General features: G+C 34.9%; 6 protein-coding genes across 8 annotated transcripts; 2 read left to right on the forward strand and 4 right to left on the reverse strand.

Moving 5' to 3' along the window:
* Positions 1–1,592: 1,592 nt before the first annotated feature.
* On the reverse strand, positions 1,593–3,263 carry LOC131631765 (peroxidase 12-like). The gene is made up of 3 exons (XM_058902526.1): positions 2,928–3,263; positions 2,553–2,747; positions 1,593–2,407 (listed from the first exon to the last, which is right to left on the reverse strand). Exons 1-3 carry the CDS (start codon positions 3,180–3,182, stop codon positions 1,787–1,789), a joined length of 1,071 nt encoding a protein of 356 aa, XP_058758509.1. The 5' UTR covers positions 3,183–3,263; the 3' UTR covers positions 1,593–1,786.
* A 15,583-nt stretch (positions 3,264–18,846) lies between these two features.
* Positions 18,847–20,387, reverse strand: LOC131631785 (putative serine/threonine-protein kinase). The gene has a single exon (XM_058902555.1). It carries the CDS (start codon positions 20,170–20,172, stop codon positions 19,027–19,029), a length of 1,146 nt encoding a protein of 381 aa, XP_058758538.1. The 5' UTR covers positions 20,173–20,387; the 3' UTR covers positions 18,847–19,026.
* A 175-nt stretch (positions 20,388–20,562) lies between these two features.
* LOC131631784 (histone-lysine N-methyltransferase ASHH1-like) lies at positions 20,563–26,588 on the reverse strand. Of its 2 annotated transcripts, XM_058902553.1 has the most exons (10): positions 26,298–26,588; positions 26,152–26,216; positions 24,188–24,344; positions 23,603–23,689; positions 23,366–23,450; positions 23,187–23,280; positions 22,843–23,041; positions 22,340–22,374; positions 21,464–21,941; positions 20,563–20,941 (listed from the first exon to the last, which is right to left on the reverse strand). In XM_058902553.1, exons 1-10 carry the CDS (start codon positions 26,298–26,300, stop codon positions 20,672–20,674), a joined length of 1,473 nt encoding a protein of 490 aa, XP_058758536.1. In that variant the 5' UTR covers positions 26,301–26,588; the 3' UTR covers positions 20,563–20,671. The 2 variants fall into 2 exon arrangements, with proteins under 2 accessions (XP_058758536.1, XP_058758537.1); XM_058902554.1 differs by lacking the exons at positions 26,152–26,216; positions 26,298–26,588 and having other exon boundaries at positions 23,603–23,729; positions 24,188–24,323.
* A 17,638-nt stretch (positions 26,589–44,226) lies between these two features.
* LOC131631808 (protein S-acyltransferase 8-like) lies at positions 44,227–46,786 on the forward strand. Of its 2 annotated transcripts, XM_058902578.1 has the most exons (5): positions 44,229–44,533; positions 44,954–45,139; positions 45,237–45,533; positions 45,644–45,880; positions 45,967–46,786. In XM_058902578.1, exons 1-5 carry the CDS (start codon positions 44,492–44,494, stop codon positions 46,471–46,473), a joined length of 1,269 nt encoding a protein of 422 aa, XP_058758561.1. In that variant the 5' UTR covers positions 44,229–44,491; the 3' UTR covers positions 46,474–46,786. The 2 variants fall into 2 exon arrangements, with proteins under 2 accessions (XP_058758562.1, XP_058758561.1); XM_058902579.1 differs by lacking the exon at positions 44,954–45,139 and having other exon boundaries at positions 44,227–44,533.
* Positions 46,787–50,712: 3,926 nt separating this feature from the next.
* LOC131631766 (uncharacterized) lies at positions 50,713–51,471 on the forward strand. Its single transcript, XM_058902527.1, has one exon. The coding sequence runs from the start codon at positions 50,788–50,790 to the stop codon at positions 51,319–51,321; it is 534 nt and encodes a 177-aa protein (XP_058758510.1). The 5' UTR covers positions 50,713–50,787; the 3' UTR covers positions 51,322–51,471.
* Positions 51,472–62,698: 11,227 nt separating this feature from the next.
* Positions 62,699–63,369, reverse strand: LOC131631769 (uncharacterized). Its single transcript, XM_058902530.1, has one exon. It carries the CDS (start codon positions 63,366–63,368, stop codon positions 62,781–62,783), a length of 588 nt encoding a protein of 195 aa, XP_058758513.1. The 5' UTR covers position 63,369; the 3' UTR covers positions 62,699–62,780.
* Positions 63,370–72,089: the final 8,720 nt, after the last annotated feature.

Raw genomic sequence — 72,089 nt, forward strand, 5'->3', positions numbered from 1 at the left:
GTTAGTGTTTCACCTAGCAAACTTGTTTTCAGCAATGAAAACCAAACTTAAACTTTTGAGGTAACATTCACTAGAATTGGATATGGTGGTTCTCAGAGTTTTGGGTCACTAGAATGGAGTGATGGAGTTCATATTGTGAAGAGCCCAATTGCTGCTAGACAATGGATTCTCATCAGCATCCTTTTGATTTTTCACTCTATTATAATGCTTTGTTTATGTGAAACTGGAAACACATTATTGTTACCATGCATAGGTGGAAACATGTTACGTGAATATCTGTTAGAGAGACATGAACACACAAGAAGAAGCATACGTAATATCAAACATGGCAGTACGTGTTTGTTAAATGCTTACAAAATATATTTGAAATGGAGAATAATATGAAACACGCAAACCATAACAATGAAGCTGTTGGAAGTAAAAAGAAGAGAAAGTAAAAATGAAGCTGCTTGTCACTCATAAAGTAGTCCCACATCGAAATTTCACAAACAAATAGAAATGTTTATAAACTTATTTTACACACTTGTTATCATTTAACATTTAATTTATATTTTAACATTTAATTTATAAATAAATTAAATATTGAGAATAACATATTCTTAAAGTCCAAATGTTATATTTTAACATTTAATTTATAAATAAATTTCCATAAAAAATTTAATTATAATTATTAAAAATATTGATTTATTAAAAGTAAAAAAATTTTAAAAAATTAAAATATTAAAAAAAAAATCACATGGATTTTAGAAAAATAAAAAAGTCATAATTATCGGCACAAACAACTTATATCAAACCATAATTATATATTTAACCCTATAAATTATACTCTTAAAAAATCATAATTATTTTAACAACTCATAATCATCTCAATAAATCCGAGTCAAGGACACCTTATTTTAAGCTTATTAGACCAACTTCAATGGGAGTTTTTTCTCAGTTTTTCCAGCATGGCAAACGTTGCATTTAATTTGGATACCAGTGGAGTTGTCCACCCTGGAAAACCGTTGTAATGCATTACAACGTTCTTCATTCTCAACAAATAATAAATTAATGGTAAATTATTTTCTTTCATTCTATTTTCCAATTTTTTCTTTAATAATTTATGTGTTTACAAATATTTATATATTAACTGTATTTTATTTTAACAATTTTATAAATAATTACTTTCTTTAATAAAAGTTAATTTTTTTAAACATTTTTATAATATTTTTTTACTTTAATTATTATTATAAAATTTAAGTTTAAATAGATTTATTTATTTATTTTATTACATATTAATATTTTGAATCAAAATAAAATTTAATATGAATAAAATATTAATAAGTAAAGTAAAATTGTGGGACCCAATATGGGTTCTTAAGAGTTGCACCATTGGAGCGAAAAATTAGTTGAGTTGCTTCAAACTGGCTTAATAGGTCCCACAAAGAACCCAAAAATGGGTTCACCATTGGAGATGCTCTTATATCAAACGATTACAAGTCCAACCATTGCCTTATCAGCACAAACAACTTATCCAATTTACTACTGAGCCTCTTGAATCTCATTTTCAAGTTGCTACTTGAGTGCTAAAGTATCTTAAATTTACACCAATTTTGAGACGGAAAAGAAAATTAAAAAAATGCAACACAAGCTTTTATTTTTCCAAATTAACATTCTTACAACAGGTATGCAAAATGCTAAAGCACTCACCTAGATTTTTCCATTACTTTAGTAAAAGTAAGGAACATTATTACATCATGATAAAACTAACCTCTAGAAACAAGAAACAAAGATTTGCTATAATTTATTACATTTCCAAAAATCCTTCAACCACATCTTCAGCAACAGAAGCAATGAAAGATTTGCTATCCTTATTCCTAGCAGAGCAATTAGCACGAATCTCTCCTTGAGTTCCAGTCAAAACATTAAACTGACCCATTTTAAGCATAGCAGCAATAAATTTCTCATAGAAAAGAGACTGATTCACAGCAAAATCAGTAACAATACTCTTAGTCCTCTTATCAGTGTACAAATCCTGATCCGAGGTAAAAAGACCCTGACGATTCATAAGATCGACGTAGTATTTGTTATCAAACTTGTTAGGACTACGGATATCCAGAACAGTTGTGTTGTCTGTGGTGGAAGTAGGACAAGTGAGTTTAAGGTTTTTGCCGTAGGTTTTGTCCATGACAGTGTCTTGTGTTGGGTAGAGTCTGTTTGTGAAAGAACTGCAGTGGCTTATGCCTATTGTGTGACCACCTGAGAGTGCTACTACATCTGTTGGGTTAAGGTTTTTGGTTGCGAGTGAGTTTAGGATTGTTGTTGTGTTGCTTGTTGGTGAAGGAAGGTTCTGTTTTGTTACTTCTTGTGTTGCAAATGTTAATGAATCTCTTCTTCCTAATGGAATTTTGTAATCTGGTCCTCCTGACTGCATTGCAACAACATTCAATATTTTTTCACATAGAAATAGTTTTGTAAAATAACTTATGAAAGCACGGATTCCATACACGTCTTTTTTCAGAGATGTTATTGCTTAAGATAAAATAACTCCTAATTTATTTTGGATTACTTACGAGGAAAACGGAGTCACGCGCTGCGACAGCGGTGATATCAGCACAAGAGACGATTCTTCCGCACTGCTTCTGGACACTGCTGCGGAGTTTTTCGATTATCTTGAAGGCCTCAGCCCTAAGAGTCAAGTTTGGAGGTGCATCTTTCTCACTTGGACCACTTGCTGATCCATCCAATAATACTGATCCATCACAACCCTGCATTTATATTCATTTTTCAAACATGTTAATAACCAATCATGTCAAATTATCTATGCAACTAAAGAAGGTTGATGTAAATGTCTCCTTAAATCAGTTCAGTTAATAGCTGTGCAAGGACATTTCATTGCTACTGGACGGGGAAAAAAGAAGGTTGATGTAAATGAATATTTTGCTTACCTGAACAAAGCAGTCATGGAAGTGAACGCGAAGTAAGCCAGCAGCTTGGCCAATATCTTTATCAAAGATTTTCTTGAGCTCAGTTCTGATGATAGATTCAAGCTTAGGACATTTTGAATCGTAGAAGGTCCATGATAGTCCCTTTACTATAGGAGGTGTAGCTTGTGCTTCAGAAACTTCGATGTGAGAAAAGGAAAGAAATGTAAGGGTTAGAAGAAATGTGAAGAAAGCACTCTTAGAAGAAGCAGAAGCCATTGTTAGATGTAAAAAAGGGTGATGAGTTTAGATGTGATAGGAATACTAGTATTTAAAGGTAATTGGGGTAGTTGGATGTTCATGAATATGAATATTTGCGTATGACAATTTGGAAAAGTAGAGAATATGTTTCATAATTTCTATGAGATTTTAGCATATATTGACTTTTACAAGACTATGTTATTTTTCATGCATATAAATATTCAGCAGCAGCCATGTAGTTGTTTATTCAAGGACGTGTCTGAAGCAGCACACAGATTTAGTTGACGATGACATACCCAAAATAGCACTATTTAATAATTGAATTTTATGATTTTTTATTTAAATATATGAATTAGAGTCACTCTCAAGTTTGGTATAAGTTAACCACACTTAACCATAAAAAAATAAGAAAATTTTTTATTAGACCTCTTAGTCCTCTTGGTCACCCGCGCTGAAATCCTCAAAATGACTCTTTATTTCGGAAATGCATTTACGAAGTCTACTTTTTATGGAAAAAAAAGTGGTTTCGGAGATGCACTTTTCGAAAACACATTTTTACTATAAAAAAAAGTGTTTTCGGAAGTATATCTCCGAATTCACCCCCCTTGGAAGATTTCGGATATGTACTTCTGAAATCTTCTCTGATACAGAATCCATCAAACAAACAACAACGCTTCGATTTAATTACAAAACGTGGAAATTACAAACATCACATAACATAAAATTAAAGTTACATATTGTTAAACACAGGTAGGTGAGGATGAGTCAACATTTTGATAACGTCGGACCCCGATCTTTGAAATTTCGCATCCAACTCCATCGGACCCTACAAAGAAAATCGGTCGAAAGTTGACCACAAAATCGCTAAATCCTCGTCATTCTTGACTTCAAATGGGGTGAACTCAACGTCTCCCTCGTCGTTAAGCGAAGGCGAGCGGTATTCAAGTTTAATAACCTTCCGATTTTTTGGGTATTGCAATAGAGTGTTGAACGACGTTATCAATTCCGGGAACGGCGTGTCGTGCGAGAAGCGAAATTGGAACGGCGTCGGGTAGCCAGTGCTGAAGTAGACAAACGCAAGGTGTGGGTAGGTTTGTGTCATTGTTGTTTTGTGGCTTGATGTTGATGAAAAGGATTGGAATTGTATTTATAGACTTATTGGAGTAATAATGACCCAACAAACCTTATCTTGCTTTCAATGGATCTTTCGGAAATGTACTTCTGTAAACATCCCAAATCTCATCAAATTTCGGAAATACACTTCCGAATTAAGCAGAAACATACCTGAATTTTAAGTTTTGAGTTGTGCAGTGTGTTTTGACAATTAACTACAAATTGAACCAAGCATAAGCATAGCATAAACAATGACAACATAAAATATAGGCATATTACATTCTAAACAACAATACATACAAAAAATGACACGCACCGATCACTACAAACAAAAACGGTCCGGTAAAAACTAAAATTCGCCGAACCAATCGGTGGCTTAAATCTAAAATCGGTATGTTCTTCGACCGCTCTCTATTTTCCTCACGCTCTTGCTTCATCATTTCTTCAACCTCCGCCTCTCTTTCAACAAAAGGATCCGGCCAAGTCTCCGCCTCGTTTGTATGATGTGCCGTCCACTGACAAGAAGTAGCCGGTATAGGACACCCCGGTTTCAAAAAAACTTGCACAAAGTGGCGCGATCTTAGATACCTGATACATATGATGCGGCTCGACACGTCCAAAGGCGGTCGACTATGAAGTGGAAAAAATGTCTCACATAATCCAAATCTCGTCAAATCGACACACACCAGATCGTACGCACTTGCTATGAGATGGTCCATATCGGGGAATGACATTTACTTCGAAACCGGGGTGAGACCGCTTAGTGATGGAACAAGTGAATCATGAAGTTTATCAAAGTTTTCTTGATTTTCATAGAGTCGGCCGTAGATGTCTCTATGTGAAGTCAACTCCGAAATAAGTGTTCGTCGAATAAAAGTGTGATTTTCTTCTCCTTTTCCGAGCAAACCGGCAACGACACGATATCCACAATTGTCGTCGGTGCCAACATCAACTATGTTATCAATATATTTGTGCATAAAAAGCGGCATCTCATCAATGTAGATCATTGGAGATTTTTTGATCAGAGGTGTGCGCGGCGGCTTCAAAATACGGGCTCCTTTGTTAGCACTACACTTGGACTTTGATGTTGGTGAATCCGGGATCAATGTATCAACATGTTCAAAGTAGGAAGGAGGTCGTTTGGTTGATGTATCTTCTTGGGTACTTTTCGGCTTTTTTGGCACACATTTGGTTTTAACCGATTGAGATGGCGATTTCAAATCGGTGGTCTCCGGAAATGAAATTTTTCGCAATTGTTCTTTTATGTGCATTTTCATGGTGTCATCCGTTTTAGCAAACTTATCCATTATCACTTTCAACTCGTCAGAGATGGTAATTTTGGAATCATTTTCTTTCGGCGACTCGAAATCATCATAACGGAGCTTTTTCCAATGGTCAATTACTTCATCCATGCGTATCGGTGAATTCAACTTCAACTTTTTAGAAAATATACAAGCACATGGAAGCCCGTATGTTTTTCTAATTGTGCACCTACATTTAGAACTATACGGACCCGTTGTCTCCGTCAGCTTTGCCTCATGAATCATAAAATTCAATCCCGAACGGGATATGTTGTAAATCAATTGCAAGAATAGATTTTGCCCCTTAAACTAGTGTTTCATAATCGTCTTGCTCCGACCGAAAGATGTTTGAATTTCATTGTGTTGATTTTCGACCATTTGGTTCATGGTGTCCCATCCCCGACACAAATCCCCCTTGCTATCACCCAACCATCTCTTCAACGCCGCATGTGCGGATTCAACTCGGTTAGTTGTAGTGCAACCAAGATGTCTTACCCGATCCGTCCAAGCACAAACAACTTTTTCCTTTACTTTGTCAAGGATGGTACTCTCAACGTAATGACAAAAAGTACTCAAAGAAACACACAAAGTCCGGAATTGTACAACTTTTTCGGTGTACAACTCTTCTAAACGTGCATCTAAAATCTCCCTCCATGCGGCCATAATCTTGTCCACCACAACACCGGCTTTGATGATGTTACCGTTGTCATCCTTTCTTTCTTTCGTGCCAACCGCGGATTTGAGCTTACTTCTCACATTGCAAGTTATGTGATACCGACAAAGTAATGCAGTCGATGTCGAGAAGATGGTATCGACCGCATTTATCAAAGCATTATCTCGGTCGATAACAATGACACTTGGCATAGTCTTTTGATCGACCAACAAAGACTTACATATTCCCAAAGCCCATGTAAAGTTATCTTCTTTCTCACATTCCAAAAAAGTAAATCCAACCGAAAATGTATTGTCCGTCGAGGTCACACCGACAATTTCTAGAAGCGGAAGCCTATACTTGTTGGTCTTATACGTCGAATCCATTACAAGAACGGTTGGAAATGTGTTGAATAACTTGATACTTTTGGGATGAGTCCAGAATATGTCACGCACCGAAACTTTGTCCTCACACGTTCGGAAGCTTGAAATGTATTGGTTATCACCCAAAAGTTTCAAAAGTTGTTGCATTTCCGACCTCGTGCCTATTTTCAAGACTTTAAGATTGTGTCGTTCATTGTATACTTGCTTTATATTTGAAACACTATCCGGTTTTTTTCGCTTCAAATCGGCAAGTATGTTTCTCGGCGCCACTTTGACTATCGATAAGTCCTAAATAACATTCTTCTCTTCGCGGGACAACCGACACGCAATTGGATGCACGTGTAGCTTGGTTTCCAAGGCATGATTATGAAGCCCACAATTGACGCTAAAACGCCACAAATCATTAATCCTACAAGTCACGGGCAATCTAAACGGACACCCACACTTTCTCGATCCCGTGTCTTCGTGTTTTAATACCCGATTTATTGGTACATACTTCCCACCCCTCTCGCAATTCAACACGACAAAAGCTTTTCGTTTACTACTTCCATTGTTGGACCTTAATATGACAATTCCAAATCCAAGTTTAGTAGCTTCACTTCGAACCCAATCAAGCAAATGTTCACGACTAGCGAAGATCATATCATTTGTAAATTATTGTCGAACATCCACCGCAACGGTCATGGTTTTAACATCGTTAACCGGCTCTTTATCATTGTTAACCTCTTCCGGAACTTCTAAGTCATCGGCGACAATGTTGTCTGGATGCACCATACCTAACATATGCAAAAATATACTAAAGTTGTTAAAACTGTTTTTTTTAAGTTCTGCCAGGGCTTATTTCGGAAGTACATTTTCGAAATTTGTTAGGTGATTTATTTCGGAAATGTACTTCCGAATCAACGCAGATTTCAGTCCACCAATTCATCAACAATATAGTGTAATAGGAGATGATTTGAATGATGTTTACCTCAAATTGTAGCTTTCTATGCTCCCTTTAGTATGATCAACCGTTTTAAACTTGATTTTTAGACGAAAAATTGATTGAGATTGATTGAGTTTTGGAAAGGGTTTGGGATGAAAATGATGAAATAGTGAAGGAGGAAAAACTACATATATGGACAGCATATTTCGGAAATACACTTCCGAAATAATACCTGAAACGTTTTTTTTTTGAATTTTCAGTGATTTCGGATATGCATCTCCGAAAATACCACAAAAAATTACTTCGGAAATGCATTTCCGAAGTAGGGGTATTTTTTGTTTTTCCCTGAAGGTTCTCTCTATAGGGGGGTCTACAAAGAAAATCTCAAAAATAAATAGAGGTTCTACTTAATCACAATTTACTTAATCATAATTTAACGTGACAAATATTTTATGAGATCCTATTTATTTATAGTTTAATCTTAAAAAACTTAGGGTTGTAACGCCCGGAAATTTGATTATTCACTTAATTTAGATGTTTGGAGTGTTTATGGAATTTTTCGCGTTTTGGGACGATTAAGTCGGTATTAGTTCGGGATAGCGGATCGAAAATTAATCGAGATTTTTAATATTTTTAGTATTAGAAATATTATTAGAGTGTCGGGTATTATTTGGGGAATTTTCAGAGCAAATAAAATTAGACCGTAAAATAAGAGTTAACGAGTAAATTGGTATTGGCCCAAATTGAAATGATTGAGAAGTGAGGATACACCTAGGTTTTTAGAAACTCAGTAACATAGCATTTGGGAAAAAGAGAAGGACGGCATAGAGAAGAGGAAAATTGGAAAAGAAAAGAGTTACGAGAATTAGGCTGCGAAGAGAAAAACAGAAGAATTACGCGAAGCCGGAAAGCTTGGATTCAACCGGAATTGTAGAGCGGACTCCGAATACAAGATAAGGGTGGGGTTCTTGCTCTATAAACGGGGATATGATGGACCGTATGTGGGGTTTAGGAAATTTTATTATCTCTTTGTGTTCGATTGATTTCTAAAAATTGTATGAAATTATTTATGTTTGATTCTGTGTAAATTTGTTGTTTCCGTAAAAATTGATGTGTTGATGATTTTATTGGTGTTAAATTTGTGTGAGTTGATGCATATAATTTGATACCGATACTCGTACGGCGGGTTGTTTATAACATCAATTTTTCGTTCTCCTATATACTTATATTGTTTCGATAATGAAGAAAAAAAAGATTTATATTGAAAATACTTACTTTAGCGTCGTCACGTTCATGTAATGTTTGTTTTCATTCTACGTCACTGTAGCCTCACGTTTATTGACATAGAACCATGTTTCAATATATGGTATGCATAATTGTTTAGAGAATTGAATGAGCATGTAAAATCTGGAATTGAATGAGCATGTAAAATCTGGAAATAAATAAATTACATCATTCTAAAGAAAAAAAAAAAGAAACGCTTGCTTAGAAGATAATATATATTGCATTGTTAATATGCATATTGCTTCTCTTTTCTACTGTAGCGACCACTGTTATGTTATTTTGGTAGATATAATAAACTAAGTAGGTGGCAATTTGATGAAATATATTAATGTAAAGCATATCTTGTAGCTGTAAATTTAGTCAATTAGGAATCAGGTTGCAGGTTCACTAATATATAATACTTCATTAGTTTATAATAATAATAATAAGGGTTAATACTTATTTTCACCCCTGCCATATGGGGTGTATTTGAAAAACCCCCCGCAAAAAAAAAAGTTGCAATTATTACCTTAACAAATTTTAAAAATTTCAACTTGGACCTTTAGCCAACCACATCATCAAAAAATCTGATGTGGCAACTTTTTTTTTAATTTGTTATTATTATTTTAATTGCGTGGCAGGCTTATGTGGCATTATTATTATTTTTTATTTAATTTAATTCCACGTGGCATTATTATTATTATATTGTTTAGTTCTTAAAATGTTTATTATTTTTTATTTAATTTAATTCCACGTGGCATTATTATTATTATATTGTTTAGTTCTTAAAATGTTAAAAATCAAAGTTTAAAAAATTGGTCCCAAGAGGTCTTGAACCCACGAACCATAATTTTATTTCCCAACACCTTACCACTGTGCTGGGCTTCACATTATGTCACATGAATGACTTAGCTACTTTATAATAGTTGTTGTTAACGTTTCATTATTAGTTTTGGTTTAATTACTATTTTCATTATTATTTAATATTAATATTATTAGTTAATAATTAATAGTTAATAGTTAATATTATTAATTAATATTACTAAATTATAAAATAATAATTAATATTTATTTTACTGTTAAACTTAATTAAATTTTAAACTAAATTAAATTAATATAAAATAATATTAATTAATAACGTTAATTCTTCAAAGCAATATAAATTAATATAAAATAATATTAATTAATAACGTTTCATTATTAGTTTTGGTTTAATTACTATTTTCATTATTATTTAATATTAATATTATTAGTTAATAATTAATAGTTAATAGTTAATATTATTAATTAATATTACTAAATTATAAAATAATAATTAATATTTATTTTACTGTTAAACTTCGAAACCTAATTCTCTTGTGGCTAAACTCTTCAAAGCAAGGTACTTTCCTCGTTCCTCTTTTCTTGATTCCAAGATTGGTAATAATCCAAGCTTTGTCTGGAGGAGTTTGTGGAAAGCGAAGGATGTGTTAAAGTTGGGGAGCAGGTGGAGTGTTGGAGATGGTAGTCATATTAATGTGATGTTTGATCCGTGGCTCCGTGAGAAGGATAGTCGGTGGCTGAATGGCCCTCAAAAGCTAGATGCTTATGATCTCTTTGTCAAAGATCTTATGCGACCCGATGTAAAACAATGGGATGTGGTTAAGGTGAATCGAGTTTTTGGTAGGGAGGAGGCCAAAACTATCCTTAGTACTCCGTTAGTGGAGGATGTAGTGGAGGATAGGTTGATTTGGCAAGAGGAACAAAGTGGTGTTTATAGTGTGAAATCGGGGTATAGACTATGGCGACGGCTTCAAAGTAATATTCATCATTATGGTACTGAAGGCAAGTGGAGTAATCTTTGGAGTATTCTAGCGCCTCCCAGAGCTAAACACTTGTTATGGCGAATTTGTAGGGATTGTCTCCCGACCCGGTCAAAACTTCAACAGCATCATGTTCAATGCCCGACCTTATGTCCTTGGTGTGAGTTAGAAGATGAAGATGAGTGGCATGTGTTCTTTAGGTGTTGTTCTACTAGCCAAAGTTGGCGGGCAGCAGGTTTGTCATCTATTATAGAATCCCGTTTACATACATTCCGCGATGCTAAGTCACTTATTTTTGATGTGTGTAGTCGTGAGGATCGTAGGGATGCGGGAAGATTTGCGGTTTGTCTTGAGATGCTCTGGAGAAGTAGAAATAATGTAGTATGGCAAGATACTCGTGAAGACCCTATGCGGGTTGGTTTACAAGCCTATCAAAATTGGTACGATTGGTTCCTAGCCAGAGAGAAGCAAAATCCTTCCGGTCCTAATAGTAATTCAGAAATTTGGGTTCCACCTGCGGTAAACCAAGTAAAGTGCAATGTTGACGCAGATTTCAACAAGGTTAGTGGTACTACTAATAGAGGATGGTGCTTTAGGGATCATGTGGGGAGATTTATCACAGGTGGAGTGGCTTGGGATGTGGGTTCTCTTTCCGTCATTGAAGCTGAAGCCACCGCTTTGAAGGAAGCAATCCAACACGCCATCTCTCTTCAGTTATCTCATGTTATCTTTGAAAGTGATTGTCAAATTGTAACTAAAGTTATTCGCTCTAAACATGTAGGTAATTCTGAGTTTAGCCTTATTATTAAGAATATTCAGAATTTGTTGTTTCTCTTTCCGAACTTTGAGGTAAAGTTCATTAAGCGTCAAGCGAATTCGGTTGCCCATACTTTAGCTAAGGCGGCCAATTCTTGGTCTAGGCGTAATTTCTTTAATATGATACCTCTTTGTATTGATCTTTGCTTAAGGAATGAAAGTCGTTAAGTTTGTTTCTGTCAAAAAAAAAAAGAACTAAACAATATAATAATAATAATAATGCCACGTGGAATTAAATTAAATAAATAATAATAATGCCACATAAGCCTGCCACGCAATTAAAATAATAATAATAAATTAAAAAAAAGTTGCCACATCAGATTTTTTGATGATGTGGCTGGCTAAAGGTCCAAGTTGAAAATTTTAAAATTTGTTAAGGTAATAATTGTAACTTTCTTTTTTGCAGGGGGTTTTTCAAATACACCCCATATTGCAGGGGTGAAAATAGGTATTAACCTTAATAATAATAATAATAGTTTAATATTATTAGTGTAATATTTTTAGGAGTTTTGAGTTAGAGATGAATATTTGTATTATCTGGTTAATTTAAATTATCTTTAATAATGTTGTTAGAATTGTCAATAGGGTTGTCAGAGTTGCTTTCAAGTTGTTTAGAGTAAAATCTGATAAACTATAGATTAAAATTGAAGGTATTTGACCCTTTAGAGTCGTTTTATTATTACTTGAGTCAGACTATTAGCCAATTTGATGCATAAGAGTTACTCTTATATATAATAAGAATTGTCAGTAGGATATTTTTGGGCACTTTAGAGTTGTATGAATTATTGTAGAGTTGTTTAGAGTCCTTTCGAAACTCTGTCGAATTATAATTATATATTATTATAATTTTTGTGAGTTAATGATATAGAAGGAGTTAATGAAAATAACAGTAGCACTTTGTTGCCCATAAGTGTAGTGACCAATTTCGTAACAGAGGCATTATAAAAGTAGCAGAGGAATATAATAATAGACGGAAAAATATATAGCGAGTTGAATAATATTAGGAGTGTTCGGGAATAATCCGATAACCGTTGTGCTTGCGGTGTTATTGGTAATGTTGCGACGTGACGTATTTTTGTGAGTTTTGTGAAGTATGGCGATGTTTGCGTGAATTATCTGTGATGAATTATTGTTGTTGATTTGTCGTGTGATATATTGCGATGTTACGATGAGTTTTTGTGAATTATTGCGAAGTGCGGGATTTAAGGTGACGATTGTTTATCAATAACTATTGATATATTTTGGCGATGTAAGCGAATGCCTTTGTGACGATGTTTGGCGACATGTTTGTGATATAGGCGTATGTCTCGCGACGTTGTTTTGAGATGTTTGTGATTTGTTTCATTTCATCAGTGTCTCATGATTTGCATGTTTTAGCGACGGCCTGGATTGGCAAACAGCGACGAAGGCTTATGCCTGTTTTGATGCCTCTATTATCTGGCAATTGGCGATGGGGGCTGAAGCTCTGGGTACCACATGCATGTGCATTTGTTAGAGTCGCATTCCATTTGTGTGATTATGATGTTATGTGTTTTGATGTGTGAATTTATGTGACTTGTTGTGAACTTTGAATATGATCTTGTGTGAGATATTGTGACTTGTGTTGTTGATTGAAACAGTGAAGTAAACTAGACGGTAACGATTATACCGCAAAGCGATAATTATTATAACTTGAACCTGAATATACTGTTTATCATCACCCTGTTTAGATTGTTTGATATCTCACCCCTTTCTTTTGTTTCGCCGTTACCTTTATACTGGTAACGTGCAGGTGATAGCTTGATGAAGACTTAGACGCTATGAGTTAAGTCGGTGGTCGCTCTGATACGTAGCACTCGGGGGGATAAACGATTGTTTTACTTATTGTTTTATTTGCTGAATTTTATATGGTTTTGATTTAAATTATAACTTAAAGTTACCGTGCAAAGATGCTACGATATTATTTGAGTAATTATGAAATTTGTTGATTCCGCTGCGAGTTAATTGTTTTAATTTGAAACAAAGTGATTTTCGAGTAATGATTTAATTGTCGTTTTAAATTTCTGTGCTATGTATCTATATGAAGGAAAGTAAGCCGTAAATATTTTCGAATGACGAATATGTGATACATGAACTTGTTTGAATTTATACTCTGATTTTTCCGTATAATTTATCGGGTAGATTTGGGGTGTTACAAGGGTCATATGCGGTAGGTCGCCTTACACAACCTCTAAAATAAATCTATTAAAGAATTCTTATTTTTATTATTATTATATATATATTATATATATATATATATATATTGTTCTGGACTGTCTCGATGGCTAGGCACAGTCCAATCCAATCATACTCCGAGAATGGCCCAATAATGGTTGCCTTATCACCTGAGGGCAGTGGAGGCGCCATTTCCTGCCCGTCACCGGACTAGCTCCCCTCAGGTTGAGGACTGTCCTCTCGACCGGGAAACTTCCATCCTAGTAGTAAGACACACGCCCCGCTCCCATCAGGGACGGAATAACCTCTGCCCGACATGCACCTGCGTCGACCAGGAACCACCCATCTGTCCGACCAACGACTAGTTTCGCGCAGCCTCCCAAGATTCTTAGACATACTCCTAGAATCCTGGTAGTCATGCGTTTTGGGCCTAAATCCATGATCTAGCCCAAAACGTGGACCAATGGTCAAGCGATGGGGGGACAATATAAAAAACCTCTCATTTGAGGGTCAGGTAACACAATTCTAAACCCTTGAACCACTTTCGTGTATCGGTGCTCCTACTTACTTGCTTGTCGGACTGTCTTGCAGATACACCCCCTCCTCCTCTTCATCAGCACCGTGTAGACGTCTCTGACCCACTTTCTAATTCCGATCACCCTCCGGATCAGTGGCGCCGCCTGTGGGAAACTTGTTATTCCCGTCTTTTTCTCCCCCTCACACAAAGACCAAAGCAATTCTTACCAATCACCATGGCCAGCCTCGACGCTAATCACGATGTTCATGCCTCTGCTCTCTCCCCCGAGCAGAAGTCCAGCCTAGACTTCGTCAACTTTTTCTTGGAGGACGTAGTCCCTGGGAAAAGGGACGGTGCCATCGCGTCTCCATCCTTTGAAGACATCCCCGACCTTGAAAACCAGAACGCTGAGCCCAGTTGTTCCAAGAAACTCCAAGAAAGCGCACTGGAATTCGTCCAGATTTCATTACCGGCTAACGCTGACCCTGTCCTTGCAGTCCTGGTCGAGACCCTGAACAAAACCAATTCCCTAATCCTACAGCAAAACGAAAGGATATGGGCATTGGAAGGGGGTCACCACCGATAATCTACCCCGCGGAGATTCCGAAGACGTTCGTCCATCCCTTCTCCTCGTCCCAGGGAACACCATCGAGAGATTCTAGCAATCAAGAAACGCGATCGAGCATCTCCCTGCCAGATCGATGTATCCACGACTTCTAAGAAAAGTAGAGAAAATCCTCGGGCCGAAACTCGACGTACACCTCCTCAAGGTCACTCTAGAAGCCCGTCTCTCCGATGATATCGCAGGCGTCGAGGATCCATCGCTTGCTCCCCCAGCTCAAGCAACGAGGACGATCCCCGAGGCCTGCTATCAGCGAAAATCTTAGCCACCCGCCTACCCAAGGGGATGGAAAAGCCTCCCCTTTTGGGCATATACGACGGCACTATCGACCCTGACAAGCACATAAAGAATATTGATGCTCTCCTCGACTATCGTGGCGTCAGGGGCGCGATAAAATGCGGATTGTTTCCCACCATGCACTCTGTGAAAAGGAGAAATGGACTTGTATAAAAGTCTCCCCAACGGGTCCAACACGTCCTAGAGGCAGTTTGGGAGGACTTTCTCCCGACACTTTACATCCTCCCGGCGCCATCCCCAATCCGAAGCGTCCCTCGAAACCATCATGCAAGGGAAAGATGAATCCATACGGGCATTCATCGAAAGATTAAATAAAGAGGCCGTCCAAGTCTCCACGATGAATGATATGAAAATAATATTTGCTCGAATTCGAACTACGACCGCGCAGTGATTTCGCGAAAGCCGTCGGCATAGAGACCCCCTCTTCCCTCGAAGCCCTCCTCCTCAAGGCCAGGGCGTATATTTAATATGAGGAGAAAGAGACGGCCAACACTACTCGGGATAGCCGACATTATGAGAGCGTTAAAGCCTCAAAGTCGGAAGACCCCTCGACATCCCATCGGGGAGGAGACAAGAAGATGGACGACCAGAGCCGTGATACACAGGACTACAAGGGACCAGTCGGTGGGTTCCACAACTACACTCCTCTCATTGCCTCTCGCGAGAAAATCTTGTTCAAATGCTCTAATGCCCCGACACCAAGATAACTGCACATGATCTCGAACGCCTGCATGAAAGAGATGGCTCTCAGATGAAGTTGGGAAGGCGTCAGTCCAAGGTGCGCGAACACAATGATCTGAAAGCTGGAGAACGGGAGACGGGGACCAACATCCTTAAAGACATATTCATACATAGCAAAACGGACGTCGCTGAACTTGGAACAGCTCCTTTTCGTCTCTGTCGGGCAGGATCCGCCACAGAGTCGAACAAAGCAACATCCTCCTCGGATTCAGACGACGGTAGTATCTCCTCCTGGGCGGCCATGTCACTTGAAAGTAGAGGAAAACAGTGAATTCGACGTTGTATCAAATCCACCCTTCCATCGTAAGTTAAGTGAAAGGGTAGAGCAAGGGACGCCAATGGCCCCCGGCCAAACCCTTATTCAACCGCCCAAAGGGAATTTGAGCACAAACGGATGAATTCACCGAGCGAAAAGATGAATTCGTTGAGCGTAAAGATGAATTCATCGAGCAATAAGATGAATTCACCGGGCGAAAAGATGAATTCACCAAGCAAAAAGATGAATCTCACAGGCGAAAGCATGAGTTTTGCGGGCTGCGACATAAACAGCCTGAGGAGATCCATCAATCTCTTGAGGAAAACACACAAAATACATGCAAACGCATAACTCAACCTAAAAGAAAGGTAAAGAAACTTACTAGTATGATGAAGAACATGAGCCTACAGCGGAGAAAGCGGTGGAGACAGTGGTGATCGCGACGGCAGAGCAACGGAAAATAGAGAAAACCTTGAGAGCGTAAAACTTAAACGAGGGAAAAAATCCTCTTTTATAAGGCATGTACGGAAGGCGAAGCATTACGTTGTATCTGAAGCGTTGCCTACACGCACGCCTCGTTATAACCCTAGACCCTAGGCCATCATTAATCATTTAATGCACTGCCACATCATCCAAAACTCCTGCCACACACTACTATTCTGCCTTCCCGGCCAGAGGCAAACGTCTTGCCCTCCGCGCGAGCGCTCCCTGCTCGACCAGGTACATTTCTCCCAACGGCAACCACGCACGAGGAACTCCCCGATACGCGTCAATCGAGGGCATAAAACGAGCATAAAGTCAGAGCTCCTCGCCCAGAAGCTGTAACTTGGGGGGATCTTATTCTGGACTGGGCCGACGCATGACCCAAACATAGCGTAAGGCCCAAATCCCACCTAGCCCAAGAGAGGGCCCGATCGAGCTCCCCGCACGCCGGGAATGAATCATCCGGGGTTTAACTTGGAATGTCTGCGAACCTTTCGGGCAGGATCATGGATCGAGCGAGTCTTCCTACGGAGTCTCGGGCAGGTACCACCTGCGAGCACCTCCGTCTACCCCTCACTCCGAGGACCCTCCTCCTCGTAGGGTTCCTTCACCCTCAATCCTCCAAATAAGGCAGAGTCCACGCGCTTCCGAGAATACCGCATTTTCCCTAAAACTTTGGAGCGGTTGACCCATAATGGAGACCACGTGCTAGTCCCCACTACACACGTAGAATCCTGGCAGTCTCCATTTTGGGCCTGGGCATCCAGTCCAAGATGGAGATCTTGGCCCAACGCTGGAGGCTATAAATACCCTCTTTCACTAGAGTGTCAGGTAACTTCATTCATTCTCACTCTTACGTTGTACTTGCACTCTGGTTGCTCTCTCTTCTCACTTTGACATCGGAGTACCTTGCAGGTACACCTCCCATTCATTTGAAGTCCAATTGTTGAAGACCATTGACGATTCAGTCTGATCAAATACGATTACATGCAATGCAAGTACCAACTACCCTTATATTATAACCATTTGAGATAGTGAAAATACACCTCATTTTGTTCCTCTCAATTTTATCTCTTTCTTCGATTCATTTTAATCAAAGGTGCAAAGTATATGCGTGAGAACAATGCTTAAACAAATTGTGTCGATCATACATGTGCTTTAACAAAATGTGTCGATCATTCATGTGTTGATTGGGTGATCAAGCTTGAATTTTGTTGCAACAAACATCAATATCATCATTGTCACTATTTAAAATATCATTAGTTTTCTAATGAGGTGAGCAATCAAACATCTTTCTTAAACATTAATTTCTCAAATATTGAACATCTTTCTTAAATATTGTCATTTAAACATTTTTTTAAACTTTGATTTCTCAAATATCATTAATCACCAAAAGAATCATAGTTATTGATCTCTTTAAATCAAGATTTAAATATTATTTTCAACTAAATCTTCAAAATGATAAATGTTATTTGATAATAAGAGCATACATTCTTAAATACTATTTTCCACTAAAACTTTAAAATATTATTTTCCACTTAAATAAACATACAACAAACATTTAGAAAGAAAATTGATAAATATTATTGATGTTATTTTCAAAAGGAAATATGAAAATATTACATATAATTCTATTAAAGGATATATGTAAATATATTATTAATTGCAAAATGTAGGTAATAATCCATTGAAGGGTTTGGGAGAGAGACCAGGTTTGGCCGATATCAACTGGAATCACCTCCACTTATTGAGAGCGCTGCTCTATAAAGCCAGCGTTAACCTGAAACTACTTCCAGGTCACCACCCTAAGTTCACGGTCCGAATTGTTTCAAAACCATCTTAGGGCTCTCCCTTCAAACGCTGCATCGTTCAAACTGGCCTCCCGCTCAATCCAATCATGGACAATTTCCTACACTTTATTACCCCCACTTGGGTCACAGGCACGCGTTACCATGCCCGGTGCTGCAACTTCCCCACTTCTGTTATATAAATCTTTACAATCTTTATAGACAATTCGATGTGGGACTTGTCTTAAAGAAGTGACTATGTGACTCATACCATGACACGTCACACAATATAGACTTCATCAATATGAAATTTACATGAGATAAATAGAGGACAGACTCTAGAGTCTAGACATAGAGGAGATGCAAAAGTGAATGTTCAATTTTGTAGCCAAGCTTTTAAAAACAAAACAAAAATATCTGTATTTGATAAGATGCACATTAAAGGTGGAATATATTTAGAATAAAACTTATTACTATAAACCTACCGCAAAAATTACAACAACCATAAATGTGCTTCACTTATGGATAACATTTATCAACCAAATCAAAACTAATCTAATTAATTTTGTAGCAATACAATTTAACTACATCAATCCAACCTATTTGCCATAGTATTTGTTTGGCCTGATTGTAGGTATCTATTTACATGAATATGATGATCAATTCTCAAATAAAACATGCTTCATACTATGGCAAGTAGGATTGGATTGTTTATAAGGGCATTGAATCCAATAATTTGACAACCTCTGCCATTTGGGGCCTATCTTTCTGTAAATCATTAGTGCACATACAAGCAATGTGTACATACTCTTTAACACTCTCCTCCTTCAAATTTTCTTCTTCTCTTGGAATATTTACGTCCAGCATCTCCATTTCAGTGTTCCTTTCCTTCATCTTCCTGGCCCAATTAACAAGCCCAATATCTGTTCCTTCCAATTTGATAGATAAATTGGGCCTGTGGCCCGCCATAGTTTCAATCATCAACACTCCAAAACTATACACATCCACTTTCGGATATGCTACATTAGACCCTTGCCAATACTCTGGAGGCATGTAACCTGTAGTACCCGCCACCTGCGTTGACACGTGCGAATGTGATTTATCCATCCTACGTGCGAGCCCGAAATCAGCTATATAGGCCTGGAAATCAGAGTCCAACAACACATTGCTTGCTTTGATGTCACGATGAATAATGGGCTTTTCTAGCCCATGTAAATAGCAAAGCCCATGGGCCACACCACGCATGATGTTGACTCTTGTTTCCCAGGACAAAGGAGAACGAATTAGATCTGTTGAAGATGAAACGTCGTTGTTTGGGGGAGTAGGGGGAGAAGGTTCGTGAAGCCATTGATCTAGGTTTCCTTTTTCGATGAACTCGTAAACGAGTAACCGTTCAGCTCCTGAGGCCCAGTAACCGCGGATCTTGACGATGTTTTGATGACGAAGCTTGCTTAGGGTTTCCATCTCCGCCGCGAATTCGCGGAAGCCTTGGAAGGCGTCGGCGGATAGTTTTTTCACGGCGACGACGGCACCGTTGGAGAGACGAGCTTTGTAGACGAGACCGAAGCTGCCGTCACCGACGATGTGGTCGGGGGAAAAGTCATTGGTGGCGCGGGAGAGTTCTTCCATGGAGATCTTGAGATTGGGGTCTTCGGACCAGCTGGCGTCAACTGGGAGGGAGTTTGAGCTGGTAGGGTAGTGATTTGGGTTTCGAAGTGGTCGGGTTCGGATCTGGTTATTGCGGCGGGATTGGGTGATTTTGCGGTGCTGACAGACGAGTATGATGGCGGCGAATATGAATGTGACGATGATGAAGCTGCCGATGGCAGCCAGGAGGGCTTCGGTGACGTGATCCATAAAAGCAAAGAGAAAGTGTGAAATGATTGAGGGAAAGCAAAAAAAGGCATGAATGGAATTGAATAGAATTGAATGGTGTGTGTAATTTAAGTGGAAAGAATAAGGGTTCGTTTCGTGGAAGGTGATATTTGTGAGAGAGTTGACCTGACTAGTCAACTGATTTTGTTTGCATCTTTAGAGACTACAGCATACATATTCTGTTATGTTTCTTTTATAAACAAAATAAAAAATAAAAAACTAGGCTGGAAGCAAAAATGATCTGTTCTTAGTTAGTACTATTTGACTTTAGATCCTCAAAAGAAGGAGACTAGGAGAGTGGAATGGGTGAGTTTCCATGTATGTACTGTTAGAATTTCATGACAATATCAGAAGTTTTAGCATAACAAAAAATGAATTTGTAAGTAGCATAACATGTCAAAATTATACTAATAAACAAGATTATGAATTTGTAAGTATCATTGATTACAGATTAGCTGAGGGGTGAAATGTGATAGGAATTTCAATCAGTCAAAAGCTTGATTTTGTTTTCGATATCTACTTCGGTGGTTTTTGCTTGGCCAGGTGACTTTGGAGCAGTACAAGCAACATTTTTAACAATTGAAGAGTAAAGATCAAACTCGGCCTTTAGTTTTAGACAGCATGCCTGAATCCATTTCTCAGCTACTGTTGTGGATACACTGTCTTGGGTATCCCTCTCGTGTTCTTCAATGGCAGGCCTTATTTCATTGTATAGAGAATCAAGAGCCTCTGTGGCTTCATCTTTTCTTTTCTGCATTGAAAAGCTTCAAATGTGAGATGAACACAAAACCAGACATGGAGATATATTAATGACATTTACATGCTCCATAGAATGAAATGACAATGAAGTATTTTCAGATAAAGCAACAACGATGGTGATTCTTGACATATCCAAGCTATGCCTGATTAATTAAATTAATAATGTTACTATTGATGTTCTGTTATTTGTGACAGTTAAGGTAAAATGGTGTGCATTATGCAGAAATTGAGACAGATAAGGTAAAGTGATGTGTGCATTATGCAGAAATTGTAACAGATCTCTGTTCTTACAAATTACTCTTTCTTTCCAAATTATAAGTCACTTTAGAAATGATAACAAAGGTCCTCCATATCGACCTATGAAATGATAACTACATTTTAAAAACATCTTTTTTGGAAGTACTAAGTTAAAATACCAAGGTAACGAAGATTTAGTTCACTAATAACATAATTTAAAGCTAGGCAATGATATTCCGCAATAGGTACTTAATAGAAATACATATCAACATCATACCTCATAATCTAAGATCTCATCTTGTGCTTCTTTTGATGCCAAAAGGCCAGCTGCATACTTTGCATCAATTTTCTTCTGTATGCGATTTTTAAACTTTCCCCCATTCTGTGCCTTTGATCTTTTGGAAGAGATGGACCTAGGTCCAATGCGATAGTTTCGTCCTGCAGTGTTACTTCGAATGCGCGATATCATTGCATTCTTTTGTGGAAGGTTGTGTTCGGTATCTTGGGAGTACAACTTCATGTCCTCACTTACTATTTCAGTTTTAATTTTTTGAATACTTAAATCCTTGATTTCAACTGAATCACCTAAATCCTTGATCTCAACTGAATCGACTGGTTGAACATTAAAAGCAGTGGACTCTGATAGTTCCTCAACTTTAACTATAATATCCATGGATTGTTCACTTTGTCCATCAGCATTTGACATCGGTTCATCCTCCGCAGAGTCATATAAAGGAATTTTCTCTATTGAGTATCTATAGTCAACAACATAAACAAAAGCTTATAAACCAAGATATCACAAGAAATAGGAACTGAAGTAACCATGCAAAAAAGACCAAGTAAAATTAGAATAAAGCTTTGGTATTGCAGAAGCTATATATACGATCTCAGATAAAAGGGAAGGAAAGAGATTGATTTAAAGACTTTGAATTGCTTTTATGTTTGATACAATGATCTGATACAAAAAAACACACAAATGGGGTCATATTCAATCAAGCACAGGTTCCTGCACAAGGATTTCATATCATTGTGGGGTCTAGGAGTGGGGAAGGATTGAAATAGACAAAGATATCCAAGTTGCGTCTGTAATAGATAAAATGAAAGCTGTCTTTAGAGATGAATACCTCCCAGAAAAGAATAAATTATAAATTACCTGTCATCATCATCTTCCCATAGATAAGTATCCTCCTGTTCAGATTTTTCCCAACATGAGGAAGAATAGATGGTTAAAACCAATAATAGTTAATGAAAAAAGGGGGGTAAAAGCAAAACAAGGATACCACAAGCTATTTTCAATTATTACAACTGCTAGATTTTTTCGCATTATAAATTTAATTTCGGCATGCATTCCACTGTATCTAAACTTGCATATTTAAATCAAATAGAAGAGCCCGCCTCCTTATCTATCAACACTCAATTTTCGCTTTTCATTAGGGATTAATTCCAACCGTAACAAATCAAAAGAATTAAAAAAACCTAGTCATCATCTTTCAGGCTATTGGATTTGGTGGGTCTTAAAAACCCACGGTCTACAATAATCTACACCATGCCCGGGCATTTGAAAGGCTTAGGCTTAGCCAATAAAAAAAGTGCATTAAATTTACATTCAAGCACTTCGACTTTTATAGATTACTAGTACCAAAGTTTAAAACTCACTTGAAAACCACGAGATTTTGCTCCAAGGAATCCGGAACATTTGGGCGCACCACAGAGGCAGCGAACCTTTGCACCTCCAAACCATTCAAAATTATAGTCATATGCCAATTCAGTTCCAATAGGAATATCTTGCCTTGCAAATATTCCAACTCTTATTTCCCCCATGACAGTCCATTTTCTTGTCTCACAATTTGGTTGACTGCAAACATAAAAGTGTTCAGTTGATGCCAAACCTTGGGCAGTGGGAAACAGAAGGATAACAAAGCAGGTCTACAATATTTGCATATATAAGCAGGTTCATTTCACTAAATCATACAGTAGCATTTTTGTTTGAAGTGATTTACCAGGAATGATTAATAAATCTGGCAATGCTTCCCTTTCTAGTTGCATCGATGGATTCAGACGCATTAAGAGAAATGATATATGCATCTGTAGGACCTGCAAAAGAAAACAAAAGTTTTATTAAAACATAGAGTTAAATACTAGTAATCATATAAAAACATTAATTTTATTGACATTTGACCTTGAGTTTCATATGTATGGGATCTGCGTTTGGCTTCTTTCCATGATATTACTTCTCCACAGTATTCAATGACAAACTGTCCTGCCTGCATGAAATAAATAAATAAAAGAGTGACACTACAGCAATAAAAAAAATTACTAGAAAAGTAGCCATATTAAGGCAGAAAATTCAATGACATTCTTCAATTTTAGCAAGTTCCTTTTCTCCAAATTCCATAGGAATTCATTATATGATTACCTTAATGTCCTCATCAGCCAAAAGACCCCACCCTCGGCCTTCAGTTTTAAATAACTTCGTTTTTGCATATTCACACTTCTGAAATTTCTGCAGGCAGGAGGACGTATGGGACATGAATATATTTAATCTAGAAAAGAGAGAAAGAAAATGAGAAATTTTCAAAAGGTTGTACAGAGCAACTGAACTGTAACTATGACCTGCTATTAACTAACTAGTTCATTGGTAACTGAATGTCAGTTATGCCAGCTAAGTTAACCTACTAGAAACTTTCTTGGTACCAACAGTCAAATACTCTTTCAGAATGTATCATATTTGAATTGACTTAAGCTTGTAAGCTTCAACGTGTAAGGCGAAGTAAAGTTTAAGTAGGTGAAAGGTTAAAGAAAACATATGCAATGAAAATAAGAAATGAAAAAGCTCAAAACAGGCAAACTTGAATGCTACTGAGAAACTTGTAGGACAAAATAACGTGGAAAACAAATACTAATAACTAATAACTTCTCTTGATCAATTTTCAATTACCTGAAGGATGGTAATAGTAAGACAAATATATATTATTGCATACAGACACGAACATTAACTCACCTGATTTTTACAGAGGATGCCACAAGGACAGTGACCAGGAGTGCATTCGGTGCTGGTTAATACATTTAGGCACCCATCTGCACAGGCACTGTAAGGGTCATCTTCGTTATACCTGCATTCACATACAGCAATGTCCTCCTCCTTTTGCTTCTTATGCCTGAGAAGAAATAAAGAGAGGTGCAAATGCATTACTACGCTTGTTAGACATTGATTATACAGGAGACCAACAAAGCAAATTATTGGAAAACTTTCATGAATGTTGGTATTCATTTTATACTCTTATAAAAAATAGGAATAGTATGCAAGGATAAGAACAATATTGAAGCAACAAATTTATAACATTTACTATTCCATTCACTTCCACTACAACTTCCAAATAATGAAATGGAAACTTTTCTCCGTTCAAGTGTTAAATATCCATAAAAATAAAAGGTGACTTAATTCATTCTATCCAACCCAAACTTACTATAAAATATCCCACAAGGCCGAAGTAAGCTGCATTTTCTAGAGAGTTTACTCTTTTTGGCTATTAGAAATAAGGAAATTTAGAGAGACTGTTAACTCAATTGAAAGCTAAAAAAGAGAAATATCAGCACAAACAAATTAGTTGTATTTGTCATATAAAAATGTAGAATTATCCAAAGAGGTTTCACCACAGATCAAACATAAGTGGGGGGAAATTGATAGCCCATAAGAAAGATGGTGTTAACTTTGTAAAGCTGTCATCATGATGGTCCTAGCAAGAGTTTGCATCTACCTTATCTATAAACATCTATGAGCTTATAAGCAAGATTGCCAAGATCGAGATCTTACATAAGATCGGGAGAGAATAGCAAGATCGTAAAATATAAAATCATAGTTAAGATCGGAAGATCCTACCTAATTATTTTTGTAAGATCAAGAGGGGGTAACAAGATCGTAAAACATAAGATCGCAACAAAAATCGTAAGACCCAACTAAAATGAAATAATAATAGTATATATTTAAGTACTTTTACCTGATATATGTTAGTACGCAAATGTATTACTGAGAAAATGATTCTTTTTCATATTCTTTAGACATGTATGATTGAGTGTTTATATTTTATTACTACCACATGGAACATTTGATACATGTTAGGGATATATTTGGTCAAATACTAGGATTATCATCATAAGTTAATTAGGTAAAACAAACCCTTCAAGTGAGATGTTTATTCTCTAAACCCTAACTCTAAAACTTCATCATCTCCAAAGGCACACATTCATCCTCGTCAAACCGTAATTGTTGTGCCTCAACATCTTTGTCATCCTTCTCAACTTTTAATGGTAGTGGTTGGAAAATGGCCAATCATGGTTGAAACTGGCAAAGATCGCAAAAAAATCAATGCTTTTACAATTTTTTTTTCACAATTTGGCTACAGCACTCGATTCTACTTAAGATCGGGATCGTTGGGGCTGAGTGCGATCGTAAAATCTTAAAATTTTAGGATCTAGATCGAAATCTTGACAACCATGCTTATAAGGACTTTTTGCATAAGTGAAATACCATAAACTTATTGTAATTGAGAAGTGAAGCTCCTATAAGGAGATGCAGAATCACATTTCTTTCCAATCCTTGATATACAGAGTAAAGCGGACTTGCTTCGGATAGTTTGAATTTTTTTCATTTACAACATTAATTTTAATAAACAATGTGTTGTCAATTGCGGATAGCGGAAAGTAGCTAACAGTTAAAATTCCTCTATGCAATAGTTCTATAGTGCAGGTATATTTGACAAAATGTAGGACTAAATAGCATATCGCATCGCAGAATAATAGTGATTTGTCCTAATTTATATTCCAATTCATAAGACTAATAAGCAGAAAACAGGAAGTCGAATCGAATGACCTAAATTATAATCAGCTGGCATAGAATTATAGTGTAACCAGTTAACCACTAAGAAATGGAGTTGAAAACAAATACGAAGTAAGAAAATTACTAACCTTCGCATATAAAAATCATTCTGATTTATGTTAATGTAGTGAGGCAAATCTTCAGTATGAGTATCCTTCAAATCAATAAAATACTTGTTATTAACTTGACTCAAACATGAACAAAAGATTGTAAAAAAGGGGGAAAAGAAAATTACCATATGAATAACCAGAGAAAGTGAAGGATAGGGCTAGATTCGCCTCCGGCGAGAGAGGGTTTGAGGGCGTCAAAGCTGAAACGGGTAATGATCGAGGCAATTTCTAAGGAGAAATTGAATTCCGGTAGAGACTGAACCACTGCGTTTGTAACTGTATAGTGATTGCGGCACTTTCCTCACTCTTTAATTCTGACTTCTACGGACCAAAATGAGAACCCAATTTGGTCATATAAACACAAAGAACAAAAAAAAAAAATTAAAGGAAAAATGAACCCATATATTTTGATCGGTGTCTCAGTTTTCATATAAAAGCTGGTTAATTATGCTAGTTTGTATTTTTAAATTGAAAAATGATATTTTTAACATCTTAAATAAAATAACTTAGTCCTAGTTTAAAATGAACAATTATTCCTAACAATTAACTGTCATAGTTAAAATTAACAATTATTCATAACAATTAACTCTCGTTGGGCTAAGTTAGTTAGTTTTGTTAAGTCTAATTCTGACATATTAAAAATTTGTAAATTTTTTTTTTTACAGAAAATAAATGATATTCATTTATTTAAATCGATAGAGTACATCGCTGCAATACAAATTCAAAATCGCCAAAAACAAAAATGATGAATCTGCGAACAAATCTACAGCATCCATGTTAATAGCATAAAACGGAAAATTGCATATGCCTACAAATATTAATGTATTGACTATATTGAGATGTCCGAAATATTCATGCTTCCGGATCTGTAGCGTTGACGGCACCAAAGTCATTTATTGAATCTGCACTAGATCGAAACTAATCTTTCAACCTGAAACAAATGAACACCGCACAAAAACGGAAAAACAAAATACCCGCACAAAGACGAGAAATCAAAATACACCACAGAAATATGGGAAATCAAAACAAACGATGACCCACGAAATCACAAAAAAGACAAAAAGAAAATGTGTGAAAATCACTTATTTAAGTAATAGATAAACAAAAACGATTTGAAAAATGATAATTTTATTTTGTATCTCTACTTTTGTCTTTATATTCCTATAATTTTTTAAAAATGATAATTTTACTCTTCAAAGCTTTTAACCATTTTACTTTCTATTATTCATAAAAAAAAAACTGAAAAGTCAAAAAAATTGCACCCCTACACAGGATTCCCGAAACATTTTCTACAAGACTTCGGGTATGTAAATATTTGAACCGAAACTAAAGCGTTAACACTTCTGATTTGCGTTAATAGTGGTCCAGAAGACTTTAACAAAGTGTTCCGGAATCCATTCCGGAACACTTTGTTAAAGTCTTCCGGAACACTTTGTTAAAGTCTTCCGGAAGTCTTTTCTTAACTCTTCCAGAATGGTTTTTTGATCGGTGATGATTTTTTCTTTTTTTTCAAGTATGGAAGTTCCACTCCAGATTTGTAAAAAAACGAGACAATTGTAGATACGACTGATACATTCACAACTTCTCAACGATTCGTCACACGAGATAAAGTTATCCGATGGATTAAGGAGACTGGAATCAACAATAAAGTGACCATTATTATCATTCGTTCAAACACCAAAACAAGCAAGAGAGGAAGAAGCGACAAAGTGATATTTGGTTGCGATAAAGGGAGAAAATACAAAAATAAAAGTGATACTCAAAGTGCGACTAAGAGGCGTGGATGTCCATTCAAAATCAGGTCGACTCCGGCAAAAGATGAGTCTGGTTGGAAGGTTGATGTAAAATGTGGAGTTCATAATCATGGATTACCATATGTATTAGAAGGTCATTCATTTGTTGGTAGGCTGACCGCAGAAGAGAAAAAGTATGTTGCTGATTTGACAAAGAGACATGTTCCGCCTAGACACATTTTAAGTTCCTTGCAAGAGCGGGATCCAGAAAATGTCACTCGTATCACGTAAGTAACAAGCATAAGAGTGTGATAGAAGCAGAGATAAGAGGTCCAAGAAGTGAGATACAACATTTGCTTAAGCTTATAGAGGAGGCGAACTATGTTTACTAGAGTAGGAAAAGAGATGATTCGTGAGTTGTGAGAGATATTTTTAGGGCTAACCCAAATTCGGTGAAGTTGCTGAATCTTTTTTCATCTGTTTTGATTATGGACGCCACATATAAGACAAACAAATATAGATGCTGAAGCGGTAAAGCGGCAAGCAACAAAAGATTTGGAAATATTTATCCGGAAATTTATCGTGTCCACAGAGATTAGTGCTACTGAACTGCCGTTCGACGGATTCTTAGTTCTTGAGTTCGGGTTAAAATGGGTTTTAAGTAAACAAGGAAAACATAACATATGAACATAAAATAAATTCATTCTTGATAGAGAATAGCTTATCTGGTTTGAATCTAAACTACTCCTCACAAACTTAGATTTATCACTCCGCCGTACTCAATCTACAATACTCATCAGAATCACCACATATCCCTCACATCAATGTCCATGTCTGCAACACCGACGGGAATTCAACTATATTGCTCTTTCGACGATGTCTCAACCGATCGAACAACACAGAGACATTAAACTCAGATATTATGTGGATGTTAACCCCAATCCTATGTCTAGAATCAAAAGCTAACAGATATCCCCCTAATCAAGATTTGTGATGTCTATTTCTCCAACAACACAAATCCAAAACATTTAAGCAAAAAGATCAAGGAAACACCGATTAAGATTTGTAAAGCAAACTTTATACAACTAGTAAAAAGAGTAACAAACATCCATGGGTTTAGAGTATTTACATACAAACTCACCAAAAGAGAAATACAAAGAGAAGAGAAGAATAGGAACCAAACATTTCTTGGTTTGTCAACACCAATCGATGAGAAATTCGACCTCCGATCATCAAGATGCATGCTCCATTGTTGTTTTCAAGCTCCCCCTACTCAAAAATGGTTGTGATGACTTTGGGAACAAATACCCCAAAGCATAACCCTAAAAAATGTGATTTTTCCCTATTTAATGACTTTCCAAACCGCCCAGACCGCGCTTAGCGCGCAAATCCGCGCTTAGCCCGCTCGACAGAAAATTGAAATCTTATTTTGGCCATATCTTGAGAACCGTAACTCCGATTTACGCCCGGTTCGAAGCGTTGGAAAGCTTATTTCATGCTCTATCTAACAATGACAAAATATCAACCAAATTGGTGATTTATTATTATTTGGTTTTGAGCTTTATTCGCCGAATGAATTGATTCCGCCGCTCAAAATCGCGCGTTTGAAGCCGTGTCTTCGCCACGTTATTGCTCATGCTCCAAATACGCCTCAATACCTACAAAATGAATAGAAAACTATCAAAAAGTATAAAAGTATATGAAGATACATCTATTCACAAAGTATACGTATTTATACACAAAACGGGGTATTATTCGAACGGTATTAACAAAAAGTATCGATAAGTGCCACTATTTACAAACACAAAATAACTACATTTTAACACTTAACAACTCTCCCCAACTTGAATTTGTTTGTCCTCAAACAAGGCCAAACACTCAAATCGCAAAAGTTAACATCCAAAGAATCAAGAATCAACACGATTTAGAATAACGAAACAATTATACGGTTCAAACAAAAACGTACCAACAAAGTAAATACTTACCACAATCCTACAATGACAACATGAAAATGAAACGGATCCTAAGTACAAAAATCATACAAAACATTCTAAAACAAAACAAGCTCAATCACAAATCACGCCTAGCAAAAATTCATCGGTAGATGAAAAACACCGAAAGGTGAGGACTTTGACACACACCCGACAAACTTGCAAACAATAGACCAAATTATGCGTTTATCCAAAAATAGTATCGAAAACGCAACGACACGAATCACAAGGGCTTTAAAGGTTGTAATGTGGCTCGGTTAACAAACAAGTGATAATTCCTAAAGCTAATCAAAACAAAAACTTGCCTAAACCTAAGGGAGTAATTACTTCCACAAAGTTTCAAACAAAGGAATTTCAATCAAACTTCTTCTTCCTCACATGTTTCACACCAAACACAATACTTATTAACACAAATCTTATTCCAAACTGTTTTTGTTCTTTTCTTTTTCCAATTTTTTTCTTTTTTCTTTCTTTTTCTTTTCTTTCTTTTTCACAATTTTTTTTCTTTTATTTTCACAACCATATACCAACCACATCATAAAGAGGCAAACATCCTCTCCCCAACTTGAATCCAACCACAATATACATTGAATACTCCTTACTTTCTAAGGCAAGGTAAAAATTCAAACTATAAATCATAGTTCAGGGTTCAAGAAACAAAGAATCAACACCCAAACACAATCGAAAACCAAACGCTCATAGACAAGCATTAAGCAAAAACAATATGGATATTGACAAAAAGGCTCAAAGGGGGTTACCAATGCTCACACACTCACAAGGTGAATTGATATTTAGCTATGGTAGTTGTGCTCAAAATCAAACAAGTGCCTTGATCACTTTCGTGCATTCACAAAATCAATACAGACGAAAGATTAAACATAATAATATCCAGTTAAAACAAGAAATGTCGGTCACTCACATATATACACAATAGAAAGCCACCTCACATTTATGGTAAAAAGGGGAAACTAATGTGATTCCAGTCATGAGCAAGTTATCCAAAAAGAATAAATAATATGAAAATTGTACAAATGAAAAGTCTCCTAAACATGTTATGCTATAGAAAGCGATAAACGATTACCTTGCTATGTACGAATTCGAACAATCATTACCGCACAATTGTCATGTTGAATCAATCAAAATTGAAGAATTACCAAATGCACCTTCAAGTAATCGAGCCAAAATTTAAGTCTAAACAACAACAAAAGAATTAAAATTATAACTATAAAATACATACTATAAATCCTTGGTGTAAGTGGGAAAGAGGTGAGGCAAATGAATCATTAAAAAGAATTCATTAGCCAAAAGCTACAGACCGCGCTAAGCGCGGTCTAGCACGCTAAGCGCGCTACACCAGAAAGAAAAAAACCAGTGCAACAAAATAGAAATTCCAGTGTGCATCCACTTAACACATTTACATCTCATTTACAGAAAAACAGAAAAATAAAACCGTTGGGGTGTCTCCCAACAAGCGCTCGTTTTACGTCGTTAGCTCGACGCCTTTTATTGTTTCGCGAATGGTAAGAAACTTCCTCGCGGTACGCCAATGCTTTCACCTCAAACGCAGCCTAAAGGAAACGTCCTGCCCAAACACTTAACAAACGAATCAAAAGAAAAAGTATATACAAGTATGTGTAAAAACATAATATACATAAAACACAATATTTACAAAATCCTTATTTGGCTAAACAAATTGAAAAGTGAAGATTTATAATTTACAAATTATCCGAGTTCAATTTGTTTAGCCAACTTCACCTTGCTAAATAGCAAAAGTAAAGAGGAACAAAATCAAACACACAAACATGTATAAGTATGAAAATATAAACATGTATCAATATAAGAAAATATACAAGTATGAAAATATGCACAAAATATACGATATTCACAAAACTCAAAAACAAAGAAACTATCGCAATGTGAATTCAATAAAAACACCAATCCCCGGCAACGGCGCCATTTTGTTGGAGCGGTAAAGCGGCAAGCAACAAAAAATTTGGAAATATTTATCCGGGAATTTATCGTGTCCACAAAGATTAGTGCTACTGAACTGCCGTTTGACGGATTCTTAGTTCTTGAGTTCGAGTTAAAATGGGTTTTAAGTAAACAAGGAAAACATAACATATGAACATAAAATAAATTCATTCTTGATAGAGAATAGCTTATCTGGTTTGAATCTAAACTACTCCTCACAAACTTAGATTTATCACTCCGCCGTACTTAATCTACAATACTCATCAGAATCACCACATATCCCTCACATCAATGTCCATATCTGCAACACCGACGGGAATTCAACTATATTGCTCTTTCGACGATGTCTCAACCGATCGAACAACACAGAGACATTAAACTCAGATATTATGTGGATGTTAACCCCAATCCTATGTCTAGAATCAAAAGCTAACAAATATCCCCCTAATCAAGATTTGTGATGTCTATTTCTCCGACAACACAAATCCAAAACATTTAAGCAAAAAGATCAAGGAAACACCGATTAAGATTTGTAAAGCAAACTTTATACAACTAGTAAAAAGAGTAACAAACATCCATGGGTTTAGAGTATTTACATACAAACTCACCAAAAGAGAAATACAAAGAGAAGAGAAAAAGAGGAACCAAACATTTCTTGGTTTGTCAACACCAATCGATGAGAAATTCGACCTCCGATCATCAAGATGCATTCTCCATTGTTGTTTTCAAGCTCCCCCTACTCAAAAATGGTCGTGATGACTTTGGGAACAAATACCCCAAAGCATAACCCTAAAAAATGTGATTTTTCCCTATTTAATGACTTTCCAAACCGCCCAAAACGCGCTTAGCGCGCAAATTCGCGCTTAGCCCGCTCAACAGAAAATTGAAATCTTATTTTGGCCATATCTTGAGAACCGTAACTCCGATTTACGCCCGGTTCGAAGCGTTGGAAAGCTTATTTCATGCTCTATCTAACAATGACAACATATCAACCAAATTGGTGATTTATTATTATTTGGTTTTGAGCTTTATTCGCCGAATGAATTGATTCCGCCGCTCAAAATCGCGCGTTTGAAGCCGTGTCTTCGCCACGTTATTGCTCATGCTCCAAATACGCCTCAATACCTACAAAATGAATAGAAAACTATCAAAAAGTATAAAAGTATATGAAGATACATCTATTCACAAAGTATACGTATTTATACACAAAACGGGGTATTATTCGAACGGTATTAACAAAAAGTATCGGTAAGTGCCACTATTTACAAACACAAAATAACTACATTTTGACACTTAACAATAGACAACCTCTATTTGAAATAGTTGGCATGACATCGACCGAGTTGGCATTTGTTGTTGCATTTGCTTATATGGAGTGTGAGCAGACAGAGAGTTATTGTTGGGTCTTGGATAAGCTGAAGCAATTTTTTGTGAAGAAAGATGTGTGTCCACAAGTGATTTTGACGGATATAGATCTTGATTTGATGAAAGCAGTTGAAGTTGTGTTTCCTACGACACATAACTTGCTATGACGATTTCACATTAACAAAAATGTTGGTGCAAAATGCAAGGAATATGTGGTGAAAGACATGCAAGAGACAATTGACGCAATGTGGAGAGATGTTGTATGGGCTAGTAATGAGGTTGAGTATAGTCAATGGTTGCAACATCTTGAGCAAGTGTGCTTTGCTTGTAGTGACTTCCTTGATTACGTGAAAAACACATGGTTGATCCCACATAGGCACAGATTTGTTGGTGCATGGATCGATCGAGTGCTTCATTTGGATAACACCACGACTAATCGGTATGTCATAATTGTTAGTCTTTAGTAAGTTTTATTTTGGACTATTTTATTTTATTGGTATACTTACTCTATTTTATTTTTAGGGTTGAGTCTGCACATTGGAAGCTAAAGCAGATGATAGAGAATAGTCTTGGTGACATGGTCAAAGTTTGGGAAGCTATGAATTCCAACCTGAAAATACAAATAGGTAACATTCGAGCTTCTTTTCAAAAAAAAAATTATGAGGTTGAGCACGCACACATTAGTCCATTTTATGATAATCTGCATGGTTCGGTATCGAGAGTTGCTTTGAGACACATTGCTGAAGAGTTATCGAGGCTCGATTATGTATTAAATAAAAGGGAAAGATGTGGTTGTACTATGACAACAAGTTATGAGTTACCTTGTGCTTGTGAGTTGGGAAAATATTTTGTTGTTGGACTCCTGATACCAATAGAAACTGTTCATCTTCATTGGAGGATACTATCTATGGAAGGTGAATTGCCTTTAGATGAGGAAGTTTGATCGGAGGTGGATATGAGTAGTGAAATAGATTAATTGTGAAGAAGCTTTAGATCACTAGATGTTGTTGGAAAAATAGCATTGAAAACTAGGGTGTGTGAACTTGCTTATCCCACAACAACTTCATTGTGTCCACTACCTGAAAAAAAATAAAAACCAAAGGAGGAGTGAAAAGGAAAGGGAAGAAACCGGTTGGTTATAATGTTTATAGGGATCCTTCATGTTTTAAGTATGTTGGCATGGCGTCTCAATCTTCACAAAAACAATCTCAAGCATCACAGACTTCAAACAAGTAACCACAGTAAAAAAAGCAATCACAATCAAAGAAGCAGGATTTCGCCCTTCCGAGATTACTGTTGAATGCGGGTGGGGTTTCTTAAGAGATTCTCTGTTAAGTCTTTCTCCAGTCAGCGTGGATCAAGCTTGGTTTCTTCCTATACAATATTATATCCATACAAATTGGCGAAACCGAGAGTTAAGTTAGACAAGGAGAACTAGGGGTGGACAAACGGTGACCACCCGACGGAACCCGACCGAACCAAAGTGGTTTTGCGTCTACGGGTCGGTTATGTTTGGGTTTCGGGTATGAGCAAAGTAGATAATTGGATGTGATTGGATATGGATGGTCGACTTCGGTGCTAAAGATTTGATCCGTCGGAACCCGTAACCGACCGAATCATCCAGTATAGTTTGTTTCAGAACTGGGCTGGGCTTAAAATGCAATTGGCCCAGAAACTTCTTAAGCTCATATAACTAGGGTTACTCACTTTCACTTTTCAATTTCCTCTCCACTTAATCTCGTCTGCTTCTAGGGTTACAGCCACCACCATCATCCTCAATTCCTCATCGTCATCCTACTCGAAACGGCGCCCCAAGCTTCAACTACCACCATCTTCCTCATCTTCATCTATCATCTGTTCTGGGTAAGTATCCCGCTCAAAGCTTCTAGGGTTTGTTTCATTTGTTTTTTTACTTCTTCACGATTCAGTCTCTTACAGAAGTTTTACTTATCACCTGATTTTGTTCCTTGATTTACATGTTAAAAGGTGGGTTGTGATGTCGCTTAGGAGTTATGGTCAGCTGAGGTTAACTTCACAGTTTTAAGAGGTAGTTTCTCTTCATTTAAAAGGTTGGTTGTGTGTATTTAAGTAATGTATTGTGTATAGTGTATACTTATTGTCTGAGTATGCTTATTTGAGTTTCCTTATAGTGTATGTTTATTGGTTTCTTCTTTTTTGAGTATGTCTTGAGTTATGTCTTGAGTATTATGTCTTGGTTTCTTCTTTCTCTGTTGTTACATTACATATCAATGTTTGGTTTATGATAAAAAATTTAAGAAATTTGTTTCACTTCTAACTGGTGATTATTGTTTTGTGAATGTCTGGATTAGAGTTTTGAACTATGTAGAGTGTTGCAGATCTGAGAAGTAAGGTTGAGGCTTGAAGAATATGTAGTTCTTTAGTTTTTGCAAATGTCTTGAATACTTAGATTTGATATTTCTTGAAAGTTCTTGTGCTATTTTATGGATTTTTAACTTGTGCTATTTTTATTTTTTTTGTAGGAGACAATCTTTGAAGACTTCACTGGGATGAAATAGTTTAGCAAAGATGTTTATCAACTCTCTTATTTGGTATAATTTACCAAATCACATTTAATATATCCGGCTGTTATTACTTATGTTATTTAGTTTTAACAAAGTAAATTAAACTTATCTAGTTTTTGTTAATGTTTACATGCAGTGTAACAGCAAATCAGAATGCATATTTTAGTTGTATGCATCTTCTTCAATGCATCTCTATAGTCAGTACTGATGGAAGTCCACAAATCTATTTTCTTAGATTTATCTCTTTGATTGTAAAGTTCTTAGACACTTAATAAAAATTGTCTTTCTATGTTGCAGCTCATAAGATTAAATCTAAGGAAGAATACTTGAGCTGCAATTTAGCAATCAAGGCATTGCAAGAATGATTGTATCCAAGTCTCATATTTGCAGGTACTTAATAATAAAATAGAATTTGGATATATATATATATATATATATATATATATATATATATATATATATATATATATATATATATATATATATATTTTTTCAAAGTATGTGTCAATCATTCACACATTGTTAATGAAAAGTTTATACTAATTGTCAATGGAAATGTTATCTTTTTAGTGTTCTGATGTTTCTACAAATTCACACATGCTTCCATACTGAGTGTAAGTTCTAAACAACATTAGTATTTTGAATTTTTTTTTTGTGTTTTGAAAAGTTTGTGTGTTTTGAATAGATTTAGTGTTCATTAGGTATCTTTGAAATATAATAGTGAGTAATTTTAAAAGTACTGAGTATAATATAATAGTGATGTTTGTGTATTGTGTCACCCTTCATACAATGTTTATGTTTATGTTTAGTTGTGTATATCTTAAAGTGAATTTGGATTAGGATCTTATAATATGTAATTTATGGATCTCATGAATTATAATGGTTGTGTTAAGCAAATGTTGTGTTTTGATCTTGCAGCACAATAGAAGTTTTCACAGAAGACTTAATAATGGAGGACTAAAAAGTTCTTGAAAATTTATGTTGAGTTTCTATTCCTAACTTTAACTTATGTTTTTCTACATAGATAAACTTTTGAACAACCAGAAGCAGGGAAAGTGTTGGGCTTGGGAATGATCAAGATCATTTTAAAGTTTTTAAGATCTTAGTATTTGTTTTTATGTGATTTTTTAATTTTATAAGGACTTGATATGGACTGAATTTTTTAAATTGAATTGTGATAATTTAATGCTATAATTTGTATATTTCTATGTAATTTTTGGTTTTCATCTTCTATTTTTGTTTGCCATATGATTAAGTTGGTTAAGAATTTGTAATGTTGAATATTACAAAATTTATTTTATAAAAATCAATATTGGGCTTGGAATAATTAGTACTTTCTTATCCAAATAATTATTAATTATTCATAAAAAATAAGTTAATTTTGTCATTTTTAAAATCAAAATAAAATTTATATTGGGCTGTTATTGGACTTAAAATTTGAGTGGGTCAAGCTTACTAATAAAAATTAAAAAAAAAGAAAAAAATTGAATTTATTAATTGGGCTGGATTTCTGTTAGCCCAATTGCAAATGCAAACCGAACTAAACCGGTCCAGTTGACCGAACCCGTTTCAACCCGAATCCGAAAAAACCGATAGTTCATTTGGTCGGAATTGGGCCTATGGAGATCATCCGAGGGTTGGGCCGGATTGGGGTTTTGGGCCCGAACCCGAACCGGCCCGAACCGATGTCCACCCCTAAGGAGAACATTCAATGCACAATTCCCCAAGAGGCATCAATGTCCCATCAAGATTCTTATGCTTCCTTCCACTAGAAGTCAGACTTAACATGAACCCGACAAAGCTCTCGCTCTGTGTGTAGGAACATGGACTTAAGGGTTATCCAAAAGACCTACACAGAAGGCTCAATGACAAGCACATAAAGGAAAAACACACCTAACAAATAGTCCCTCATTTCTACAGAAGGCATATGATCATGCCCTTTACCACATCTCTCATCGTTGATATCTAATTGAACGACCATCTTTAGAGAGCGCCGAGTCACACACAGACAATTTTAATCGTCCTTATTATATAAAAGCCAGATCACGCCATTGTGGATATTCAATTTATTGTCATTCTCTTAATACTCTTCACTCAATAATTTATTATAGCGTTGAATTGTTAATATTGTAAGTCCACTCCCTCTCCGCTGTATCGAAAACTTGATCGCCATAAGATCTAATTTCACCCTATTTTGGCCCTATTTTCTTAACTGTTGACAGAGGCAACACCAATTATGCTCAATGCTGAAACACACGAAACCAATATTACTACATTTAGTTTTTCACCATTTCTTTAACTTGATGCAAAAATCTACTAGTAGCGTAAATAAAAGGAAAAGCATTGTAGAGTATTGTATCCAGATTACACAACAAGAAAGGAACAATTAAGAATGAAAGATCTGCTATGCTAAAAAAAGCTGACTTTGGCATGAGAATACATTGGTTTTTGTAATGCTTTAAACAACAAGTTGTTAGACAAGGATTATTTATGAGGAAAAAGCAATAATTTTTGGCAAGTGAAGGACGTTTAAAGCATCTCAAGCTGCTACGGTCAAGCTAAGCCAGGTTGGAACTTCTCTTTTGTCCATTGCCTCCCCTGCTTTTTTTGGACCCATCATCTATTGCCATCTCAAACAGTTATTTTCTTTATTTTTTAGAAAAAAGTAGTATAAGATTTCATCTAAAGGGGGAAATCATACTATCAATTTAATTGATTTTTTGAAGCTAACGATTTATATTAAAAAAAAAAAAAGTGAAAAAAAAAAATAGAAGCTTGAGGTGATATAAAGTTATAACCCAAATCTAAGAAAAAGAGAACGATCAAAAAGAGAAAAAAGAGAATAAACTACACATGTCACACTATCTAATAATATTACTATTATAATTTATTTTGATATTTTTATACGTATTAAACAATATAATTTTTATTGTGTAAAATGAAAATTATAATAATTTTACATAATTGTTCTTTTCTGATGTTATTGAAAAAATAAACTAAATAAAATGAAAGAAGAAAGGTTAATAAATATTTAAAAGTATAATTAAAAAATATTATAATTAATTGATATTGTAAAATAACATATAATTGATAACACTTTTTAAAAATAATACGCGGATGACATCCTTATTTGCTGCAAAGGAAAGAACTCCAACATCACTGCCCTCCAGCACTTATTCCATAATTACTCGGTAGCCTCGGGTCAGAACGTTAACACCGCCAAATCTTTTATTTATTGTGGAGCTATATGGACAACAACAGAGCGACACACCTCTCTAGTCTCATTGGTTTCAGAAGAGGTTCCTTGCCTTTTCGTTATCTCGGTGTCCCTATCTTTAAAGGAAGAGTCAAACGTGCCCATTTTCAAGAGCTAGCTGACAGTATGATATCCAAGATGGCTGCCTGGAAGGGATCCCTTCTCTCTTATGCAGGTAGAATTACTTTGGTTGGTTCGGTTATTCACAACATGATTTATCATTCGATCTCCATATATTCATGGCCTGTTTCTCTCCTTAAAGACATTGAACAAGCTTCCCGAAACTTTATTTGGAGTGGCTCTATCAATTCTAAAAAGCTGGTTACAGTGGCTTGGAACAAAGTTTGTCAACCTAAATCTCACGGCGGTCTTGGCTTACGCTCCTTGATTACCCTCAATAATGCTTCCAATTTGAAACTCGGCTGGGATCTTATCAATAGTGAGGAAAACTGGGCTTGTTTGCTTAGAGCTAGAGTGCTCAGGAATTTCGGTTATATTCGTCATCATATTTTCTCTACTGTCTGGAGCAGTATTAAGCCTGAAATTCAATGCCTTTATTCTAACACCGCTTGGTCGATTGGAAACGGATCTCGCATAAAATTTTGGACTGATGCTTGGTGCGGGCCGCCCCTTATAGAGAAGACTCATCTCCGTGTTCTCGCCTTGAATGGAATTGATCCTCACATACGTATTTGCGATCTTCTGAACAACGGGAGCTGGAACATTCCAATTCTCTGGTACAATTTATTTCCATTCATTACTCAGCATATTTCCCATGTTTTCCCTCATGTTTCTCTTCCAGATTTTCTGGTTTGGCCCTCCTCTTGCGATGGTACGCTTTCATTGAAAGATGCTTACAAATTTAAAGCGTCACCTTCGATTAAGCTTCCTTGGACTGCTGCTGTTTGGCATAATGATATTGCTCCCTCGAAGTCCTTTCTTGTCTGGCGCCTCATTCACGGCAAGATTCCTACGGATGACGCCTTTCAATCTCGCGGCTTCAGCCTCTGCTCGCGGTGCAGCCTCTGTAATCTTCAAAGCGAATCATCTTCTCATATCTTCTTTCACTGTCGCTTTTCGGTTAAAATTTGGAAGTGGCTCTACTGTCTGATTAACAGTCCTATCAACATTCAGTTCATGGATTCTGTTTGGTCCCTTTGCCGCAGTAGTACCTCTCCGCAAGGTATGCTTGTTATTTCGGCTGCCATTGTTTCTGTTTTATCTTACATTTGGCTGGCCCGTAATGGAGCTAGACATCGGAATATCACTCATTCTTTTCATTCGGCAATCTCGAGTATTCTGGCTCAAATTAGATTGGCAGGGAGTTGTTCAGTATTGCGTGCCTCTTCATCTATGTCTTACTTCTGCTTGCTTAAATCTTTCAAGATTTCCGCGAATCTCCCTCGGGCCCCTCGGGTTATTGAGGTTCTCTGGCATCCTCCGATTCAGTCTTGGATTAAGTGTAATTGTGATGGCTCTCTTGCCAACTCTGCTAGTGGCTGTGGTGGTATATTTCGCGATTCCCTTGGTAATTTTGTTCTTGCCTTTGCTGAGCCGGTAGCGGAGTTGAATTCCTTACATGCGGAATTCTCTGCTGTTTTCAGAGCCATTGAAATAGCTAGAGACAGAGCATGGTTGAAGCTTTGGATTGAATGTGACTCCTTAATTGTCGTCCAAGCTTTTTCAAAGGAGGTCTTAATCCCTTGGCAATTTCGGGATAGGTGGTTTAGATGTAAAATTATAATTGCTAATATGTCTTTTTTTATTACTCATATCTACAGGGAAGGAAACTCTTGTGCGGATTTTTTTGCTAATTTAGGCCGCAATTCTCTTTCGCTAACTCTTTTTGATGCCATCCCCATAGGCATTAGATGTGATTTTGTAAAGAATAGATTGGGGATGAGTTTTTTCAGATTTGTTAACTCTTGAGAGGGTTTGGTTTGGCCCCCCTCTCCTTTTTGTGTAACACCTTTTTGTTTATTCAAATAGCCTTTATTCAAAAAAATAAAATCCGAAGATTTAAAAAAAAAAGAAAAAGAGGAATTCAATATGACAAAGGATCTTGAGCATAATTTTTTATCTATCAACAATCGGCAATGTGCATATTAGAACATTCATTTACTCCATCTAAAATAAATATCATACTTGCATTTTACATAAATTAATACATTATAATAATTAAAAGAAGGATAACAATAATTGAAGGTTTAAAGAAATACAAGAAAGGTGAGAGGGGAGTTGGTTTGAATTGAGTTTTTAAATTTAATTTTTTTTCGTAAATTCAAATATAAACAACACAAAACTAATAATGATAAAGAATACATGTATTTTATTCTGGTTCACCGATTATTAGGCTATCTCAAGTCCACCCACCAAGATAATTTTTCCTTATAAACAAGGAATTAATCCACTAATCAAAAACTTTAATTATAACTACAAAGGCTATTCGTCAATATTTTCTCAAGAATTCTGACTAACCTTAGCCCCTCAAAAAAATAAACTCAAAAACTACCCGTCAATGACTTCTCGAGTATTCTTACTAAAGACTTAGTCACTAAAGGAATTTAACCAACTCGTTAAAGTTATAAGGGTGTGTTTACAAAGTGCTTCTAAGAAAACTGATACACACAATTTCAATACAACAATATTTACAAAGAATAAAAGTTATAAAGCTTTCAAGATAACAACGACTTTCTTATTTGTGTAGATTTTTAACTTTCTGTTCTCAATGTTTCTCTCTTGATTTTTCTTTTCTTTGAATATGTACGTTGTGGTTCTTCTTTTCCATTGCTTCCAGATCTCCTTTATATTGATGATGAATATATCTGTTGGAGAGTGAAGTTGAAAAATTACAAATCATAGCTGCAAGAAGACGTTTGATGCACAGTAGTAGAGTGGCACCGGCAGTAGTCGTTTAAAAATATAATTAGAGGAATTATGTGTGAGGCAATTAGATATAAATTGATACTGACTCCTCAGAATTTAGTGACTTCAACGCCATTAACAACCACTTATGAATTTTTTTTGGATTACATCCATTATCTCAAGTTTTAGATCAAACTAATCCACTGACGAGTCATTGAGAAGATTAGGATTCATATATTATGTATCCACTCATGTGGTATGGTACAAAAAAGTGGGTTCTAGCTATAATCCATAAACGATTCATATATACAAAAAGCGGGTTCCAACTATAATCCAAAAACGTGAAATTAAAGTAGGTGATAAAGTGACCGGGAGACATGGAAATAAATGTATAGTGTCAAATATTTTGTTTAGACAAGATATGCCTTATTTGCAACCTTAATAAGATAAGGAGAATTTAATATAACAACAAAAATATTAATCTAACAATCAACAAAAAATAACAGGTGCAAATAAGAAATTGAGGCAAGCTAATCCAAATTGATCTTGTAAGAGATCTGCTACGGAACAAATACGTTTATTTTTCAAACGGTTCATATCATCAAGTGTGCCCATTCCAATTTTCATTTGAATCAAATGTCCCAAAAAATTAAGAATGGAAGGGACTTCGATTGCCTTCTTGTATCGGGTGAAAAGAAGGGGGTGCTAGGCTTAGTAGGGTTCTAACCTACAATATTACGTTATGAGTGGCACATTTCAACCAATTAAACTATAAGCCATTACAGAACTCCACATAATTCGCTCACTTTGAGAAAAGTGGACGGGAAGAAGAGGCATTTGCTCTATATACTTCTTCCTCTTCTTAGGAATGAATAATTGGTTAAGTTGTATTGAAAAAATTGACACTGACATACATTCTTTTTTGCAGAGTAACATAGGGGATAATGATTTTGTATTATAATAATATTTTTACACTATCTTTTTTGAGTGACAACATCTTAAGTCAAAGGCTTCTGAAAATAAGTTGTTGAAGTTTGATCAGGGTTCAGAGTCACTTTTTCTCTTTAGTTAACTTCTTTGAGTCAGAGGCTTCTAATAAAATTTGTTGAAGCTTGATCAAAGTGTCTTCAGAATTTTGAGAACGTCGAGACTTCAGAGTCTTTGTGGATAAGATCCTTTAACAATTTGATTTATGCTTTCAGATGCAAATTTTTTTGCAAACACATCTTGTATTCAATATTGATTCATAGTGCATTTGGTGTCAAGAGTTCAGAGTTGCTCGTTCAGAGTCCAAAACTTTCATTAGTCCAAAGTCCACAACTTGCTCGCCCAGAATTTAGAACTAATTATCAAATCATACACACTTAACAAACCATTAGAGTAAATAATTATTCTCCTTACATTATATATATTTATTATCATCAAAACTCAAGGATTAATTGCAGAACCAAACTTGTTCCAATAATATTTATCACAATATTTTTATTAATTATCGATGTATTCTAATTAATAATGAGAGGATAATAAATTAGAAGTATTAATCGAAATATGTAATTGAAAATAAAATAAAAATTATATTTAAAATTAAAAAACTATATATTTTTAAAATAAATAATTATGTTTAATATAACACTAGTTTTAAATTAAAAGGACATCTTTATTTTTATTTTATTTTTGTTTTTCATCTAAATAACTATTGGAAACAATTTTTTACCTCCACTTCCAAATAAATTCATAAAAACTTTTAACTAAAAATATATATTTTTTATTAAAAATTTAGTATTTGATTTCAAAACGATTAATTTAAAGAAATAAATTTCATCATTCACTAAGATAATTAGCATTAGAATATCATTCTGAAATATGATATGCCAACACTAAATTAACTGATTCATATTAAAAATAATTAAACAACAATTTTATTTATATTAATTCAAATCCAAATCCAAAAACAACAATTTATTATTTATTATGACTTAATAAAAGTTGATTAAATTGATAAGAAAGAACACCATCCATGCAAAATGTGATTTCAATTTTCAACTACATCACTTAATAATCAAACACTAATAATTTAATTTCAATAAACCAAACTTTTGTACTGATGACCAACCTAACTCAACCTAACCTGGTGACAAATGAAAAACAAATGAGTATCTTCATCAGAACAGAACCATTGGATCATGGCACAGATACGCTGACGTGTCACATAGTAAAAATACAACCTCAGACACAATTGTAACTGTGACAGTGACACCCACAGACAGTGACACCAGTAAAATCAATGAAGAAAGAGAACACAAGACTTCACTCTTTTTCCCATTTATTTTCTCGAGATTTTACTTTCCTAAGCTCAAAAAACTCACAAAACCGCCATTCCATACTTCTCTTTGGATCACACTTTTTTCTTTCTCTCTCTTCCTTTTTTTTTGTCCTGCTTCAAGCTTTTTTTGTATCGCATTCCAAACTTAGCCCACAAATTTTGACTCTTTGATTCAGTGGAATGCGAATGAAACTAAGATGAACAGTTTCCATTTCTGGGTCTTACTACTTTCTTTCTCTCTCTCTGCCTAGTGTCAACAAGCAGGAGTTTTCATGGCTGCAAAGCGCGTGTACCAAGTTTGGAAAGGAAGTAATGTAAAGCTCTCTCCTTTCACTGTTTTCCTTCTATTTTTAGCTTATATTCCATTTGGGTATCTCTAGATTTGTAGGTATACATATGATTTGTTATGCTTCATTTTGTAAGCTTTGAATTTCTGAGGTAGTTTATGTTGCTGGAATGTGGAGGTGAAATGGGGGTTTTTAGATTTCAGATTTGACATTTTTAGCTTAAGTTGATAAGTATTGTTGAGGAAAAATGATATTCATGTCTGGCGTTTTTTTTGCGATTCTGTGCTTTGTTTCCAATCTCTAATACTATCTATTTTTTTTTAACAATGTAGCATTTTGTTATTAATGCTGTATTCCTTTGGCTGATTTCAGAAGTGCTTTTGTTTCTCATGAACTGTTTTCTGTTAGAATTTGCCTTCTTATCATAGCTCATACTTTCTTTTGCAGAAATTCATATTTGGAGGGAGATTGGCATTTGGGCCTGATGCCAGATCCCTAATTATCACTTTTTCACTGATTATTGTTCCAGTTATCATCTTTTGTGCATTTGTAGCAAGGCATCTTCGGCATGAATTTTCTTCATATTATTCAGGATACGCCATTTTAGTAGCAGCAATTCTCTTTACTATCCATGTAACTTCTGTTCATTTTTCTTTCATTATTGGATGGTTTATCCGTTTGTTTACAAATAAATCAACCCTCAACTCAATCCCTTAGTATATATTTCTAGGTTCTGGTGCTCCTCAGTCTTACTTCCGCGCGCGATCCTGGCATTGTTCCAAGGAATTCACATCCACCGGAAGAAGAGTTTCGTTATGAGCCATCTGGTGTAGGCGGACAACAAACGCCAACCCTTCAGTTCCCAAGAACAAAAGAAGTAATGGTCAATGGCATTACTGTAAAGGTGAAATATTGTGAAACTTGTATGCTGTATCGTCCTCCTCGATGCTCGCATTGCTCCATATGCAACAACTGTGTTGAGCGTTTCGATCACCATTGCCCTTGGGTGGGCCAATGCATTGGACTGGTACGACGATAGTCACAACGTTGATATATGTTTTCTTCTTCGTTGATATTCTTTGGTTGTTATTCGTTTTCTCTGGTACTAATTTGTTTTCGGGCCTTTCCAATGTGCAGAGGAACTACCGATACTTCTTTCTGTTTGTTTCTTCTGCAACAATTCTGTGTGTCTATGTGTTTTCTCTCTCGGCTTATTACATCAAGGTTCTGATGGATAATAATAACAATGGTACAGTGTGGAAGGCGATAAAAGAATCTCCTGCATCCGTGATATTAATGGCGTATTGTTTCATCTCTTTGTGGTTTGTTGGTGGACTAACTGGTTTTCATTTGTACCTTATAGGCTCAAACCAGGTCAGTCAATTTACTCTACAATTCCGATTTCTATATCTTTTCTTATATCTCATTCATCACCTAGATTAGTGCCCTTTGTTTTGCAGACAACCTATGAAAACTTCCGGTACAGAGCTGATGGCAGGATCAATGTTTTTAATCGAGGTTGTTTAAATAATTTTCTGGAAGTGTTTTGCACAGAAATAAAGCCGTCAAGGAACAATTTCAGGGCTTTTGTTCAAGAGGAGGGGCAACGGCCGCTGACCCCGGTCTTTGCTCGGGGACATGAACAAGGTGATTTGGGTGGCGATCGTCGTCCTAAAGTTGAACATGATCTAGATATCGGTGAAGATCTATTGAAGATATCACAGCGTAGGAACATTGAAGAGCTTGACGAGGATATTCAGAGTAGAGGGAGCAATGGCGCCCCCCATATTACAGGTGATCCTGATTCCATTTTGTCATCAGATCATCGAGCTACCACAATAAGATCTGATACTAGGCACTCTCGTTGGGAAAGAAGTGGAAGCTGGGAAATTGCACAAGATGATTTCGCCAATTCAAATGTCACAGAAAGCAGAAATCATGTCGCATCAAAGGAAATGCGCCAATGACGGGCATGATTACTCGCATACTAAAGATGGAAAAGAAAATGCTCCTTGATCATATTTTGAATAGGAGTTGAAGTAGTTGAAATATTGGTATAAAAACATAGCTTATCTTTTGTGAAGACATGAAAAATCTGTTATTTGTAGATGTTTAAGAGACAAAGTGTCTTGGTTATGTTTCTCCCCCATTTTTTAACTGTCTAATATGTGGATCTCATCTTTACTTGGCTTTATTCTTTATGTAAATAATTAGCTGTGATACTGAAAAATGTTTGCTACATATATTTTGTTTTAGGCACTGTAAAAACTGTATTATCTTTGTTATTTATATGATTACGACAGTTTTGTTGATATTTTAGAATTTTAAAGCTAGCAATTTTTCTTCTTATGGCTTTTAGGGAATGAGGCTTTTGATAATACAGTATGCTTTTTGAATTGATCTTAATGGTGGAAGCAGAAAATCAATGTTTCTTCAAGTAATTGCTTTATTCTGGTATTGAGAACTTGGAGCACCTCATATGTGGTTTTAATTAGATATTCACTTCATTATACTAATATCATACCTATTTTCTCCAAGTGACTGTTTCAAAGGGACCTGAAACATCAGTTTAGACCACATCAAATTTGTACCGTTTCCTTTGAGTCGAAGGTACACATACTATTAAAGTTGAGGTGTCCACCCCTCTGGTGCCATAGCCACACCATCTCAAATCATCTTAGAGGCAAGACAATTTGAATATGTTGCAGAGCTATGTACCTGAAAAATTCTATTTTGAAAAAGAGGATTTCTTATGTACATCAAAGACCTCAATGTGGTTGTTAGGCAAGTTTTATTGTAAACCCCTTATCTTGCAATTGACTTAAACAAGTTACTCTTCATGCTGGGAGCATACAACAAGTTATTGTAAACCTCTTTCAAGTCTTTTTTTTCTCTGAATTTAGCCTAGTATCCTTGTAGGACTTATCTCGTCCTTACCTTGTTCAGGTTACAACCGAATAAAAGTCATTTTAATCTTCGTGTGCATGTATTTCATTTGTGGATATTAGAGTTTTTTCAAGTTTATGATAGTACTAACTTTCATGTTGTGCTATATGAGCGTAAACAGTAACCTAAACACTTGAGAGTTGAGTGAATTATATCTTGTGAGAATCTTACTACTAATTGGTAATATGTTTTTCCTATTTGCTTTGAATGTCACAAAAGAGTTTTTCATTAACTCCATATTATTGAAGCTTAGACTTAGAATTTTACTTACACTTTTGTCATCTTGAAAACCTTTGGAAGTGCATCCTCTATTTTGTTTTTGTTTTGAAGTTTTATGTTATGAAGTTATAATTTTGTTCGGAGTGCAAAAGTTTAAGTGTGGAGAAATTTGATCAGTGCATTTTAATGCACATTCTTTTATGTTTGTATTTGGGCATTTCTCTAGTTTGTTTTGTTTATTTTACTATTTTATTATATTTTTAGAATTAAGTCTTTGTTTGCCTTTAATCTATTTTCGTCTGTTGTTTTCAGCTTTAGCGATTATTTCATAGCTGTTCACAGTTTGGATCATAACTTGAGCTACGAGAATCAGATTGATGCGTTCTAAGATGCGTTAGAAAACTAAGAGAAAGAGATACAACTTTCATGTTGGAGCCAGAAGTTAATTCAGAGCGCATAATTCCCAGTAATTCGTTGAAGCTTCAGACGTTATAAAATATTTAGTTTTGGGCTATTTTGGGCCGATTTCTTTTATGTTTCCGACCCAATTTGAGTTAGTAGTGAAAATCTTATTTTGTTTATAAGGCTTGTAGCCACGCTACATTACCATATATTCACTATTTACAAGAAAACTTTTTCTTTGTACGTTTTGGCCATGGAGAACTAATCCCTAAAGCGAAATCTTCCGATTACGGGTTCCACCATACTTTGAGGTTATAATAATTTTAATCAAGTTTCTATTTCGTTCAATTATATTATGTGATTCTTTTTATTCGATTTTCATAGAGTATATTGATTTAATTCGATTGTTGTATATAATCACGTTAGCGTTTGCTTAATTCGTTACCGTGTTTGATTAATTCGCGTTTGCTTAATTCGTGAGGGCTTAAATCCGTTTGCTTAATTCGAATAATAGGAACTTACATTACATCATATAAAACATGTTGCGCTTGAGATACGATACTCGAGCTGTCGTTACCGTAAACTACACTTTAAATTACTCGTTTTTGACCCGTGTGCGACAACGGATCAACCTTATGAAACTTTCACCACCTAATGGGTCCAGTCCCCATGATGTCTAACACAGGGGATGGTGGAGAAGGAATATAACATGTCAAAAGGACCTCACACATATCTGTTTACGAAGATGGCTCAAGTGTCTGCATTTCTCTATAGGCCTCCCGCTCCATTTGAAGGTCACCCTATTCATAACATGTGAGGTATAATGACTCATATGTGATTGCTTCCAGATGTATTCTCCTTAACATCTCAAGCCTTTTTATTTGTGTTGATTTCCTCACTCTTTATGTAATATTCTACTCACGTTACTACTTTCGCCACAGAAACAACATGCCTTTGGGGGAAGGATTCATTAAAAATGCCCAACCCTCATTCCATTATGGAAGGCTCCTATAAACATCTACTGGTTGGGGTGGAAGACCTTGATGGTTGCCTTGCTAAACCAAACAAAGATATTCTCTCAAGGATTCTTAAGGGTCTTGGCGAAGGTTGAACATATTGGTGATTGACATCCTCATGTGCTCGTTTGCTAAAAATTGGTGGACCAATGTCGTTACTAGGTCCTATTAGCTAGAGACCGAGAGTCGTGGGAGACTCATGTACCACCTAAACGTCACGTCTCTAATGGTGTTGGAAAGGAATCTGGGGCTTCAACGAACTCCATATATGTATTAGTGGAAGCAACATGCTTCTGAGGGTAACTTCTTCCATCAAACTTTACAAGCAATGATAGCTTTAAACTCTCCTGTTGGTGCTGCTGAAGGTGAATGACATTGTCCACCTAGGTCTGATTATGGCTATGCAAATCGTGCATAGCGACACACATTTCTGCTATGGCATCCTAGTTGCAGTTGGAGCTGTTGTTGGATGAAGTTGCTATTTTCTTTTTCACCATATTTAAAGACCGGGTTTGAAGAAGTGGATAACAACTTGACCACCTAATGCAAGGGAGGCCCAAGTGAAATTTACCAGGGCTCCACGGTTGACGTGAATTGTACTTGTTAAAAAAGTAAATTAAGGGTAACCCTGTATTTAGAGAGTTGTATGGATGTTTAGGGTTGTTGATAGTGTTTAGAGGTAGCTCACGCATAATGGTGATAAGCCCTATATCTATGATTTTTGTGAATAATTGATCTTTCCTCCTCAACCTTATGATCGAGGTATTTGTAGAGATCTCTTGGGTCTGGGTCTTAGAATTCAGAGAATAGTTATCGTCTTCTTCTCTCGTGAACGTGGGATGTGGAAGTCGTTATCCCCTATTATCGTTGAGAATGTGATTTTCCCTTTGAATGATATTTCTATAGTGTTAGTGCTAAGACACATCACTCCTGATGTTTTATAAGTGGGTGAAGAACAGTCTGATCCAAACTCAATAAAGGGCGAGTGCTATGACCATTGGACGACTAAAAATATTAAACAAAATTCATTTTAAAATAGAATGACTAATAATTAAAGGATTGCTTTAAAGATATATATTAAAAAAATTCAATAAAATTATAGTGCTACCTTTTTTTAATATATTTTTTTAAATAACAAAATTGACAAGTCAATTTTTAAGAATATTTTCGCACTATGTAATATGTATTCCACGTAGACACTAGTATTATACGTAAACATCAAATTAATACAAGTTAAATTATCTTAACTAAGAAAGTTAAATAAATATAATTAATTTTATGAAAATACAAATTAAATTTATTAAAATGTCATTAGTACTCCCTCCGTTATAAATTAGGTGTTCATTTTAAATTTTACACATTTTTTAATACAATAGTAGTTTTCTTGATTCAATGATAAAAGAAGTTATTTATAGCAGTTAGTTAAATGCATCATAATCAGAGTTAGTCAAAATTTTAACCCTCATTTATAGGGACAATTGGTTGTACACGACGGTGTAATAAACCAGAAAATTTTGGATAACCACAAAAACCCAACCGTCACAATCGCTAACACATTCCTTAAAAACCGTTTCATTACCTTAATTTAGAATTCCTGTAACTATAAAACACCCTAACACCCATGAAACCAATGAACACGGCTCTCCCTCAAACCAAGGAACACTAACAAAAACCAAAAACATAAGAACCAAAAGCAAGATGAATTCCTCAACAATAGGTTCCATGTTCCTTGGTTTGCTCCTAATATCTCAATACCCTTTCGCCGCAGACGCCAGGGCTCACATTGGATTACAATCCAGCCTAATTTCCGTAGTTTGCAGCACTTCATCCAACAAGGCAGAATGCAACGCCATCCTCGGATCAAGTCCTCTAGCCGCACAAGCGAAAAACTTCCGTCAACTCTCCAAGGTTGTTCTTGAAATGGCGTACAACAAAGCCGCTGCAGGACAGGCATTTCTTAAAAAATTGGCCGCATCAACCAAGTGTCCAGCACTTACACGGTGTGCTAACTTTGATTATGATGGTGTTGTTATGTCGTTTAGAAGCGCCCTTGGTGAGTTGAAGGAAGATCCTCAAACTGCTAACTATGATGCTAAGGTTGCTAGTGATGGAACTGCTCAATGTGATAGAGGAATGGTTGCAGAACATGTTGTTAATCCTCAAGTTACTGCTCTTAACAGTCAGATTAATTTTTATAGTGAATTGGCATTCTTAGTCACTAATAACCTTTGATTGTGTTTGTTGTTTTGTTGGGGATTATGGGAAAATTGGGATGGTTTATTTGGGTTGGATGAAGTTTAGGGTCTCATTAATTGGGTTTCAATGTATGAAGGGAGAGTTATTAATAAAATATAGCAATTTATTGCTTTTTTCTGTGTTCAATTACATTGAATATTTCACTGTTTAATTGTTTCTTTCTTTATACTCCAATTAAATTTTCCTCAAGTTTTAACAAATTATGATGTCAAAATGATATTGGGCTTTTTTTGCGTTTTTTTAAATGATTTTTTTAGTGATACATAATTTCGTGAAATTTTTTTGAAAATTTTTCAACCAACCCCATGAATTTCTTGGTGACTTCTAAGGTGAGGGTCCTATCAAATCCCTCACCGTGAACCACTATTAAGAGTCTTTGGATTAATAAGATCTATTATATCTTAAAGTGAACTCTCCGTACTAGATTATTTCTTTAACATTTTCTTCTCTTTTACCTACCTCCATACAATGCAGGAATGCAAGTGATGGAAGAAATTGCAAGTCACACAATTTAGAAAGAACATCATTTTTAAAGGGCAATGAATCTTTGATTAATTTTATTTTTAGTGAATTTACTGTGATTCAGAAGAATCAGAAGTAATGAATTTTGGTCTTTAATATCAATTAATATCAAGCTCTTAGGCTATGTTTGGATATCATAAAATCAACGGAGCGGAGTGGGATGGAGCGGAGTGGAACTGAGCGGAACGAAGATACCATTCCATTGTTTGGAAATTTTAGGACGGAACAAGATAAGTTGTTCATTCCGCCCAAATCGGAGGGTAAGAAAAATAGTGGTAAGTGATGGAATGGAATGGAATCCATACCACTCTATTCCGCTCCGTTCCATCCGTTTTTAAATTATCCAAACAATGGAATATCATTTTATTCCATCCCATTCCGCTCCGCTCCATCCGGTTTCATCAATCCAAACAAAGCCTAATTTCTAAAATCTTTTTTAGTGTGTTCTTATGTTTACAGAAATCATGACTTTTCATCTGTGAAATCTTCATCGCATTCCGCCGCCGTACTCTTTCAACCATCACCATCTCCGTCATTTTTGTTCGTACCCATTTCGTCAGAAAAATCGTTCCTTTCTACACCTAAAGTTTTTGGAAACGAAATGTTGGCCTACATGCCAACACTTCCTTGTCGCATTCGATTGTCAAAAGATTCACAGAGACATATATCACATGTACAGCATATCCGGATTCTTGAGGATTCGATAACTGTCAAAGCTTTAGTGAAGGAATTCAGATGTTGCCCGTTTCTGTTCATAGGGGAGCATGTACACGTTGGTAATGGACGTTACTGATAATGGAGATTAGTAGATTCCTTTAATCCAATGATTACCAATCATGGTTCACCATGAACCAAAAAACTCTCTCGCCCACCTATCAATCTCTTAATCCTTATGATGCTTTTTTGCATTGACATTGGTTTTCTCTTTAAATTTGTACAAATTGCGCGTGTTCATAAAAATAACGCCTTTCATTTGGCAATGTTCCCTCACACACCACTATGAGCCGTCACACCGTCATAATTGTTCAATCATAGCAGAAGTGTCATCTCCGCCATTTTCGAATCACACCCATTTTGCCGAAAAAACTGCTCCACACTTACAAAATCTCAAAACAAATTAAATATATCTCACACAACTATCTTTTCCGGATTCGAGTGTCTCAAGATCAATGGAGACCACGCGTATGGCATCTCCTCCGGCGCTCCTTGTGGATTCCGAAAGCATCCAACCTTGGTGAGCGATTCAGACTTTGCTACATTATGTTCTTAGACAAACATGTATGGATGATACAATATTGGAGCTTATCCGAAATACAAATTTCTGGGAAACAAGAAATAACATATAACTTGGATAGTGGATCCTGAAGATATTTGATGAAAAAAGATGTTATTTTCAAAGACCACACGGTTGTAGAGAAAAAACAATTATATGGTGTGATAGATTTATGATAAGATTCTATAGAATAACTTAATCCAACGGTTATTAATCATGGTCCACCGTGAACCACTTAATTGATGGTCCACCTTAGACTTAGCCGAATTTCTTACACTCCACATAAATTTTTATTTTTGCCCAGTTTTCGTAGATGGATCTCTGGAAGCGCCCTATATTTTGAAAAAATTTGTCTCCTTCCGTAGATGCAAAATTAGGGATGGCAAAATGGGCCAGGCCCGCCGGGTCGGTCTGTTTGACCCGCCATTTTAGGCGAGCTGGGCTAAGATTTTTGGCTCGATACCTTAAGTTGGCCCACTCCGCCTAACCCGTTTAAAAAAACGGGCTGAGGCGGGGCGGATTTTGTCCGCGGGCTTTTTGTTAAAAGAAATTATTTTTTATTTAGAACTAAAACAACTTTAACTATAAAAACAACACTCTTCTCTTAGAGTTATGTTGATTGAATTATTATATTCTAAATTATTATACATACAAATTGAATTATAATTGTAACGTTTTTTCTATAACTTTAAGAAAAGGAGGGATTTGATGAGTCTATAAGTGTGACAAATTTTGGATTTAACTATTAAGGAATCGGTTAATATAAAAGTTTATATGAAGTAATTAGTGAGAAAAAGTTAGGTGTTGATATTTTATGCACAACTATTTTATGCACCGTGATGTATTATTACGTGTTGTAATTGTTATTGTAACACCCGTATTTAATTAAATAATTTTAAATTAAATATATTGAGTATTTTTGCGATGATATGTGGAATTAGTTAATAATCGGGTAGAAAGTCGGATAAAGTCGTAAGATAACTAATATTAGAGTTATTATTTATTTTAGGAGTTATTAAATAAATTTGGTGGGATTTAATTATAGGTGTGAATTAACAATGGAGGGGTATTAGTCAGTAAAACCCAAACATGAGTTTTAGAAGCCCATTATTTCTATTAGGGTTTGTTAGAGTAGTAGTAGTTATCAAACAAACCAAAGGAACACAAACAGTCACGTAGCAGAGAAGGAGGAAAATAAGAGCTAAGGATTTTGGTGCTAGCAGTCTGGATTTTGAAGGTTGCAGTGTTAGAGGTTGCAGTTTACCGATCGAATTTTCGAGCTCCGTTCAATCCAAAGGTAAGGGGTGAGGTTTGACTAATATAATCGATTGTATGATGGTTGTTATGTAGGATTTAGGGTGGTATAATTTTACTGTTCATTTTGTGTTCATGTATTGAAATTGTGATTTCTGTGATTTTATTGGTGTATCGGTTGATCTGGATTTTCAAACTAAGTTGTTCTGTGGTTGATGTTGTTGGCCGGTGTTGTATTGATTCAAGTATGTAATATGTGTGTTGGTGAATCGATGAATTGTGTTGGAAATTATAACTTGTACTCCCTCCGGCCTTATTTATAAGCAAAAATTCCTTTTTTAGGTTCATTGAATAGTGAATGTATCTGATCTATTATGTAGACCAAATACATTCATTACTCAATGAACCTAAAAAAAGAATATTTGCTTATAAATAAGGCCGGAGTAGTATGTGTTATGGGTTTACAAAATTGCAAGAACATGAATGAAGGTGAATAGATGAACAGAAAGCAACATAATGGATACGGGGGCCTCAAAAGAATTTGATGATCCTACCCCCCCCCCCCCACATAAGGAGACGGACGTCTCCATGGTGTAGAAGGTGGATGCGGGCGACTCCCTCCCTTAGGGGGGCCCCACCTTTTGTTTCCCTTGATGTAGGATACGTACTAGGGTGATTTCATATGTGGTTCTTAGTAAACTCTAGTATAATTAGGTGAATTTATTCATAGAAATGACATGAATAAATATTAGGGAACTTAAACTAGTATAATCAAAAGATTCAATGGTCTAGTAATGTTCCAGTAAGTTATAAAAACTATTAGAATGCACATCATGTTTGGTAAAAGAATAGTAACAAGTAATAACAGCCATGTGTGTTTACTGTGGAAATTGATAAACAACCGCTGGTCCTCCCAAAGCCTTAAAACTAAGGGTTACTTGCAAGATCGACCAGTTGATCTTAAGCCCTCGTGTTAAAGTTTGGACTTGTATCTGTTTCGTCGAAGTGTTTGCCTAAGAAACGGTTTTCTAGGGCTGGTAATAAATACAATGTTTTTCCATATTGAATGCCAGATCTGACCGACAGGTGACTCGTGACCAACGGGACAAACCTAGACCTAAAGGTTTTTTGGCAAAAGTATGAACGATCTGGCCTTGACCTTCTGGGGTGACTCGTGACCACCAGACAACGTCGATTCAGGGGTTGTTTTTTGATCATAACAACCGGTATTAGCCTACTTGGTTGAAGTAAAAATCAAAAGACAAAGCAAATGCTGGTTAAAGAACATAACATAAGTGAAAGCTTCGAAACATATGATTAAAAAGTAAAGGATTTGCATTGAAAATAAAGATGGTGATTCACATACATCAAGACTTTCAGCAACTCTTTTTTCCTTAAGGGCAGAAATTGGGCAGAGTATAAGCAAGCAATTTGATTGTAATAGTGAACACACCTTTTCTACATTATTCTGACCCATTTATAGGATTTACATGAAATAACTACCTAACATAATCTACGACTAAGATTTGAATTGGCACTAACTGCTTCGTAGGATCTTTTTCTGTGTTTGGCGCTCTTGACACACGATCCTGGCTTGGTAACCGTCCACTAGCATTTCAAACCTTGGCATTTGAATTTCGCGCTTTGGTCACTTCTGGTAACCGCTTCCAATTTATACAACTTTCGCCCTTTTGCTTCGAATTTATACAACTTCGACATTCTTCCACTTCGACATTTACTTCATTCTTTGCTTGTGAAATTTTCTTGTTAGAGTGGAAGGGTCTTCTACTGAGGACACGTGTTCTCCTTTATCTCTAAAGTTTTTTCAGGGTAACAAAATGCCCCCTCAGAGATGTCATTTCGACCTACAGGTGACATCCGAGAGAGAATGGCATCTATGAAAGTTCTTGCTTCGAACTAAACGTTTCGACTTTCCTCGCTTCGACTTGAACGTTTACACTTACTCAATGGGGTGGAGTCACTGTAACGTCTTGTCCATGACGTCACACCATCATTACCTCCACACGCTTTACTGTCTCGAGACGTGAGCTCATTAAATGTGGTGTGATGACACCTTTTTTGTGGCAGTGATGGGCTCCACGCATGCGAATTCTCAGCTCCACGTGCTCCCCTTCTTGCCACGTTTGTGATTGTAGGAAATGTAGCGTCTTCCTTTGGCTATAAGTAGTCTTTTCTCTTAAAGATTTTCTTTCTTCTCTCTTTCACGTTTTAGTTTTCTTCCTCAATTTTCTCTGATTTTAGCTGTTTCTTCAGACCGTTTTCGGCTTCTTCAAAAAACTTCCTTCTTCAACAATGGCGGCTACTGCCCTAGCCAAGACTTATGAGCTCCGTCTTGTTGACGGAAAACCATATGTTACAGAACCTCCGTTTTCTAAATCATGTACACACACACACACACACACACACACACATATAGAAGAATTTGACATGAATGAACATAGATTATCAGCATGCAACCAAAATTTCTCCTCAAATCCCATAAACCCCAATTTCATATATTTTCCCCAAAACTCCAAGTCTCTATCTATTAAGACTCACCTGTCAAAGGAGAAGAAGATGAAGCTGAACAATATGATGAGGATGATCAGAAGCAAGTTTTGGGGTCGATCCTAGTTCATGCAATGTTGGTAGTGAAGTTGGAGCTTCCCTTATGTTTCTCTTCCTTTCCCACGTTTCCTTCTTCTTTCTCCACGAAATTCTATTTTTGTTTTATTCCAATAGAAATGTCAACATTATAAAATCCTTAGTTGACTCTATTTAAGAGGTGAAATGTCTATAACACCCTTAATCTCCTTATTTAGTTAATTTCCACAATTAAACTAAATAATATGACTTCTAATACTTGTCCTATTATAATCTCACTAATCAATTTTAGGGATAATTATTAGGTGACAATTATACCGGGTATTACAGACACACATATCTCTTTAAATAACAAATTTTCATATTTTTCCAAGTAGAACTTTTTATAGATCAAATTTGACATCAAGAGAAGGTCAAGGAGTTCGAATTAATTTTTTTCTCCATTTAAGACCAAATTCCTTCTCCTATTTCAAATATTGTTATTCTAAACTCATAGATGATCTTTTGAGATGGTCCTAATTTTATCTTTTTAAAACATGTAATTGGCGGAATACTATTTTATTAATTTGATATTTTAGTATTATTTAGTTAACTTTGATCATAACTCGGAATATGCAAATTAAACTTATGTTTTAGTTGATTACTTATAATAACTCTTACAACTTGACATAAGTTAATTATTCACAGTTAGTAATTGCTTTAGAAATAGAGGGATGATTATTACGTGATTTTTGAATTAACACGCTTCATAATCTAATAGATGGAGGAATTAGGGGATTTCTTTTTAAAAGAGAGTGTTTTACACCAAATAATTGATTATAACAAATATGTTAATTCATCGTAATGATATAAAAAATGTTTTATGAAAAAAATCGCAATTACAAAGCAGTAATAGTTAACATATTGGAAAAAGATTTGATAGCTTTTATCTCTGATATATTTTTCATCAAATTTCTTTTACTTTTTTGTTTTAAATCATATTTTTCACGATAAACCCCGTGGTTAAATAAATCTAATACTTTCGAATTTTGATGTTGAAATTGCACAATCTTTGCAAATAAGAATATTTTTATAAGTATTACTGATTGAAGAACTTTTAGTTAATTTATTTAAATAATTCTCCAAGTTTTTATTGTCATTGCTGCTCGGGATTGTTGATCAATTCCAACAAGACAATTGGTTTGTGATTTACTTTTGATTTTTTTAGGTTTAATTGCAATTTTGGTCCTCCAATTTTGTCTTTTTTTTTCTTGGCAAAATATTCTTTTTGGTCCCGTAAGTTAACCTCAAGGGTCATTTTGGTCCCTTAATTTTAAAAAGTTCCAAATTAGTCCCTTAACTCTTCAAAAGGTGTCATTTTAGTCCTTTTTGTCATATTAGCGACTGATTTAGCGACCGATTTTTGAGTTTTTCCGTCGTTAATATGACAAAAATGACTAAAATGACACCTTTTGAAGAGTTAAAGGACTAATTTGAAACTTTTTGAAGTTAATGAGCCTTGAGGTTAACTTACGGGACCAAAAAGAGTATTTTGCCTTTTTTTCTTTTTATTTTGATCCCCATTTTTAAAACCACAATTTTGGTCCTCCTTTTGAGTTTTCTATTGAAAAAGTAAAAAAATTTAGACTAATTTTGCGAAAATAAAATAAATAGAGGACGAAAATTGCACAGAAAACTTAAAAGATGATTAAAATAGTGGATTTTAAAATAGAGGGATCAAAATCAACAAAAAGACAATATGAGGACTAAAATTATAATTAAGTTATTTTTTTATTTGTTTGTTTTTCTTTTTAATTTTGATTTTATTTTAGTTTTAGATTTTAGTTAGTTTTATGTTGAACGGTGCTATTAAGTTATTTTTGTTATAAAATAAAGAGAAATAAGGAATAAAGAGAAGAGAGAAAGAGAGAATGATTTTGTATTATTTCATTAGTGTAATCGTATACAATAAGATTGGTCCTATTTATAGGATATCATCTAGACAATATAATAAATACAAATGGATTAAATAAGGAATGAAATGATTGAGAGACAAATCATCCAATTATTCATAACACTCCCCCTTGGATGTTTGTTTTGGATATGCCTCGTTAAAATCTTACTAGAAAAAACCCAGTGGGAAAAAAATCTAGTGAAGGAAAAAGAGTACATATCCTTTTAAGAAAAATTCATTTCTCCCCCCTCAGCTGAACAAATTCATTTCTCCCCCTCAGCTGAATGATCATTTCTTCGACGATGAAAACCAATTTGTTGCACTGAAAAGTCTGCAAGATTATCACATGAACAAATTTGTTGGAGCTTATATCACCATTTTTCCGAAGATCATGAGTGAAAAAGAACTTTAGAGAGACATGTTTTGTTCGATCTCCTTTAATGTAACGATCTTTCAATTGAGTGATACATGCAGTATTATATTCATATATGGTCGTTGTATTTATTTGTCCAGAAGGCAAACCACAAGTATTTTATATGTGTTGGATTAAGGATCTCAATCATATGCATTCTCGACTTGCCTCATGTAGTGCTAAAATTTCTGAATGATTAAATGAAGTTACTGTTATTGTTTGTTTCACTAATCTCTATGAAATAGTTGTACCACCATATGTAAACAATTTTTTTGTGATCTACCATTGTGAGGATCTAACAATTAACCTGTATCTTGCATAACCGGTTAATTTGAATTTAGATACTTTGGCATAAAACAAACTCATGTCTATTGTACCTATAAGGTAACGAAATATATGTTTGACTCCGTTTCAATATCTTCATATAGGTGAAGAATTGTATCTTGTTGATAGATTATTAGAAATTGATATATCGTGGTATGTTTAATTAGCAAGATATATCAGTGCTTGAATGACACTTAAATATGGTACTTCAGGACCAATTAGTTTGTTATCCTCTTTTCGAGGTCTAATAGAATCTTCTACACATTCAATGATCTAGCATCATCGAGGTACACGATATACAAGATTTTTCCATATACAAACATTTGAGCATCTTTGTATTTTCTATTGTCCAAATGCTCAATTTATAAATTTAGACATAAGTTTATCTTTTCTATGTCCCTTATCTCAAACTGCTTCTTTAAGAGATTTATAGCTTTTGAAATCTCTTCAGGAATTCCAATAATTTTATGTGATCCACGTAGATAACTATTTTAGAAAATTATTTTCTGGATCTATTCTTAAAAACACAAGGACATATGGACTTATTTGTATATCTCTCCCTTAGAAAATATTCATTGAGACAATTAAACCACAAGTGTCCATGTTGTTTTAACCTATAAATATGCTTGTTCAATTTGATTGACTAACTTTCTCGAGATCAAAATTATGTATCTCTGATATATTAAACCCTTTAGTAAGTTTCAATAAATATCATTATCAAGTTATTCATATAAGTAAGATGTCACAATATCCATCATGTTCAAATTAAGCCCTTCATATGCTACCAGGCTAATCAAAATTTGAAAAATTAATTAAATCCACTACAGGTGGATATATTTCATCAAAAATCAATCTTAGTTCTTTGTGAAAATCATTGAGCAACAAATCAAACTTTATGTCATTCTTATTTTGATTTTTCACAAAAAATCATTTATATCCCATTGATTTTACACCTTGAGGTGTTGGGACTACGTGTTCAGAATTGAGTCATTTGTATAGTGAGTTTAATTCTTCTTCAATTGAATATATTCATTTTGGACAATTCTCACTTTGTCTACAATCTTTGATAAACTTTGGTTCATGATCATCGTTATCATTTATCATCTTTAGCGCTATATTTTATCGGAAGACAATGTCAATATTAACTTTATTTTGGTTATCTTACTTTCGATTCCATCGCATTTCATCAATGACATAATTTATCGAGATCTCTTTATTTAATATTTCAAGTACTTGATTAGTTCTTCTGGAACTGAAAAATAAATTATGTCAAAGTGCTCTTAGAATTTTCTTATCCTCACTTGTGTCATCTTTAACTGTAGTTTCTTTTCTTAGTAGAGGACTTTTAACATTGGAACCGACTTTCATACCACGCTTAGGCGCGACTACAACTCATTTGCAATATGAGCTTATCCAATAGAAGAATCCACTTTGAGTGGAGTATTAACAGCTGGTAATTTGTTTCATAAACTTTGCAAATGAATAATATTTTGAACTTTTGGTTCATATTGGTTTTGTACGAGGATCAAGACAACAACTTATTTTATCAATTGAGCTTCTGGTTCACATTTGAACTTCTAATTCACAATTTCAGCTGTTTATTCTCTCCCCTTAATATTGAGAAAATTAATTTATGAATTGATAGTCAGCCTACTCGGCTTCAAACAAGTATCCAATTATTGGATCAAGATACATCCTCAAATACGAGATTCATATAAAAGATAATTTCTCAATATTATTTCAAAACTCATCTTAGCGTACTACATTGGAGCAATTGAATAATCACAACACATCCAAAATTTTACTTAGATGAGAGATATTAGGTTATTATCCTAAAATAATTTGTAAGTTAAGAGGAGAATTAACATATATTATCTTGTTGGCTTAATGCAAATGAATATATTAATATTCATATTTTGTGTTTCAAATATCTAATTTAGAACTTATGATCTTACAACGCATTTTTTTAAATCTCAAATTTTAAATGGTGGGATGATATTCCTTCCTCTATTAAAATAGATTTTATGTCGAACAGATTTTAAGAGTTTAATGTTATGTGATCCTCTTTTATATAAAAAAACAAATCTTCCAAAAATGAGATAATGAACAAGTTATTTTGAGTCTCAAAGAAGTTAATTTACACAAATTCATGCCGGGTCTAATTTCAACATTTGCTGAATCATTAAGTAAAATTTGACTACCTTGAATTTATTTATAGGTATGAGAATAATATTAAATAATTATGTTATTAATAAGACTAATAAAATCTTTCTTTTATGCTCCACTAGTTTTTTCTCTCAATTATATTTTGATAATTCATATTTAAACGTGCATGACACCGATTTGGCTTCCTAATTTGTTAATTTCAACTGCAAGAGATATATATTGATCAATAAAATTTGCAACTGCAAGAGATATATATTGATCAATAAAATTTATATCGTGTTGTTTAGATATCAAAGTCCCCTTCTTCAGGACTTGCTAGTATTATTGCGGATGAGATGTAATACAATATTTTGATGAGGCAGAGTGTGTCAATGGTGATGGTAAAGCTCGACAATGCGACATCTTTGACTTTCGGTACAACGCATTTTTCAAATCTCAAATTTCAAATGGTGGGATGATATTCCTTCCTCTATTAAAATAGAGTTTATGTCGAACAAGTTTTAAGAGTTTAATGTTATGTCATCCTCTTTTATATATAAAAAAAATCTTCCAAAAATTAGATAATGAACAAGTTATTTTGAGTCTCAAAGAAGTTAATTAATTTACACAAATCCATTAAGCAAAATTTATTTATAGATATGAGAATAATATTGTTCATATATTAAATAATTATGTTATTAATAAGACTAGTAAAATCTTTCTTTTATGCTCCACTAGTTTTTACTCTCAATTATATTTTGATAATTCATATTTAAACGTGCATTACGCCGATTTGGCTTCTTAATTTGTTAATTTCACATTGGCTTCTTATAGTTTAGGAAAATTTAATTGGAGTACAGGGAAAGAAATTATTAAACAAATATAATTGAACACATAAAACAGCAAAAGATTGCTGTATTTTATTAATAACTCTCCCAAATAAATTTTCTCATAATCGACAAGACAAATCAAAGGTTACGAGTGACTAGGAATGCCAATTCACTATAGAAACTAATCTGATGATTAAGAGCGGTAACTTGTGGGTTAACATCATTTGCGGCAACCATTGCACTCTCACATTGATCACTTCCATCACCAGCAATCTTAGCATCATAACTAGAAGTTCCATAATCTTCCTCCAACTCACCTAGAGAGCTTTTAAAAGACATAACAACATTGTCATAATCATTATTCGCACACTTTGTAAGTGCTGGACTATTGGTCGATACTGCTAATGTTTTAAGAAAACTTTGTCCTGCAGCAGCTTTGTAGATTGCCATTTCAAGAACAGCCTTTGCGAGTCCATGGAAATTTTTGACATGTGTGGCTTGAGGAATTGATCTGAGGATGTTGTTGCATTCTGCCTTGTTGGATGATTCTCTGCAAACGATGGAAATTAGGGTTCCACGTATAGATCTGGCATTTGCAGCTAAAGGGTATTGAGAAATTAGGATCAAACCAAGGAACACAGAACAGATTGTTGAAGAATTCATCTTGTTTTTTTGTTCTGTTTGTGTTCCTTGGTTTGAGGGAGAGATTGTGTTCATTGATTTCATGGGTGTCAGAGGTGTTTTATAGTTACAGGAATTCTAAATTAAGTGAACAAATATTTAGTTCTTCTAATAATAGTAAACCAAAATAAGGTGAGTTTTATATGACCATGGGTTATTTCCTCTGGTCTACACATTGAACAAATGTCATTGAAACGGTAAAGATGTTTCTATGGATTGCTAATCGTGTTATAATCAAAAGGGTTATAAATAGATTTTTCTATGATCTCTCTTGTAAAAAGTATTAATGCTATAGTTTTTAAAGATTTTCCGTATATGAACTTTTTGGTCCCTTAACTTCAAAAAGTTTTATATTGGTCTCTTATATTTTCAAAATGTACCATTTTAGTAATTTTTGTTATATTAACGATTATGTTTTGAGTTTTTTCGTCGCTTATTAGACGAAAAGGATCAACATGATACGTTTTGAAGAGTTAAAGGACCAATATGAAACTTTTTTAAATTTAGAAACCAAAATGAACCTCGAGGATAACATATCGGACCAAAAAAGATATTTTGCCAAATTATTTTTATGAGTTACTTTGTAAGATGTCCATTATGGATTTCATTATGGATTTTGTTTTTTTTTTACAAATTAAAATTTAAAGAACTACTTCTCAAAATTTAAAGAACTACTTCTCAAAATTTTGTGATTTCATTATGGATTTTGTTTTTTTTTTCAATATAACAGTGAGTGTGTTTTTTTGATATTTTTTAATTTTTATAATGTGCATTATATGTCCTTATTATACGTATATTGAATGAGGGCAACGTAAGAACATAATTTGGTTATGTACCTGACCTTAGATTTTGATGATAATGTTACATGATATCTTAGAGAATAATTTAATTCTCTAACATTTATGTCTAGTGTGTAGCTTTTGCTATCAGTTTATAACTATGTTAACTGTTACTGCTTTGTAATTGCGATTTTTTTCATAAAATATTTTTTTATCATTACAATGAATTAACATATTTGTTATAATCATTTCTTTGGTGAATAACACTCTCTTTTAAAAAGAAATCCCCTAAATCCTCCATCTATTAGATTATGAAGCATGTTAATTCAAAAATCACGTAGTAATCCTCCCTCTATTCCTAAAGCAATTACTAACTCTGAATAATTTGTATATTCATCAACATAAGCTTAATTTGTATATTCATCAACATAAAAAACGAGTTATGATCAAAGTTAACTGAATAATACTAAAATATCAAATTAATAAAATAGTATTTCGTCAATTACATGTTTTAAAGAGATAAAATTAGCATCATCTCAAAAGATCATCTATGAGTTTAGAATAACAATATATGAAATAGGAGAAGGAATTTGTTCTTAAATGGAGAAAAAAATTAATTCGAACTCCTTGACCTTCTCTTGATGTCAAATTTGATCTATAAAAAGTTTTACTTGGAAAAATATGAAAATTTGTTATTTAAAGAGATATGTGTGTGTGTGTGTGTCTGTAATACCTGATATAATTGTCAACTAATAATTATCCCTAAAATTGATTAGTGAGATTATAATAGGACAAGTATTAGAAGTCATATTATTTAGTCTAATTGTGGAAATTAACTAAATAAGGAGATTAAGGGTGTTGTAGACATTTCACCTCTTAAATACAGTCAACTAAGGATTTTATAGTGTTGACATTTCTATTGGAATAAAACAAAAATAAAATTTGGTGGAGAAAGAAGAAGGTAGCATGGGAAAGGAAGAGGAAGAGAAAGGAAGCTCCAACTTCACTACCAACATTGCATGCACTAGGATCAACCCAAAAACTTGCTTCTGATCATCCTCATCACATTGTTCAGCTCCATCTTCTTCTCCTTTGACAGGTGAGTCTTAATAGATAGAGACTTGGGATTTTGGGGAAAATGTATGAAATCGGGGTTTATGGGATTTGAGGAGAAATTCTGGTTGCATGCTGATAATCTATGTTCATTCATGTCAAATTCTGATATATATATATATATATATATATATATATATATATATATATATATATATATATATATATATATATATATATATATATATATATATATACACGTAACTTAGAATGATTTGGTATGTTGGATGGTACAAGATTTGGGAGAAATTGGAATTGCTATGTGAAAATGCAGGTTTTTTTGCATTCTGCGCAGGTGTAACCGGGTACAACATAGAGGGTACCCGGGTACAGCTCAAACAGAGGCGTAAATAAGCTAATTTTAGGGGGTGTAACCGGGTACAACATAGAGGGTACCCGGGTACAGCAGAGTCTGATGAAGGAGAAAAATTCTAACTTCGGAAATTCGTAACGTTTGACTCGTTTATCCGTTTGACGCACATTCACTTCAGATAACTCTCCTCAAGTGGTGCTACGTAAGCAATGCTACTAGAATTTCACCTGGTGGGCTTGTGTACTCATCATGGTGTATTTGCACTAGCGGTTAAATTATTTTTAGTGAATGCATTACTAAATAACTAAAGTATATTTTTTTTCAGTTTTTAAAATTATTTTTATTTTACTTTTAAGACTTTATTATAAATATGTAATTAAATAAATATAAATTGTCTAGAAATTATAATAATTGATTAAATTGTATATATTATATATAAAAAAAGTTGTTATATATATATATATATATATATATATATATATATATATATATATATATACACACACACACACACACTAGTAGAAGATCCGTGCGTCCGCACGAGTAATTCATATCTTAATGTGAATAATATACTACAAACAAAATGAGCACATATATCTTACTGATTCTTAGAAATGTTAATGTGGTTGTGAAACATCATCTTTGGAAGTGAAATATTACAAATATCACTAATATTTATAAATATTTACAAATATTTGTATTGAATAAAATAAAAAAGATATTGTGATGATAGTGACCCGTGAAAATAGGTTTCAGTAATAAAATTCACAGAAGTTAGTAAAAGTTACATCGGATCTAGTACCTAAGGATTTGCTACAAAATTTATAAATTTTCAAATACATAATTGGTAAAAACATCAAATTTAAAAATCTAGCATCTTTTATTGAGTTAAAGGTTAAAAAGGTAATGTTGTGATAATGACCCGTAAAAATAGTAAGTTTCAGTGACAAAATTCATAGGAGTTGATAATCACTTCAACAACTAACAATTAATTTCTCAATACGTAAAGAAACTGAATTTTGTCAATATGTAAAGAAACTGAGTTGCATAATTTGCATCAGGGCTCACCAAAAATAATTTCTTACTGTATTTATTTTTGATGAATACAAAATGCATCACTTAGTTGGTAGGAGTTGGTCCACTCTATCCAAAAAAAATGATTGACAATAACTTTGTACAACACAACAGTTTTCCATCAATATAGGATTTTCCTGCAGCGTCGTGAAAAACTCCATGAACAATACATATAACTTGTAGAAAAAAATTCTATTGTTAGCCCTGCCATCTTATAACTTTAAGTCCTATAATCTCAAACTGAATTAATCTTTTATAAATTACAATTACAATGTGTAATACGGTGAACTGACTTTATTGAAATGTCGCGGTAAGCAAGAGTCGCCACCGACTTTTATTTTATCCAAATTAAAGAAAGGCTAAAAGAACAGAAAAACCTTTAAAAGAAATTTTGAGTTCGGGGGGTAATTTATACAAAAGGAAGGTGTAAGGCACCCTTTGCATCCATGGTTTTCCATGGGCTCTTAATTGCTCAGCTCTTTTAGTTTTTAAAAGTTTAGAAATGAAATAAGACTTTAGCTTGTAAATAAGCGTAACTTTTTGAAGGTTTTTGAGAAAAGAGTAGAAAAGGATTTAAATCAGAGTAGGAAATTAGGAGCTAATTACCTTAACATTGTAAAAGAGTTCTTTTAGCCTTTCAGGGCTATCCATACCATAAGAGGGTAGGAAGTCCTTTTATTTGGAGATTGAAGGGTCGTCGAAGGTATCGTTCGCCACAAGACTGTCCCTGCCGTGAAGAGGGCAGGTAGTCTAAGGGAAGGATAAGAATAGTCATTGTTAGGCAACCAAGAGGACACCTCAGCAATCGAAAGGGACTATCACATCATTTGTAGGCAACCTCGAGGGACGAGATCATATAACCGAATCGAAGGCAGCATCATTGGGACTTATGATCTTTTGTGATGAGAATGAACTGAGGGCAACATTTGCTGAGGCGTCCTCGTATCCGAGGGACTTGACTATTCTGCACTGAAAAGGCAACAAGGCAACAGGCAACAAAAGGGGTTACCATAAAAGGTGTGTGGGTGCACAATCACGTGATTCAATTCAGATAATATTATCTTATAAATAAGTTATTCTAAATCCAGTTCGAGGTTTTCACACCCTAAATTACTAACCACGCAGTTATAATATAATGCATAACAGTTTAAGTGCCTTCAAGGCCACACAATACAACCCAGGAGCAATTACAAAATATATCCATGGGAAAGGGGGAAAAGCAATAATATGACCCCATAGAACAATGGGTCAAACACAAGTAATAATATCAGAGAAATTAAATAAGAACAAGTTTAGGGTTACCGAAGGTTTGAGCTTTAATCGGTTGGTTAACCCTGAAAATCAATGAAGGCAAAAAAGAGGGGTGAGTGTAGGAGTAGTTCATTGGCTATTTAAAGTAAACCCTATTTTGGGCAAAAAGGCAAAAATAAAAAATTAAAATTAAAATTAAAATGATATTTAAACAAGAAAAGAATTAGAACTTAGCTTTTCGATTGGCATGGCGCGTAGTCGAAAGAATCCTAGGGTAACCCTGAAAATTTGCACAAAGAAAAGAAATCTTTAGTGCATGAGTGATCTAACGACAAACCTCGCAAACCCTGATTTAGGGCACAAGTTAACCATGGTTAATAAAACAATAAAAACCAAACTAATTAATTATTGGTTTTTAACCTAATTAATTAAATCGGCAAAAAAATAAATTTTCGATTAAATTGTCTAACCCTAATAAGTATTTTAATCAATTAATAAAATATTAATCAAATTAAAACAATTAAACAAACCAAATTAAATTAATCATTTAATCATTTAAATCAAATAAAAAAAATTTAGAACAAATTTTAATTAAAAGAATATTTAAAAGAGTTTTCATTAAATAAAAATAAATAAACAATATATAAACAAATAAAAAGAAATAAGTTATGCAATTAAAATAAATTTTTTTTGGGACTTAGCGTTTTGGATCCTGTGTGGCTAAGGCAGTGAGGTCCATGATGCGCCTGCAATCCTGGAAGCGTTGGATCAAATTGTATGGAGATCAGATGGTGCCTGAACGAGGGTGCATGGTGTGCGTGTCTAAGCATGCTGCACGAGATCTGAAAAAAATAGAAAAAAGAGACGCGCATAATTTCGTTTTGAACCGACCAATGGGATGATGACAACGCATCATCTTCTTCAACAAATTTCTGCAACGTTCCTTTTACAGCGCTTTTTTATGGAAAGCTGTAAAAGACCTCGACCTATTACACCTACAAAAACGTAGAACCCCCAAAACAACACAAAAATTTGGCGCGACCTCATCAGGAGGATCGTCCAACATCCCTGATCATGAATATGGCATCGATTTTTCCTAATTCTGGCTTAAACAGAAAGCCCTAAATTGGAGCTCGAAAACCTAGCAATGGCGAAACTCTTATAACAGCATATAAACACAATTAACTTTCTAGAATCGATCAGAGCATCAATATAAATATGAATATGCAACTAAAATTCAGTCATGATGCGTGAATTAACGAAATCGAAGTTAGAAGGATTGGTTCAAACCGTGACGAATTGGAGATGATTCTTGGTGCTGCAAAGCTTGGTGATGATCTGGAATGAATTAGGGAAATTTGAGGAATGTTTTTCGATCACTAAGAGCTTCTGAATTGGCCTGTGTCCTCTACTTCAAAGTTGACTTTTTCTTGAGATTTTGAAGCTTCGGTTAGGGTACAGGAGGCTGCCAAAATTCGTCCTTGAGGTCTGTGAATGTTGTGTATATATATTGGAAGAGATTAGGTTTAACAAATTTGAACAAATCTCCTTGAATCCAATCTTTGCAATCTTAGAAAATTTGATTGAAAATTTGTTTCTAATCTTGGCCTTATGTGTTTCAATTTATTCCAATCACCATGTGTAAGAATTTGTATTGGAAATATGGCATAAATGATGATTACATATGATTAGAATAAGATCCTTAGTCAAATATTTGATTTTCTATGATTTATATAAATTAAATATCACTTTTAAATGATAAAAAATTCATATAAAATCAAATAAAAATCCAAAAATTCGTGGCAAGCAGATTTGGGCCCTTGGATGACTTGTGGATCAAGATTGGATCATAAAAAGTTGGGCCCCTTTGCAAAAATATTCATTTTGAAGCCTTTTTCTTCACATTTTTCCCCTTGAAATTGCCCAACTTTGACAAGGCATATCTCCCTCAATTTTTAAGATATGGAGGAGTTCTAGGACTTTTTGGAAACCTCAAGATGTCCTCTACAAGCCACTTTGGAAGCTATTTTCCATTTGAAGAATTTATCTTGATGATATTGGCTTTGACAAAAAACTGCTTTTGGTTGACTTTCAAAAAGGACCTATAATCTTTTAGTCCATATCTCTCAAATGAAGTATTTTTGGACTTGGCTTGTGATAGACAAAATTGTAGAGAATCTAATTTCCTTCAAAATGAGCTTTGGATGGAAAATTTCTGATGTTCCATGTAGGAGTTATGGCTGGTCAAAGTTCAGTTAATTTTCTCCTATGAAAACCCTAATTTAGAAACTTTTGAATTTGTTGATTTCTGAACTTTCCTTGATGAATCATGATCAATCCTTGATAAAATGATGAATGATACTTCAAACTAAGGTTGTTGACAAAAAATCAGGAGTTTTGACTGTACTCTGACCACAGTTGACTTTTAGGTCAAACTAGTCGACTGTTGACTTTTTGAGTAATTGAGTGGTCAATCCTTGGAATTGAAACCTGGATTTTGTCATGGAGATATTTTGAAACATCATAAGCCATATGAAATGTATTGGAACCTTTGATTCAATGGTTTTCCTCAGAGAAATCAAAACCCTAATTTCTTGAGCCATTGTTTAGGAGGATGTGTCTTTGAGCCTTGAACTTTAGGGTGAGCTTGAATAGGGAAATGAGATGGGCAAATTTTGGGGTATGACACAATGCAATTAATAAATATTTTTACAAAAATTTAGTTTTTCAAAATGGTTATGGGTTGAAATTATTAAGAACATAATCAGGTGTGAAATCAACATCCTATTATTTAAATAATAGGATTATCTTGATTTAAGGTGCAAAAACACCAAGCTATTACATCATTGTATCATACAGAACTTACAGTTGACTTTGATGCATCATTGCAAGCAAGGTTAGCATCAAGAAGCAAAAGACAAATATAAGCATAGTAATATAATATGCTTCAACTTTAAATTAGATGATGTCTAATAAAATATAAGCATAATAAGTTTAATGATGTTGAACTTAAGCAGATTCATGACCATCCAATTTCTGTGAAGGCAAAAAACACAAGCTAAACTTATCTTCACTCTCTCTTATATTCATTTGAGAAGAAACTTTGCATTTTTTGCCCTTGGGTTTCTCTCTGTAAACTGAAATCTGAAATGTCAAGGAAATGATGAGCATATAGTAAAAGATTTGAGTGGGAAGAATGTACATTAGTAGTAACAGAATATAAAATTGAAACTAAGGCAAAAGGAAGAGGGCCCATGTCCTTTGCGCAGCTACTGCATTGGGACACTTGCAACTTCTTCTACATCAAAATAAAGGGGTTATAAATAAAGGCTTAGGTTACATTCTAGTATGGAATGGAAATCTGCTTCTCCCCACATTGTATTGCCTTTCTTTAACTTGGTGTGTTGTTAATGTCCTTCCTGCATTGATTATAACCTTTATTCTAATCCTGGCCGAGCTTCTGTAATGTTAGCATGCTTTGCATTTTTATGTAGGGTTGCTTGAGTAAATTAAGTTGTTTAAATAAGAAATTTTATCCTCTAAAATATGCATGGATCCTTTACCATTCCTTGAGAGTTGAGAGAGGGATACATATGAAAGTGAGGTAGGGCAGAGGGATGTTGAACCATGTTTTGCTTCTTGAATCTGCTTCATGTTCACAGCCTGTTGATTTATCTCATCCATGGTTTTATAAACATCGTAAGTATTCCTGAAAAAAGATATACTGAAACAATATGACTCTGCACCAGCCAACATAAATCTTAACAAAATATTGACTCCGCTAAAAACTCATCTTCATCAACACCTAATTTGATCAATATCCAAAACTCCGAACTAGTGTAAAAATAAAGAAAATCCCAACCAAAACACAATATGCACATTGCACCAACATCTCTTGAAGTCAGATTCATGACCAACCAAATGAGCAGCATATCCACTGCACCAGCAAAACCACAATGAATCCCTGATCAATCTATTATCTTGCTATCGATCAATTTCCAACACCACAAGATATACAGACTGATTACTTGCAGATGATCACGTACTTACAATAATGCTACCACAAATAAAGAGCGAATTATATATTTGAGCATGGTATCAATATTAAAGACATTAACCAATTCTAAAAAACAAACTCACTTCCAACTCCTGTGCAACAAATATCAGGAAAATTAAATTTAAATTCAAGAGCAACTACATTTAGATTCAACGGTCTTGAGAATAGAAGATTTTAAA

The sequence above is a fragment of the Vicia villosa genome, unplaced genomic scaffold (genome assembly GCF_029867415.1).
Source record: "Vicia villosa cultivar HV-30 ecotype Madison, WI unplaced genomic scaffold, Vvil1.0 ctg.000863F_1_1, whole genome shotgun sequence".
Taxonomy (NCBI): domain Eukaryota; kingdom Viridiplantae; phylum Streptophyta; class Magnoliopsida; order Fabales; family Fabaceae; genus Vicia; species Vicia villosa.

Excerpts from the sequence above, each read along its gene's own strand:
- LOC131631765 (XM_058902526.1), bottom strand. The coding sequence starts at position 3,182 with ATGGCTTCTGCTTCTTCTAAGAGTGCTTTCTTCACATTTCTTCTAACC. Across the intron at positions 2,748-2,927 it reads TCCATGACTGCTTTGTTCAG|GGTTGTGATGGATCAGTATT; the intron begins GTAAGCAAAATA and ends ATATAAATGCAG. Across the intron at positions 2,408-2,552 it reads CGCGTGACTCCGTTTTCCTC|TCAGGAGGACCAGATTACAA; the intron begins GTAAGTAATCCA and ends GTTGCAATGCAG.
- LOC131631785 (XM_058902555.1), bottom strand. The coding sequence starts at position 20,172 with ATGGATCACGTCACCGAAGCCCTCCTGGCTGCCATCGGCAGCTTCATC.
- LOC131631784 (XM_058902553.1), bottom strand. Across the intron at positions 23,690-24,187 it reads GCATCCTCTGTAAAAATCAG|AAATTTCAGAAGTGTGAATA; the intron begins GTGAGTTAATGT and ends TCCTGCCTGCAG. Across the intron at positions 23,042-23,186 it reads AGATTTATTAATCATTCCTG|TCAACCAAATTGTGAGACAA; the intron begins GTAAATCACTTC and ends TTATGTTTGCAG.
- LOC131631808 (XM_058902578.1), top strand. The coding sequence starts at position 44,492 with ATGGCTGCAAAGCGCGTGTACCAAGTTTGGAAAGGAAGTAAT. Across the intron at positions 45,534-45,643 it reads TGGGCCAATGCATTGGACTG|AGGAACTACCGATACTTCTT; the intron begins GTACGACGATAG and ends TCCAATGTGCAG. Across the intron at positions 45,881-45,966 it reads ACCTTATAGGCTCAAACCAG|ACAACCTATGAAAACTTCCG; the intron begins GTCAGTCAATTT and ends TTTGTTTTGCAG.
- LOC131631766 (XM_058902527.1), top strand. The coding sequence starts at position 50,788 with ATGAATTCCTCAACAATAGGTTCCATGTTCCTTGGTTTGCTCCTAATA.
- LOC131631769 (XM_058902530.1), bottom strand. The coding sequence starts at position 63,368 with ATGAAATCAATGAACACAATCTCTCCCTCAAACCAAGGAACACAAACA.